The following is a 72,089-nucleotide window of genomic DNA, read 5'->3' on the forward strand; positions in this document are numbered from 1 at the left end:
TTATTAAGGTACAAACAGTGTAAATGTTCCCTTTATTAAGGTACAACAGTGGTGTTAAGGTCTGATTGTGAACCTTAAATAAGTTTTTCCAGGTTAAAAGTTTGTATTTGTACCTTTTTGTCATGCCTGCTAGAGACTCATCTAGGGTGACGGACTACATTTCCCAGGATAACCTGGGAGATCATGTGATGGCAGACTTCCCTATGGGGTCGGATTCCCTCGTGGACTCCATTACCCAGCAGCCACATGGAGATCATGTGACCAGTGACGATCTGCCTCGCACCTATCAGCGCTCACAGTCACCTGAATTCTGAATGTTTTACCTGTGTGTTTGAGTCATATGACTAATTTAGTTTAGTATATTAGTCCGGGCTTTAAATTAGGATCTTTGTGAGGTATCGTTTCTCTCTTGAACTTACTGAGCGTTTTCTCTGGTTTGCTATACTCTGTTTTGACCCTGATCTCGTTTTTGTCTGACTATGTTTTTTGCCTGCTCCTTTTGTACCTTTGCTTGTTTATTGGATTTGTGATTTTGACCTTTTGCCTGCCTTTTTGACTCTGCCTTTTGTCTCACCCTTCGGATTTGTTGGCCTGTGGTGATGATCACCTTCGTGATCATCTATTGCCTTTTGGTTTTGACCCACACCTGTACTTCAACTACGACTTTGCCTGTTGTTAATAAAGCCGATACTTTCACTTTTATCCACACGCATCTGAACCTTGCTGACTGGTTACACTTTTCATAACCGAATGTTTTAAAACAGAACAGTAAAATAAAAGCCTGGCGACGAGACGGGGTGTGTGGAGTCAGCTAAAGGTACTGAGATGGACCCCTGAGGGTTCCACCAAGAGGGGAACTGACCCAGAGACAGTTTACTACCTTTATTTCTAAGAATGTAGAATATGAAAATATGTGAAGAACGCTTCTAAAGTTTAAAGAACCTCTGCATAATGTAAATGTTCCACGCCATTTAAAGGTTTTCCCTCAAACTGGACATCCAAGCCAAGAACCATTTAGAAATGTTTTTTCTCCATAAAGGAGTTATGGAAAACTGAGCTGTGTGTAAAAGACCTTATAAAGTTTCAGCTCCTGAATGAGGCGATGAGGCTCTCTGTTCTCCATTCACTTTTCCAAATAGGATATTATCCCATCCAGCTTCACCATTTTCCCTTACGTGAGGATGTGTTTTTGTCACTTGAAGACATTGATGCTTGTCTTCCATGCATCTTGGAGGATGGCAGGTCAAGCTGAGCTGTGCTTGAGGCTCGAAGGTTTTGAGGTACTGATGGAGTTTTGATCTGTCAGGTAGGTTTGGCTCATCCATCTTAAGAGTCTTAAATCTAATGCATCTACAGGACGCAGGTCAAGGGTCTGCATGACGTGAACTGGAAGGAAATGGGAAGATTAAAGATGAGCCATGCTGTTGCATTCTGGATCGGTTGAAGCACCTGTACAGCCTGCATAGGAAGATAGACAAAAGACTGAACCAGTACCTGGGTGCCATCACTAGAAAGGAATGATCAAACCCTCCTGATGTTGTAGAGGAGAAACCTCAGGTTTGCAACTTGAGCCTAGAACAATAACTGATCATCCAGAATCACAACAAGGCTCTGGGCAACTTTCAACAAAATGACCAAGGAGTTCTCAAACAACATGGCAAGAGATGTAGCTCCAGCAACTCAGTCATGCTGGGATTCCACATCAGGTAAAGAAATGTGAGCCAGTCAGAAGGTGGGAGGGAAATGGAGTGCATAGCAATGGTAGGAGATGCCATGAGAGAATAATACATCACTAAGAGAATGACCATAAAGAGAAAAAGAAGAGGACCCAGCACAGAGCCTTGGGGGACACCGATGGAGACCTTGCATGGACTGGGTATGTATCCTTCGCCTGTTACCTAATAAGAACTCATCTCAAGGCTTGACTACTGCAGCTCACTCTTGGTTGGTTGTCCTATGTGGCCATCAAGCCCTGATCCAGAATGCAGCAGCTCGGCTCGTCTTCAATCTTCCTAAGTTCACTCACGTCACTCCAGTGCTGCGCTTCCTTCACTGGTTTCCTGTAGCCTAATCAGATTTAAATCCCTGATGCCTACAAAGCCAAAACTGGACCAGCTGACCCTCCTGACCTGATGGCACTGGTCAAAACTCAATCTCATCAACCCACCATCCTTCAGGATGCATGAAGACAAGCATCAAGACTCTGAGTCCAGGTGGTGGAACAACCTCCACTGGCTGTCTGTTGGAGTCCCTCACCATCTTCAAATGCTGACTGAAGAACATCTTTGTGAAGCACTCAAATGAACACTAAATTAGCACTTTTTGAGATGTTTGCGTTGCATGTATGCCGTCTTTATTCTGTACTTTGTATCTTTCTTGGTATCAGCACTGACTCTTGTTTCTGGCAGTCTCTGAGCTCAGGGGTAATTTGGATCCCAACCTTTTGTACTAGATAGGACACACCTGGACAACAAAATGCTTTTGTAAGCCACGCTGTATAAGAACCTGCTAAATGACGTAAATGTAAATGTAAGATACATCTATGCAGAGCCAGTGATTTCAAGATTGGCAAGAACAGCCACTATGTCAAAGGTCAAGAATGTATTTACGAGAGTTTTCATTGGGTTTTAATGCTGTGAGTGTTTACTGTCAGTTGTGCAGGATTGTTTGACATGAAGAAAGTTTCAGTTGTTCTTTTTATTTCGGTACAGCCGTCTCTGTGGAGAGGTGTGAATAATTTATGTAGAGGTGTGAACAGTTTTTCACAGCAGGGGGTTCTCAGCTCTCCCCTTTCACTCCTCATTGCTCGTTAGCAGCTCAACATTTTACACATAGAGTCCTAGTTCATCTGATAACAGAGCTTCAGGGAGAAATAATTTATCTGAATACAAAATTAAAAATACTCGAGTTGATTTCCATTCCAGCAGCAGAAAGGCCACTAGGGGGCAGTGTAGAACCACCACATAATGTGAAGATTCTAAAACGAAAACTTGTTATATAAACATTACATTCTGTGAAGGTTCTTTAAACCTTAAGAAAAGTTCTTCACACCCACTCCTCTCTTTTTAGGGAACAAAGATTGTTCTTCGTTGGAATCGTTCAAATCATGCCTGAGTTTTAAGTCCAGAGCACTTTCAACATTTGCTTTGTTTTTGGCTTTGTTTTTTATTGTACAAAGAGGTCTCTGCAGTATTGTTCTGTTTTACACAGTGAATTTGCTGATGTAATTCCCTGATGGCTCTTGTCTCCTCTTTGCTGTCCTCCAATTCATCATGATAATTAATAAGCAAAGCAGCTCAGGTTGAGGAGGGGAAAATGAAAAAAAACTCCATTAAAAAGGACACTTCAGCTAATGCTCAGCACTTTGCCACGCGTTGTGTTGCTAGTTGCCATGGTAACAGAGGCCTCCCATCACTTTGGTGGATTAGGCGGAGTTAGAACAGGCAATTTTCTGATAGTGAGCGCATGTAAGCGCAGTATCGGAAACAGACGGAGGAAAAAACACGTGAAGATGGTCTAACCCTTGCCGCACAGTGACATTTGGAATACCAGGATTTGACTTCATGAAGTGTTTTTCCGTCTTACACTCTCAGAAATAAAGGTCCTAAACTGTCACTGGGTCAGTTCCCCTCTAGTCACTGGGGTGGAACCCTCAAGGCTCCATCTCAGTACCTTTAGTCAGGGAACATAACTGAACCATAATCCACTGAATGATATGTTCTAAGCTGTACTGACTCCACACACCCCGTCTCGTCTCCAGGCTTTTATTTTACTGTTCTGTTTAAAACATTCGGTTATGAAAAGGTACAAATACGAACTTTTCACCTGGAGAAACTTATTTAAGGTTCACAATCAGACCTTAAAACCACTGTTGGAGCTTTGAGGGACATTTACACTGTTTGTACCTTGATGAACGGAAAAATGTTCCCGAACCTTTATTTCTAACAGTTTATGTGAATTAAAATGAATTATAACTTAATCCTTTACATGGCCAGGACCCACCAGCAGGCCCAAAGATGTATTACACACTTCTATAATCTAAGAATAGCTCAACCAGTTTGCATTAAAGTCCCAGTAGTTACTGAATAACAAGCCTTAGTCTGTAATAACTGTGATTTTAAGGGGTTTATAATAACATAATATAGTAATTTAATCTTTCAGAATGCAGAAAATTTCAACGAGGTTGTGGAAAACATAAGAGGGAAGAATACATTGTTCTCACTTTCTGTTATTTGATTATTGTGCACTTTGCTATTAGTAAAGGGAGAGAGGATGTAGAATCTGCCTGGCCTTGGTTTGATAGCTGCATGGACGCTTTAATAATGAAGCACAGGGAGCTTTTTGAATGCTTTATTGTCTTGGTTTTTTCTTTTTTTCTCTCAAGGAGCTGTACAACAAGAGAAGCTATTTCACAGAAGAAAACGAGAAATATAAATAGAGCATAAAGAACACTGGCACAGCAGCACAGCTGGCCCAGAGAGAAGCGAATAACCTGAAATACTGTATTCACTCTGACAGTTACGAGAAGAACAAAACCCTGAAGACGCTGATGAGAGAGTACCAGAGAGCTGAGCGGGAAGATCAGCAAAAACGCGTCTAATACTTCTAACAAGATGCAAAGAAAAGGTTTTTCAGCTTCATTAAAATGATTCAGACCTGTTTCCTTTATTTACAGCATTCATTTCATATTCACACTGTCAGAAATGCAGAGCAGCACTGCAGTTTAGTCACAGCAGAAATAACACAACAGCTTAACGCATCACATAAACACACCGTGGGTCTAAAGTCTGTCCACTCCAGAGTTTCCTCTGAAATGAAGGTGTTAATAGTGAGTCTGTGCTGCAGTAACAGCCTCTACTTTACACTAGATGTTGAACATTGCTGTGAGGATTTGATTGAGCATTAGTGAGGTCAGGTACTGACGTTGGATGGTCAGGTCTGGGTCACTCCAACTCATCCCAAAGGTATTGGATGGAGCTCCATCACTCCAGAGAACACAGTTCCACTGCTCCACAGCCCAATGCTGTGTATATGCTCTATATACGTTCTTAAAAAAGATGGTTCTTTAATGGTTGTTTAGTGAGGACAGTGGTTCTATATAGATGCTTAAATGGCATTGCACGGTGCAATCATTCTTTAGACTGGTGGAGAATGTATACTGAATATGGTTCTATATTGCACCAAAAGAGTTCTGCTACCATTACAATGCCAAGCTTGTATGCACTAGAAGAACACTTTGTGTTATATAGAACCATTTTCAAAAAGGTTCTATATAAAATCAGATACAGTGTTGTATATGGTTTTCTTTTTGAAAAGAGTTCAACATAGCATCAAAAAGGGTCCTTCTGTCTATATAGAACCATAAGTTCAATATAGAACCATTTCATGCCTAAATGGTTCTTTACATGATGAAATCGTTCTGCAGATTTATGGAGAGTGTGTTGTATATGGTTCTAAATAGAATCTTTTTAAAATAGATCTATGTAGTACCAAAAAGGGTTCTTCTATTGTTAGAAGATCAAACTTGTAACCACAGAAGAACCTTTTTTGGTGCTATATAGAACCATTTTCACCATGCAAAGAACCATTTAAGCATGAAATTGGTCTATATAAAACTCATGGTTCTATATATATATATATAATGTACACACACACACACATACATATGTATGTATATATACCAAATGTATTTATCAAACATATTTTTGCAGTGTATGAAAATGGCCAAAAATATATTTCTTAAAAATATATTTAAATGCATTTATCAGTGTTAGTTATTATCTGCGCTCAGTTGAGTGTAAAGAAGGTTCCAGATGTAACTAAACGTTCTTCAGACAGTGAAGAGCATCAGACAGGATTCTGGATATTTTCATACATTTTCAGATGGATTTGATAAAAACATTTACACACAGTTATTTCTGTATGGAACATTTCTGTGTGTAATATTTCCCCATACATTTTAATATAAATGCATTGTAAAATATATTTGGTTAATATGGCAAAATATTCTGAAACACATTTTAGTGTTTGGAGTGTATTTCAGCATCGACTGCAGTGAATTTGTCCATATATTTTTTTACATTTGGGAATACAGGTATTACAGCGGCTGTCTGGATACTTTTGGACATACATTGTGCTTAATGATTTGATCTTTTTACTAGATATGTATTCACATTTTTGTTTGGCCCTCACTAGAACCTGAGAGAGCAGGAGTTCCTGCACGTTTTTCTGCTTCTTTATTAAAGCGTCCAATCAAATTCTTATCACACGTACGGTGATGAGTGCAGGGAGCACAGCCGTCCATTACTCAGGCTCTCAGTCTCGCTGTTCCGGGTGATGAAGATGCAGAACGTGCTCAGCATTAAGGATTTAAAGTAACCTTAGTATAAAATGTTCTGATTCCTGATACGTTTAAAAACTGTTCAGACGTTTTCAGAAGAGAGAAATTTGCAGACTTCACTTTAAATTGATTTTCCAGTTTTCTCAGTAGAATTTACAGCCTACAGCAGGGGGCACAACTCTGGGCCTGGGGGTCTGGTGTCCAGCACAGTTTGGTGATTTACCTGCTCAAACACCTGATTACACTGACCTGTTAACTGCCAGAGTTAGTGGGTGTGGCTGAGTAGGGAACCACCAAACTGTGCTGGACACCAGCGCTCTAGGAGACCCTTGGTCTACACTATTTGACTTTTTATGCAAGCACACAGGGGCTCCAAAAAGTATTTGGACATTCCTGGCATACTTAAAAAATGTATTAGACTCATTGTGTAATGTTGTGCTAAATGTGTTTTCTCTCAAACCAAAACATTGTTTTGAACATTTTGAGGATCTTCATTAAAGTTTACTGGTGGCTAAAGTGGTTAAAGTGTCCAAATATTATGTAGGGCCAGTAAAGTATGACTTTATTTTTTGATGCAGTTCTTTTCCAGTATTTCTCTGCACATGATCAGAGCTCTTCACCCTTAGTTAGTGTCCAAATACTTTGTGGAGCCAGTGTATTTACACTCTTATACTTCCATACTTGCTTACTGAGTCAAATTTTCACCCTTAAGTTTGGTTTCTCTGCATTTTTTACACCATGAATTTGAAATGACCACTATTTCCAGAAAATCACATCAAAAGCGTATTTTTGTAACATTATTCATCGCTAACCGATACACAAGCAAAGATCTCTAAAAAACAAACTAAATACTTTTTTCACTACTTTTTTTCTTTTTTGTTTGTTTGTTTTTTCTGTTTTTCTAGGCACTTTACATTCAACTCTGTAGAAGCTCATTGAGAGAGATTTGGTACCTACTGCTCTGAATATAGTACAAAAGCGAAAACCTCACTTCAAGCCTAAAGATGAACATTTTCACAAATGTAGTATTGTTTACACTCCAAATGGAGGTTTGGCTCATCATGTCACTGTTAAAGCTGCTGAGCTACACGTTTACACTTTCACAAGGGCTTATGATATACAAAGCAGCGGCGGTTTGGTCATCTGTGATCGCTACAAACGTACATGTAGATCTTCCAAACGGTTATCAACCAATTTAAAATCAATTACTGACTTTTTCCACTGTGCAGTGGAAACGTCTTCTTCTAAAGTGACCTTCCAAGATTAGCCATGTTTACATGCAGCCTGACAATCCGGTAATAATCTGGCTAACAGCTCAGTGAGAATAGGAAACGGGTAATCCTGTAAACAATCCTTTAAACAGAAGAATCGGCTTCTGATTCGTCTTCTACTTTCAATTTTACAACTTTTATCAACACTGATTCCAAGAATCTAAGGGTGTTTTTCCACTGCAGTGACCCAAACAGGAACACTCTAGTTTAAGCTCAGTGTCCACTGAAAACCATCATAATAACCATAATTAAGAATTTACTTGTTTTTGGTCATTTTATGGCGCTCTAAAACATTCACTGTAGCTAACTAGTCACATTGCTTGATAGTTAGCTTAGCTTCTTAGCTTATATGAAACAATATGCAGCACTGCTCTGCGCACACTCACAAAAATGTCTACATTTACACAAAATCGTGTAGAATTAAACAAAGTTCATATTTGTCTCTGTCAGGTTTGAAAATATGAGCAAAAACACTCGTTCTGTGAAGGATGGCACAAATAGTAGCTTCCTAACTAGCCTGCTTAGCAATCTCTCTACATCCTGGCACTATTATTGGTGATGTAATAGTGCTTAGTGTCTGAATCTTCACCTGGAAACGTAAATAATTTGATACATTTTTGTTAGCTTGAGCTGCAAGAGTTAGCAAATCCCCTCAAGTACCATTAGGCCCTGTTACTGATCTTAAGTACCAAAAAACCTTAAAACTGGAACCCTCGGCACTGGACTGAGGGCCAATGGGAAAGGAACAGTTCCAGTTTTCTAGAACCAAAGGTTCTGGTACTTTGTGCAGTGGAAAAATGTCTTCTCCTAATTTCACTTTCCAACATCAGCCACGTTTACATGCAGCCTGATAATCCATTAGTAATCTGACTGATAGCTCAATGGGAACAGAACACGCCCACCTCAGTCGGAATACAATAGTCCGATTGAGTCCATTCTGAATACAGTATCTGTCCGATTGAATGAGGTGTAAATAACCTGTTAAATAGAAGAATAATATCAGTGTAAACGCCTGTATCTGATTACATTCCCTATCAGAAAGTGTGAGCATTTTTCTGCACATGTGCGTCTCGTCATAGCGCAAGTTTAGAAACTGGTCTGCAACTTATTAACTTTAAAAGACTGCTAGTCTCATTCTGATTGGACTCACGTGATGCTCGTTGTCACGGTAACGTCTGCACTAAACGGGACTCGTAATTTTGGATCTGATTTTGACAATGTGCATGTAAACTGAGATTTCCATCAGATTATTGAGTAGAGTGAGAATAAACACCTCAGTCTGAATCTACAATCTGAATGAACTCAATCAGAAAATCATTGCATGTAAACACAGCCACTGACTCCATGTATCTAGAGATGTTTTTCCACTGCACTTTCAAAAACAAGACCCAAATGGGAACTAATTGAACTTATGTTTGAGGTTCTAGATCATTTCCCACCTTTTCACAACTGGAACTGTCAAAATAACCACACTTAACTATTTAATCATCTCTCTAATGATTGTATCCCACTCAAGAGCACCTACTCTTAGCTGCCATGAGCTCAATCAGCTGTTCTGTAAAAAGAACAGTTCCAGTTTTATAAAGGTTCTGCTGCTTTGTGCAGTGGAGAACACCCTATGATAGACCAACAGATCTAACTAATCTTGCTGGAGTTTAAAATTGAAGTAAGCTTCATAAATATTCCACCTGTTAGAATTATTGATCACAGTATGAACTCAAATATCGTTCCACATCATTAATTTGTGACACACAATCAATATTTGTGTTTAAGTGAAATTTACAGCTCAGTCTTATGATGAATTTCCAAGCAGGCATCTCACGGCTTAATCTTTCTGCTAAAGCGTCCTCAGCTGAGTCTGATGTCTTTTTGATTCCGTTTAGAAGCGAACTGTGGTTATAGTTCCATCTTCTTTGCCATTGTTGGTTGAAATGTTCATGTTATCATTTTCATTCCAAAATCAAGCTTTTTCAGCTTTAAAAATGAAGAAAAATCATGAATAAATACACGCGAAGAATACTGTTCGTGAAATATGTTTATACAAATGGAGGATGAAGGCACATGCAGTACAACCTTGTTGTGACGCGGAGCTGAAGCACAGCTTAACATCGTGGGGTTTTCTTCACTCTTTAATGACTGATGATCCAACACGTCAAGCGCAAGAACATCCAGACAGCACGTCATGTTTGTTGGCCTGAAGCTATCAAGCTCTGTCACGGCGCATTATATCTTCTCTGTTCGTGTCAGAGACGGCTCCTTTGTGCTCCCTCCTGCCGCGCCGTGAGTACAAATGTCTTCATGGTTTTGGATGATCCGCAGTGAAATCACAGTCCTTTCTGACAGTTTATTTCAGGACCATCTTTAAGAGAACATTGGATTCCTGTCCACCTGTTAGAAGAAGCGAAAGTCCTTCAGTTCCCTGGTATTCGACCTAGTTTGATACTTGTGTGGCTATTGCTGTACATAAAAAGCACAAAAATATGGCACAGCAGGAATTTTCCTAATGAGGCGTCGTTATTCATCTGTGGCCTGTGCTGGTTTTGATGTTCCTCTGATGAAAACGCATCTGCTGATGACTCGTCCTTCATATAGCGATGTGATGATTTCACTGTAAATATGGGTCATGAGCTCTTTCGTCCACTGATTGATGCAAAAATGTGTAAAATCCATTGATCCTTCTGCAAAACCTCTTCCTACCTGTATTCCCAGCCCATGAAGAACACCTCAACTTCTCAACACTTGCTGTTATAATGATGTACACCAATGGTTCATTATGGTTACTTGTTGAAGAACAATCTTCTCAGCTGTCTGGTTAATGGTTCCCTTTTTGTCAGTAACTAGACTCTAGAATTCAGTGGTGGAGATCTGGGTGACCTCAGACTGCAGCTCCTGCTGGACCCTCCTTGAGCGGGACCCTCGAGGGATCCGCTCCAGGCCTAGTCATACTGGCTTCTTCCCTGCGTCAGATTGAGCACAAACCGAAACCGGCTCCCGGGTGGCGTTCCTGGCCCTGGAGAGGCTGGTCTGGTCCACCTTGGTGCGGAACGGCAGGCAGAATTCCCTGAAGCACCTCTTGAAGTTCTCGTCGAGGAAGGCGTACAGGACGGGGTTGAGGCTGCTGTTGGTATAACCGAGGGCAATGCACAGGTGCCAACTGGCAATCACGAAGGGGTTCCTCTGATCGACCTCCACCAGAGTTTTGACGATGATGAAGATGTGAATGGGCGTCCAGCAGATGATGAAGGCCGCCACCACTACTAGGACCATGCGGGTGATGCGACGCATGTTCCTGTCCTTCTCCTTGGAGCCAGAGAGAAGTCGGACGCTCCGCAGGCGGAGGATCATCAGCCCGTAGCAGATGGTGATGACGAGGACCGGCACCACGAAGGCAAAGATGAACACGCAGATCTTAGTCACCGTGTCCCAGTACCAGTCAGGATCGGGAAACTTCAGAGTGCAGATGGTTTTTCCTGCAGGAAATACGACGTGATACATTTACTACGTCGGAACACACTGGGGCAGATTTACTAAGACAGGCATTAATTACCAACACTGCGCTGGTGGGGGCCGATTTAGTGGGATATTTACTAAGAACTTTTATGCAGTGAACACAGTCACGACCAACACAGTATGTTTCCAGGAAAAAAACAAGTTTTGGTAACACTTTAGGCTGGGCGTACGCTACACAGCAGAGAGCATCAGAAACCTGATTGTCGTGAGGCGCTCAGACTAGCCCACAAGGCAAAGAGAGAGAATAACACACACGTTTTCAGCTACGAATAAGAACTCAAACTCCCAGATCTCCTCAGATCACAGGATATATGTGGTGAGAAACACTGATATCACAGTGAGAGCTGGAGGGGGAGGGAGAGGCCTGGGCACATTAGTGTGCTTGGGGCTGAAATTTTGGTGCTACACCTCTGCTTATGTCACACGGTAACATATACCAGTTACCCATCGTGACATCAAACAATATGGCATTTGTCATGGCAAGTACTGGGAATGACATCATAACACTGTTATACTATTCAGTAATATGTGTCATGATAAATTATGACAGCATTTGACATCAGCCATTCTTTGTTTATGTTATGGTTATGTCAGTTATGCAGCAGAGTTTAAATAAAGTGCTGCCCCAGTTTTTATTCTTCTCTGATTATGTTTCAAACTGTGACTCATTAGGCTGACTTATTTTCTCAGGGTTGTGACTTCGCAAATCAAAATAATGGCAAAGTTAAAAATACGAGTTGTTGCTCTTTCAGAGGGTGTGTGATTATTTCGACGCTTGTGCTTTTGACAGTCCGTTTCAAAACGCAGGGTCATTTCGGGCTGGCGGGATGAGCTGAACCATGAGAAATGGTAAAATCCCTGTTTAATTTGACTGAGCGTATCCTGGCTGTTTGGAAATGTATGATTTTGAAGTCACAGCAAGTGAAGCTCTCAGCTACGTGCAGCGCATCAAAGACTGAGACCTTTCAGCTACAGAACACAGAGAAACAAGAAAAGGAGTGGCTTCAGTAAAGCAGCGATTGCACAACCTGAAAAGTGTCAATTTGTGCTTTAATCAATCATTTGGAGAAGAAAACTGTCAAATCACTATTCAGGAAAAAGCTGCTCTCAGCTCACTTTGATGAGAGTGAAATAAACTCAGTGTTTTTAGAAATCAAGTTTAAAGCACTGTTTACAAATGACTGATATCACAGAATATAAATGCATTTTAAAAACTCCTTCTGAGCAGCAAAAATAAGCTGATCTTCTCACAGGTGTTAAACTGCACAGTGAGAGTCGGTGCTTCATTATAATAATCTCCTCCTGCTCTGAGAGGGAAACTCCTACAAATGCATATCATCACTGTCATAACAAAGCCTCCAAAAATGCAACTTTACAGGAGAAGGAAAAACAGCCATAACCTTTAGTGTAAGTTAATGTACAAACATTTCGTTCTGGGCCTTTGTGGCATTGTGGCATTTCTGTTTGTCTGTTTGTGATGAAGTGTTGACACTGTAAATGGCAGCTGTTTTTTTCAAATTATATTAATGTATTTCAAAAAATCATGACAGCCATTTTTAATGCCAAAATAGATTTCACCACAGCGCCAAATAAACTTACATTTAAAGGTTTAAAAAAGCGCCTGAGCTCAGGATTCTACTGAAAAACACAAACATAAGATAATATGATACACTGAGTTCATAAACTGACATTCACCTTGATCTGTCACCTTGGTAACTGCCATGATCATTATGGGCACTCCGATGGCCGACGAGAGAATCCAGACGCACACGTTGATGATCTTGGCCTTGACGGGTGTCCGGAACTCCAGCGCCCTCACCGGGTGGCACACGGCAATGTAGCGGTCCACGCTCATCATGGTCAGGGTGAAGATGCTGGTGAACATGTTGTAGTAGTCGATGGCGATGACCAGTTTGCACAGCGGCTCGCCGAAAGGCCAGGTGTTCATCAGGTACTTGGCACTCTGGAAGGGGAGGGTGCTGGTGGCCAGTGCGTCGGCCAGGGCCAGGTTGAAAATGTAGATGTTTGTGGCGGTTTTCATCTTGGTGTACCTGCAGAGATCAAACAGACGGAGGAGTGTCTGTTAGTTTATATCTGTGGCACAAAAGAGTCTTCACTGCACAGCAACTACACTCCTAAATATTAAGGTGCCAACAAATGCGCTTTGGTTAAATGCCATAGATGAAGCTCTTTAATGGCCCTCTCTGACATTTTTCTTGTATTTTATATTTTCTCCTGAGCTCCACTTATGACATTTGTTTGGTTTTAGGTACCAAAAATATTCATAATTCATTTTCACATGATCATATGATCTTCCAGCCTCTCTCTAAACAGGCTTTTTAGTTATGGAGCCTTTAAGACTGATACATGTAAATGAGCTCTGTTCTGATTAGCTGCCCTATTCAAAAAGCAGTCAAAGCCATTGCCATGTTATCCCAGGTGGTTGCTAAGGAGTTGCTAGGTCATTACAATGCTATAATTTTTTATAAAATCCTAGATGATTGCTAAGATGTTGCAAGGCCAGTGTTATGGAATCACAAGTGGTTTCTAGTGTGTTGCTAGAGCATTACTGTGGTATCCCAGGTGGCTGCTAAGATGTTGCTAGGCTTTTGCAAATGATATCCCATGTGGTTTTTAAGATGTTTCTAGGCCATGCTATGGTGTCATAGGTGGTTGCTAACATGTTGCTAGGCCATTGTAATGGTATAATTTGTTATGAAATCCCAGGTGGTTGCTAAGATGTTGCTAGGCTTTTGCTATGGTATCCCAGGTGGTTGCTGCTGTGTTGCTAGACCATTACTGTGGTATCCCAGATGGATGCCATGGTGCTGCTAGGCCATTGCTATGGAATTGCAAGTGGTTGCTGAGGTGTTGCTGGGCCATTGCTATGATATCCCAGGTGGTTGCTAAGGTGTTGCTAGGCCATGCTATGGTGTCGTAGGTGGTTGCTAATGTGTTGCCAGGCCATTGCAATGGTGTCGTAGGTGGTTGATATGTGCATTTAGATATGGGCTCGTATGTATGTGAGTCTCTTTGTAATGTCTATGATGGGCAGGGTGAAAGATGTTCTTTGTGAAAACATTTGTAGTATTTAAATTTTAATGGTCTAAAAATTCCACCATTCATTTCCTATAAAAAAAAGGGTTTAAACAAACACTGTGCAAAAACTCAAAAGCTCAAGTGCACTATTCTCATATAGGCTCCACCCCAGTGAAAACAGTCCCCAAAAAAATAAAACAAAGAGCAGTAAGTTGTCTTTGTCAAGCCAGCCTCATTAGAACCACTGTGCTGCGCTACTGCCATGAGTGGAAATGATTAGAATGGTGCAATGCAGGTAAAATATGTGAAAGTCTTTTTATTTTTTGTCTAATAATGGATCAGTGTCAAAGCTCTTAATCCTGCATAGCAGGAGCTGCTAACATACTTGTCCTTCGATTTATTCATGTTCAGAACAGTTCACAGCCCTGTCTGTCACCGTAAGAGCTGAGAGTGGACGGTGTTCGTTAGTCACACTGCAGAAAAAAGAGCAGGGCAGCACACAGACAGTGAGATAATGGATGTGGCATCTTTTCGATGTATTATTTAGAGTAAAGTCTTTTAACGCTGGGACACCGGCAGGAAAAGGCCGTCTAATGTGGAGAGAAACTGTGTCGGGTTGTCGGGTTTTTTCAGGTTATTGAGTTTTCAGGTTATTTCTGTTATATTTGCTCTGCTGCTCAAAGTTGTGGCTCAGTGCAGACGCTTTATTCGAAACTGTAACAGGACACTGTTATATTACTGGACATAATCTGTCATGACAGTATCTGACATGTGCCATAGCATGTTCATAGCATGGTTATGTCAATGTTATGTAGCAGGGCAATGCCAGAGTGGGTAATCGGGTGAGTCGGGAGAATTTCAGGTGTAGAGTTTTGGGCTGGTTACTGAGATCTAGTGTATAAATTCACATATATAAGCACAAGAACTCTCAGATAAGCTATAAGCATTACATCAAAGTGTCTATCTGGAGTAAAATAAAGCAATAAGCCACTCAAGGCCGCGCATTACTGCGGTTTTATCATGGGGAAAGGTGTTTTTAGGCACGACGCGAAGCAGAATAAAACTCTCCTGTGATAAAATCCCTGTAAGGCCTCGAGTGGCTTATTGCTTTTATAAAATGGCAGCCAGCATAAAATATGATAAAATACACAAAATAATGTATTGTTATTAATAATCAACGTAAACAAGTATTCCACTAAGAAATGTAGTTCCTTTAGAGTATGGCACTGTTGCCAAGCAACCATGGACGGCTGAACGACAGGAATGGTCGCTCACCCATCACTGTGTACTGTGACCATTTCATGAACTTTCTAAATTTTTGTCATATAATAATGAACATCATATCACAGCACTGTTTAATGCAGAACTTTCACTTTATAAGAACGTTCTGGTCTCCAGATTACCACTATGAGTCTTATTTAGCACCAATCCAGTGGCGCCGCTCTTCTCACACTGGGGCTGAATCTCAAACAGCTCCCTGCTCCCTACATAGTGCACTACGTAGGAGTTTAAATACTGACTGCTGCAGCCCAACAGTGATTAATACAGCTAATATTTGGGATTCAGACTCATCCACACTCGATAAATGATGCACTGTTTGGCTGTAGAGGCTAGAATTTCTAAACTCTCATAGCTAGAACACTATTTAGGGAGTACAGAGCCGTTTGGGATTCAGCCTGGGTTTGACGCGACTTCTGACTGAAATACAGACATTTGAAGCTTCTAAGACATTCAGGTGACGTTCTTTAGACTTTAATTCTGCATTTCACAGTTAGTCATGCTGCAAGTGCTTTAATTCAAGCTGTGATATTAATGATGGAGTTCTTTAGCATGTCTGCTGTCTTTTAGCCTGTTAGCTAGCTGACCAGCCTGGTTCTAGAAAAAAAAAAAAGCTGTCAGCCCATCAGTTTAAACAGAACCGGGTTCTTACTTCATCAGTACACTCAGTGCTCCATGTGAGCAGCATTAGAGTCAAAGATTATTCATTAACAGCAGAAGGGTTTTCATTTGTGTTGTGTAGTAATACACAATTCAGTTGTTGTGAGTCAACTTAAGTGTTCATATATTGTGTATTTAACAATGGCTTTGAATGCAGCTCAGCCAATCAGATTTTAGGACCAGAACTATACATTCTATACTATATGTTTTTGAATTTAAAGCTGCAGTGGGTTAAAAGATGTAAGTTAAGTGGGGACGTTTGAAAGGATATCTGTCCCTGTCTGTCCCTGTCAGTACGCTTTAGCCTGTGATAATTAGGTTCAGGTTTTAAAGGTTGCTGATCTGTTTTTATTTATCTTTGTGCATCTCAAAGGTCTGAGTTATCATCTCTGTGTAGAAGTTGTGTCTGTGCTGAGCAGATGCATGAAGGTGCTGCAGTGCTCGCTGTGTTTATGTGAATCCAGCTTGCTGACTGGTTGATTGTCTTGTATCAATATAGAAGTGTTGGAATATGTAGGGTGACCACTGCACTGCCGTTAGGAATAGTCTAAAGCCTGATGTAATGATACTGATGGACATCAGCGTGTTTTGAACTTCTGTCTATAAAGTTGGTTTACCCACTTCGTGTGTGTACAGTTTAAGGTGGGCGGGTCTGCATCCTGTAACTCCCGGCAAATTCACCTTTACTCTGTCTCAGAATTGTCCTTCATGCAGCAAGACTACAATCCCTATGAAACAGCACTATGACTCAGGAGCCCATATGTAAATATTTATTATTGGTGCGCTGCTGCTGCTTGACTTGTCGGGTAAATATTAGCATGAGGGATTGATATACTGTAGCAGGGATATACTGTAGCAGGAGGGGGGGGGCTGGGCTGGGAGGTCACAGCATTGTAATTTCCCAAAGGAACAGAACACTCTTGTTGAATTTGCACATTTGGCTCCACCACATAAATTGACAGGCCAAGAGGTCACGCTGTGAGAAGGTCTCTTAATCTCAGGTGGGTGTCAATAGTTCAATGGAATTGTAACGAATTGCAGGAATAAGCAGGATACTGTAAATGTGCTGAGCAGCGTTATTAGGAGGCCATTCATCGTTATTGATGGAAGAAATGAGCAACAGTCTCAGATGTTTTGACTGTTTTGGAGCCCGTATTCAAGGCAGATGTTTCAAAACAGTGGAAACACACATTCTGCAGCATCATGTATGGATTCACTTCAGAATTAAGGCTTATTCACACCAAATATGATTTTTAACAAAAATAAAAGATGCAATTTTGTAACGCGGTGAAATCTTCACATCAAGTCCAATGAATTAAACACAGTGTTGCAGCTCGTCACTTGTGAAAGACCATAAAATATGTTCATTTTCAAAACTTCACATGCATTTTTTGCCTTTACTGTCTTCTCTGCTGCTTCTGGATTCAGTAATACTCATAATATTTGTCTTTTACTTGAGTACAACTGACACAGCACTTCTGAAAATGAGAATTTTAAGACAGAATTTTCACATACAGCATGGAAAAGCATTTGTGATAGATAGATATATAGATAAATAGATAGATAGATAGATAGATAGATAGATAGAGTTTGGGCAGAGACCACTTCGAAATTTCTTTACAGTTACTATTTGTTTGTTGAGACCAAAGAGACCAAAACTGCCCCCATCAGATAAACAGCACTTAAAGCTTTCATCTCCGAGAGAGAGATGAGCATCACTGCTCTCCCTCATAGTCACTGAAAGAGGTCAGAATACATTCAGGCAGGCACAAAAGGGAGATTCAGAACAAAAAAAACAGAACAGAGTTATCATCAGAACCAGAGGAGGAACAAAACAAGGACACAGCTCAGGACTCCACTGAGAGAACGGCAGGCAGTGATGATGTACTTAATACTGAAGGTCTGGAGCATCAAAAAACAGACACGCTGCACTTTGAAGCACTTTATCAAGGTTTGGCTAATTTTCTAAAGACACCCAAAAAAGCACCTGATCAATGATTGCTTTGGAAACTGTTGGATTCACAACAAGCCAACTCCAAGATCTGAAAGGATTTGCACTAATCCTGAGCATCTTAACTGACTGTTCATATATAAATCCCACATGTAAAGAGAGGTCAAAGACTAGGGCTAGGGTAAAGGTCAACAACGCTATGCATCTGTTTGCCAAGGAACCTAATCTCAATGCACATTTCTAGCATGCAATACAATAACAATAAGAATAATTAATGATGATGATGATGATAAGGAGGAGGAGGAGGAGGAGGATGATGATGATGATGATGAGGAGGAGGAGGATGATGAGTTTACTTTATATAGTGATATAGTTATATAGTGACCCTCACAAACCCAAAGACGCTTTACAAAGAGGAGCAAAAGCCAAACAGATCTAAGACTCTGAGGAAGAAGAGTAGTGAGCAGTAAAGAGGAAGAGTTGAACTTGAGGAAGAGAGGGTAGAGCCGTCACGCAGAGTTTGAGAGCAGTAGCACTGAAAGACCTGCCGCCCACTGTTGAGAGTCTCGTGCGTGGGACTGCAAAAAGTCCAGAGCCGGAAAATCAGAGAGTTTGAGTTTGGATGAAGGCGCTCAGTAAGGTGTCAGACCATACAGAGAAGTCTGTACTCGATACAGGAGGATACTGGTAGCCTGTGAAGCTGATGGAGGACGGGAGCAATGAGTGCAGAGCGCTGGGTAAAGGGAGGACTCTGGCTGCTGAGTTCTGATTGAACTGAAGCCAGATGAGCAGTTTTAACAGGGAGGGCATTAAAGAGGGAGCTGCAGTAATCAATGCAGGAGAGAATGAACGCGTAACCAGCATTTTGGCTTCAGCGTTGTTGCGTTGTTGAGCAGAAGACAGAGACGTGCATTACCGCACAAATGATAGGATCCAGTGTTAGTAAGTGACTTAATATGGGGCTCAGGTGTTTAATGGCTTTTACTGGTTTAGTAGGAATACCATCAACATTCACAGTGAGACTGGAGAGGTTGGAAACCTGGGGCTGGATTCACGAAAGCTTTAAGAAAAAGTTCTTAAGACAGAAGTTAATAAAAATGTTCTTAAATGCAATTCTTGAAAAAAAAAACTAAGTTCTCAAATATTCTCTTAGATAGTCTTAATTAGTTCCTTAAGGTTTTCTTAAGAAAATATTCATTGTTTTCTTATGGAGGCTCTGGTGCATTTTTCAGCTCACCATAAACACCGTGAGATACATTTTTAATTTGTTTTCACTCTTATTTTCATTATTTAATCCACAAAGAGGAACAAAATGAATCAATACATCAAGCTAAGCATTTAAAAAAAAATAGCAAATAAGATCTAGAGGTGATGGTGGAGGAAACAGCCAACAGAAAAAATAATCCTTGGAAAATTAGATAATTGTGGGGTGACAGCGGAAGCAGCAGAGGCAGCGTTCGTGTTTGATCCTGGCCTCATCAGCTCTCACAGCATGAGACAAGTGTGAGGCTGTTGTAAGGTTAAGAAGACATTTAAGAACAAAATGTTTAAGAATACTTGTTTTTAGAATTATTCTTAAGAAAATAATTAAGAAAAATAAGAGAACTCTTAATAAGTTGAAGAATAGCAATTTTTCATAACTTTTTTCTCACAGATGTAGTTAAGAAAAAAACACTGACATTTTCGTGAGTTTTTTTTAGGGACAACTAACAAGACGTCAGTTTTCTTTGTGTTTAGTTTCAAGAAATTATCCAACCAGTGTTTAAATCTGTAATGCATGAGCCTAGTGACTGGGCTGATACACCCAATCGACACGGTCACATTACTGATTATCTTTCATGAAAGAAACATGTTTTCAAACAACTGAAAGCAACGGAGGACAAATCCCAGAGGATGTGGTTGATTAACAGCTGCTGCTTGTCTTGTGTGTGTTGAGTTATGAACCTTTTTCCAGTAGAATTTAAAGAAAACCTTCAGTGTCTCAGTCCTGCTGTTTGTCATGTTTTGCCATGACAAACAGCAGGACTTCACCTCGTGGTATTTTTATTGAGTCCAGAACTAGCTACAGTTGGGTGTTATGAGTGGGCGGAGCTTAGGATGATAACAGCCAATATGCAAAATGGACTCTTCCACGTTCGGTCTCATCTGTAACAGGTACAGACTTTATTTTATCCTAATTGGCTTACAGTCTAATGAAGATGAAAGTCTTCAGGGCAGACGCTGTGGCCTTTGTTTTACCCCTGAGTAAACGGCAGTTATGCAAATCTTCCTGAAGCATTTTCAACCCAAGGAGAGCCCAGCTGTCCTCTTTAGATCTTCTGAAAGCAGCTGTATGGAAGATCGTTACTATGGAATTACTAGTGATGAAGCTTGGCTATGTTCAGTCTGCCAGCCCAAATCTGATTTTTGTCATATCCAGATTGTGTCCAGTTTGATTTTTGAGGTGGTTTGAATGCAATTCCAATCCGATTTTTACAGATGTATCTCAGTCTGGATGCTCTGGACACGCAAATTTGATTTGAAAGTGTCTTTTGCGTCTCTTGCAACACGAAAGCGATAACGATATTACATCCAGAATGCCAGAAGTGATTGTTTGGACAGTGGAATGATGCACCTCCAAACTTCCTGCATCCAGATCTGCATCACCAGCGTAGCTACGTACTTACTGATGCCTACATTGTTACCACGGCAACCCATGCATATAGACTGGTGATGTCTGGACACACTAAATCTGATCTGATCACTTGCAAATAACAGAGTGGACAGTCAAGAATTTGATTTGTCTGCAGTCTGAACACAGTCCATGAAGTACTGAAGCTAGACTAGAGACCCCTAGTGGTCAAAAGAATAGAGGCCTGTGTAGCATGTAGCCTGTTTTAGATGACAGAGCTGTGCATGTAAACTCTGTTCTAGTAAAAGTCAGTAATAAGTAGCCGATGTAAGCAATGTCAACTAAAGGGATTCTTGAAAGTGTATTACGTTTGTAATGTACAATAAACAGGTTTGATGCAGTTGTCTGTTTTTCCTTTTGTTTGTTGATGGATCTAATAAAGCTACTAGTTGCACAATAGTTCTATTACTCTTAATTCACTGATATAATGATGTCTGAAAGATTTAAACATAGGGAAGCATAACGAGCTTCACCTGGACAGTGCAGTGTCCTTCAAATGGGCTGTAACCGTGAGTATAAACATCTACAACACTCGCTTCTGTCCTGATAAAGGATCATTTGATCAGATTTAAAATGAAGATACTGGAACACAAATTCATTTCTAAAGGTATCAGACAGTGAAGAACATCAGACAGGATTCTGGATATTTTCATACATTTTCAGATGGATTTGATAAAAACATTTACACACAGTTATTTTTTTAATGGTACATTTGTATGTGTAATATTTCCCCATACATTTTTAAATAAATATATATTGCCATATTAACCAATATATATTTGGTTAATATGCAATGTCCATATATTTTTGCCCATTTGGGATCATCATTGGCAACAGTTCATTTTGTGAATTTAAAGGCTTTTATCTTTGTCAGAAAACAATTAGATCACATTCTGATAATATATGCAGTATTGATGCCAGAACTGGCAAACGGGGGCTACTAAAAAGTCCAGTAGATTAATTGTCATAATTAAGCCATTAAGACCAAAACTGAAACGTTATTACTTTTAATCACTTTAATCAATCTTTTATGATATCAGAGCTGAGAGCTCTGCATAATTACTCTCACATTGGAGACGGACGTGGATAAAATAGGACTTCCCACATCCTAAATCCCAGTTTAAGCCCTGGATACAGTATTACAACTACAGTAAATTAATATTTTTATTCAAATAACAAATCAAACATAAAATTTCAAATTGCTCATATTTATTAACGACTCTACAAACTCATTATGTAGTTTTAGATATCAGTCTGATTCTGAGATGTGTGCTTTTGATTGAATGTAGTTTCGGCATATCAACTGTTCAAAAGTTGAATTTTTTCCATAGGACTGAATGAAGGGATGTTCTGAATGGAGCTGGGCAATATGACAATATTCATCATTATCGTGATAAATCACATCACAGTGTGTAACAATATGCTTTTCTCAGCACATCGTGAACACGGTCAGTACTTAAACACTCTCCAGCTGCTCGACTGATGAGGAGCTATTGTGCTGTCGAGCTTGTATGAATAGAAGAACCGTTTTTGGTGCCATACAGAAGTCTTTTCAAAGAGGTTCTATATAGAACCATCTACAGCACATTCTCCATCAATCTGAAGAACCTTTTCATGATGCAAAGAACCCTTTAATCATGCAAAGCGTTCTTTGAGTGTTTATGGTTTATATATTTTCCTTACTAAAGAAATATCTTTAAGAGTGTAGCGGCGCTGATTCTTCAGTGTCAGTAAATGTCTGTTTAATCAGCTGTTCTTCTGTAGAGTCTCTGTTCTAGTGCGGTTCTGCGCTCTTCCTCACATTAACTGAGATCTTCCTCGTCTCCTCTTCTGTAGAGTCTCTGTTCTAGTGCGGTTCTGCGCTCTTCCTCACATTAACTGAGATCTTCCTCGTCTCCTCTTCTGTAGAGTCTCTGTTCTAGTGCGGTTCTGCGCTCTTCCTCACAGTCACTGAGATCTTCCTCGTCTCCTCTTCTGTCTTCAGTGTGAGAAATGAGGAACAGTCACTCTTCACTCCAAACTCTTGGGAAACTGGGCGAGTTTTCAGATTTACAGATCTGCTGCAGCTCATTGTAAAGTTTTTCAGAGGAATCTGGGCAGAGTTACAGTTTCTAGGCTATGAAGGACCAACTGGGTGAACCAGCCTGCTACAGCGCCACCATGAGGCAGAGCAGTGCTGCAGCTCTAGTTAGTTAAGAGAAAGACAGAAGCTGACTGTGGGGGAAGCAGATGAACAGTCAGCTTCACTGAATCTGGATTTGAGCGTCTGCTTCATTGACAGACAGCATCAAACATTTTCAGGGACCCCCAGAATATCAATTTTGAGACATTGAGGGGGTTCAAGAGGTTAATTAAGGGGTCCCAGACCCCCCAGAACGCACTGACTTTTGCACCTTGTATAGAGCTAAAGTTTTTCCAGAACCGTACGCCCAAGCCAAGAACCCTCTAAGAACCCTTCTTTGTGAGAGTGTAGAGGCCACACAGCTGTGATCATTGATCGGTAATGTCTGCCTGGCTGACTCACAGGGAGATCGCCGGTGCGGAGGCGAGAGCGTCTGGTCGATAAGACTCCACACAGAGGAGTGAGGAATGAACACGGCCAGTTTAACAGGCATGCTGAGCTTCCTGCAGCGCAGTCAAATCAGACGTAATGAGGGAGAGCACTGGATTAAAGTGTGCAGCGGCTCTGATTGGGAAACAAATCCTAATTAGGCCGGAGCGCGTCGGGCGGTTTGAGCTGCTATTTACAAACCGCTTTGTTCTCACAAGCGAGAGTTTATTGACAAAAATGTTCATGATTTGGTGCTTTGTGCAGAAATAATAATTAATCTCCGTAGAGAGAATCACAGACGGATCTGAGAGGATGGATGAGAGCTTTGATCAGGACAGCGTGAGTTCGTGGTGAAGCTCTCACAGCGCAGTGATGGGTTAAAATGGAGTTTCTGTGATGATGTATTACTTTTACTCCAGCTCGTGCTGACGGAACACTGACATTCTTAAAAATAGAGGTGCTAAAAGGGTTCTTTCAGTGGAGCACTTCTGGTTCCCTGGGGAACATTTCAGTGTATGGATCTTTTTTTTTGTGAATGAAATGTGTTAAAGTTTTAAAAGCTGCTAATGATGTAGATTTTGATCCCTTAAATTTACATAATGTCAAAAGTTCTTCACTCATTTTAAAGGTTCTTTACACCCACAAGTCCTTCAAACATGGTTCTTCAGGAAACATATTAAAGATCTACTCAGCTGAGGAGGCTGGAACAAGAGTAGTCACATATTTATAAATATCATTATTATTTGTAATGATTATATGTTTATATATTCACATCCTCTACAGAGAACACATTTCTGCACATTCAAATACGTAAATAATTATCCACTAAAATTACATTAACAAATAAAATAACTCTCTGTAAAGGACACATTAACCCTTTCACTTTGTTAACCAACAAAATGTGTGAATTGATGGGAGTGTTCAAACTTTTGCAACTGTATATCTATAAACTAAATCTTGTATTTCTACTTTTGGCATTCTTTACATAATTTGAAAACTCTAGATAATCTAGTTACATGCAAAGGGTAACTAGAGTTTCCAATTTATGTAAAAAAAATAATAAATATATATATATATATATATGTTATATATATATGTATATATATATATTATATATATTATACTTTATACATAACACCATATAAACGCCCCAAAAATTCTTGAATGTTACTTGAATTTCTTGTATTATGTTTTCCTGCCCAGATAAACGGCTATTAAACAGAATTTTCTCAGGTGCCTAAAACTTCAGAAATCACTAACTTTAGAATAAATACCAATAAACAAATAAACAATCCATTGTGATTGCTCTGTGCATGAGTTTGTTTCCAAATGTCTCCTGGAGGATCATCCAATACCTGCTTCATCTAATCAATACTTCATTAAATTAAATCAGCTGATGGGACTGAAGAGATGGAACCATGCGATGGCTGGAGAGCAGAGAGAACTTAGGAACCAAACCAAACCTGGGTTCTTCTGACTGTGTTCTTCATAATTTTACTGCCCACAACACAATTTTGACTACTGATTCCTGTATTTGTTTATTCTAATGTTATTAGCAAAGATATGGACACTGTAGACCACATTAAATAAGTTTTTACTGAAGCAACTCGGCAGTCAAATCAATCAGTGTCGAGTCTTTGAGCTTGTTTCTAATCTACGTCTAATCTCCCTTTGTATCTCCACACAGAGTGAATCAGGGCTTGAAGCTCTGCCGAAGCTCCAGCAGCACCAGCGCCAACAAACACACCAGCATTTCAGCTAAAGAGCCGAAGGCTTTGAGTTTTTTGTTTTGTCTTTTTTCCATTTTCATTTCTGTTGTTTTATGTAACAAAAACATTTCTACATGATCATTTTCAGCCTCTCTGTTTCTGTCACTGCACCCTTAAGACTGATATGTAAATGACCACAGGTCTGATTGGCTCTCGTTGATCTCGTTCAAACAGCACTCCTGGTTGCAACACTCCTTACAACTTCAGTGTGAGTGGGCGGAGCTAAACTGCTCTACACACTTAAAAACACGGTTCTTCCAGTGTGTGGTTCTTTTTTGAACCATGACTTCTATATAGAACCATTTCATGCTTAATTGGTTCTTTGCATGGTGAAATGGTTCTTCAGATTAATGGAGAATGTGCTGTATATGGTTCTATACAGCACCAAAAAGGCTTCTTCTGTTGTTACAAGCTTGACATCATAACAATAGCGGAACCCTTCTAGATGCAACACAGAACCCTTTTCAAAAAGCATAACATGATCCTCATGTGTTTCATATCTAAATGCTCCGTTATCTTCATCACTACTTTCCAAAACCGCTGCAGCAGCTTCAGCAGCTGTAAACTCTCTGCACGCCGTTTCACATGAGTCTCCGATGTGGACTGAATGAAGAATGAAGGGTTTCTGGCGTGATGGTCAGTGCTTAGTGATTTCCTGAGTGTCCATTGGTCAGTTTCACACAGAATGTAGACGGACACACCGATCCACCAGCTCCACACGGTGAGAGGCAGATGACGTGTATCTCAGCCCCTCTTCATAGGCTCATAACTCCGGATGTGAGTGTCGTATGATCTCGTGATAAGATGGAATGGAAAGGGCGACTCTACAGATTCAGGAAGTGTCTGAACTGGATTTCTGAGCTGGATCATCACAAAGATACAGACACAGATAGAGAAACAGAGAATTTGATGTGAGTTTGTGGACTCCAGAGGGTTAGTTTCCATGTATGGACTGTCAAACAAGCAAGGAAAATTCAGTTTTCCATGATACGGCCCTTTAAAATCGGGCAGCACTCTGAGCATGAGCATGAAGCGCAGATTGGTGGTTTGAAGTGCTGCTCACTGTGCTCTGCCAGTTATACAGCTTGTGCCAGTTCTGTCCTCTCCCATCTCACTCAGCTCGGTTCTAGACAAACGTTCAACTGCGCAGTTCGGTCTGCTTAGTAAAACTGTGACTGAACTCTGAGGCACAATCGGCCCTCGACGCATGATTCAGCCTCTGTTTAACAGAACTGCAGGACGGAACCGGACAAATACCCTCCTCCTTTCCCGCTGATTCATGCTGAGTGCATGACAGAACATTAATGATGTTCCATTTTCATGGACTGTTCCGTACAGGCCCACAGAGCGAGAGGCGCTGTAATTCAGCAGTAAAATGGAAACCGACCGACCTGCTGCGTTCAATTATCTTCCCAACATTGGTTCCACTCTCACCATCAGCTGGAGGAGGAGAACCGTGAGGGAGCATGTGGAGAAGAGCCTGCAGGCTAGACTACTGTTTACACAGCTGGACAAATCGGATTTGCTTTTTAAATCAAATTTATAGAGTCATACTTTAAAAAGCTCATATCCTGCATTATTTCTGTTTTTCCCTGTGAGGTTCATTCAGGACATCTGTGTGCTTTTAAAAGTCATAGTTCATCTCTGAATAACCATTTTCAGTTTTCTCTATATTTCATTTTAACAGGCTGTTTTTGTTACTGTGCCTTTAAGACTGACACATGTAAATGAGCTCTGTTCTGACTGGCTGTGCCTCTTTCAAAAAGCAGTCTAGGCTAAAAACCCTCCTTAGAATTTCAGTGTGAATGGGTGGAGCTAAACTGCTGTAGACTGGATGGTGGAGCTAAACTGCTGTAGCTGAATGGGTGGAGCTAAACTGCTGTAGCTGAATGGTGGAGCTAAACTGCTGTAGCTGAATGGTGGAGCTAAACTGCTGTAGACTGAATGGTGGAGCTAAACTGCTGTAGCTGAATGGTGGAGCTAAACTGCTGTAGCTGAATGGTGGAGCTAAACTGCTGTAGCTGAATGGGTGGAGCTAAACTGCTGTAGCTGAATGGTGGAGCTAAACTGCTGTAGCTGAATGGTGGAGCTAAACTGCTGTAGACTGAATGGTGGAGCTAAACTGCTGTAGCTGAATGGTGGAGCTAAACTGCTGTAGCTGAATGGTGGAGCTAAACTGCTGTAGCTGAATGGTGGAGCTAAACTGCTGTAGCTGAATGGTGGAGCTAAACTGCTGTAGACTGAATGGTGGGGCTAAACTGCTGTAGCTGAATGGTGGAGCTAAACTGCTGTAGCTGAATGATGGAGCTAAACTGCTGTAGCTGAATGATGGAGCTAAACTGCTGTAGCTGAATGGTGGAGCTAAACTGCTGTAGCTGAATGATGGAGCTAAACTGCTGTAGCTGAATGGTGGAGCTAAACTGCTGTAGCTGAATGATGGAGCTAAACTGCTGTAGACTGGATGGTGGAGTTAAACTGCTGTAGCTGAATGATGGAGCTAAACTGCTTAATAATTTGATTAAGTAATTGAATGCGATTGTGTAACTAACCTTAAACCTGCATGTTCAACAAACGCCTGACTTTTGATTTGAAGAACTTCAAATTCAGGTTCACAGTGCAATAATGATGTTCCACATCTATGACAAGAGGACTTAGTTTAATATTATATCTCAATCCTAACATATTGCCAATTGTCATATTTCACATATCACAGTCTTTGTTCTTTGATCTTCAGCAGTTTATGAGTCCTGCAGTGATAAATGTGCTTGTGCTAAGCTGAAATATGTGCAGTACCAGTCTGACTGGATTAAATCAGATTTTATTATCATATCCTAACGGACACGATGTCAGATTTCATTTTCTGAGAATCCTATTAGATGTCATATTCTATCCCTCATCATCTCGCCATGAGATACGGCGGCAGCAGAGTCGTCTGAGGCAAATGGGCAAAACACACATCTTAGTAAACACTCAGTTCAGTGTTTATTAGGCAGTCACTTTAACACACATTCAAAATATAGATTTTTAAAAAATATAAGTTCTTTTCTTTGAGCCGCTACCCATGAAATGTGCTCCATAAAAAGTCTTTTATTGTTGTTTATGATTGTTGTAATTATTGTTTGATAAGAGGTTCAGAAACGAGCTTTCTGAAGGATTCTGTTTATTATAATGATAGATAAAATGCTTTCACTCTTTTAGTAACACCCATTCAGCCTTCAGCAGTCTAGCCCCGCCCATTCAGTATAGCCCCGCCCATTCAGTCTAGCCCCGCCCATTCAGCATACAGCAGCCTGGCCCCGCCCATTCAGCATAGCCCCGCCCATTCAGCCTACAGCAGTCTAGCCCTGCCCATTCACTCTGATGTTAAATGGAGTGTTTCAGCTTGAACTGCTTTTAGAACGTGTCACGCATCCCTCCGGCTCCAACACATACAAGAATTCCATTTCCCAGAATCCACCAATCACTGTTCACAATCACCTGAATACTGATCTACTGCGCCTGCTCTGTTTGTCATGTGACCAGTCTTGGTTTAGTTTACGAGCCCAGGCTTTAGGGTAGTTACTTTGCGAGGTATTGCTTCTATTTGACGTTGTTTTTGGATTTTCTGACTTTGCCTTTTTGGATCTGGTTGCCTTTGTTATGTTTGTCCTTCTGTCTTTTGTCTTTTTTGGATTTGACCTGTTCACTGACTACGATTCTTGTCAAACCATTTACAAGTGAAGCCTCAGTTCTTGTTTTTAACCGTGGGTGTCTGGCTGGTTCTGTCACGTTACACAATGAGACACAATACAGGACAGCCAATCAGAACAGAGCTCATTTACATATTTCATTCTTAAAGATACAATAACAAAAACAGCCTGTTTAACACTAAGAGCTAAAGGGAGGTTGGAAACTGATCATGTAAAAATAAATTATTCTTTTTATTATTCTTTGCATTCAAATCTTCAGCATCTCCATCACCGCTTTCAAATCATTCCCTATTATTTCTGACAAAATCAAAACCTTGAGAGTTAAACATTCTCTATAAAAACCCATTTGAGCCTGTCGGTGAAGCGTTATTCAGTGGAAACGAATCATATAGTTTTTCTTTTCTTCACACAGTGATTTATTTTCTCTCTGAATGAATAATTTAATAAATGGGTAGAAAATTGCAGCAACAAATCAAGCTCCTGTAATAGTCTCCACACTAGAGCTGTCATTCTATTTCCTCAGGAACCATTAAAAGAACACACAGCTTTTCTTGCAGATGAGAAAACGTGGAACCTGCTCTCTAAAAAAATAGAGGTGCCACAAAGAAGTATCTGGTTTCTGGTTCCCTAAAGCAGTGGTTCTCAGACTGCACCGCTGCTCTCAGGAACCTTTCAGTGCACGTTTCTTTACTTAGAAGATAAAAACACTTAAACATGCTTCGGTTTGGAGTCTGTTAGAGGAGAACGGGGGAAAACACCCCCGTAAGAACATTTAAGATGTTAAAGGGGGGGCGATCTGTCATTAGTGGGGCTACTAGGCTTAATAACCTTGGAGGTTTACGGAACGTAAAAGACGAATGACAGTGAAATAGAAACACTTAATGCTAATTTTGTTTATTAATTAAGTAGTTTCATATTTCATAGTACTGTATTGCCTCATTAAGAAGCCCCGTCTCCATGTTGGTGGGTGAGCTGTGACTCTGTGCTCTGATGGAGCTCGTCTCATCACCGTTACTGCAGATACAGCCCTGCAGGAGGATAAACACCAACAACACAGACCAGAATGACCACAAACACATGGACAGATATGTGGACACTTTAGATGAGTCTCCAGAAACACTACGAGGAGAAGATCAGCTGATTGGTGGATCAGTATGACCTGCACATCTCCAGAGTTCAGAACATTCCAGTTACGGGACGGCAGGGAGGCGGGAGAGACCCGTGAGAAAAGGTCTTAAATGAATTTACTGAGATGATGGAGTGTGTATTTGGTGATTGTGCACGTTGGAGTTGAGGTGGCTCAGAGCCAGACTCGAACTGCCGATGTACTGATTGGGGGCGCTGAGAGCAGCGTGTTCAAAGGCTGAACTAGAAAAGTGAAATAAAAGATAATCAGAAAACAAAAACCACTTCCTCTGTGATTCTGAGAGGAAGATCAGCTTTATGTTTCACCTGTTTGCTTTTTGAGGAACAAACACCTTTAGTATGGCTTGGAGCCGTTTGTAGTTCAAGCCTTCTTTTGGTTTTTAAGTAGTTTTGGGGCAATTTCTCTCTTCTCCTTTTCCAGCCCTCTTTTCTTTTCTTTTTCCTTTCCTTTTTGTTTAAATACCCACCTGGGCTAAGTACCGTACCGGTCACCCCTCTACAAAGGTGTGACAAAGGGCTGCTGTTTGCCACAGCCTTAAGTAGAGGAGTCCATAGGTGTGCCAGGTTGGGCCTAATCAGCCCGAGGGCTTCTATGAATTGGAGCTCCCTTAACTTAGGGCCCCTCATCGCCGTCGCCCTCTGCTGGCGGCCAGGCCCTTACAATTCCAGTGTGTGAAATATTTTATAAAAACTAATAAAAGTGGCACCAAAACTGCCAAAGCGCTTAAATAATAAACTCATACACAGATATAAAGATGAATCTTCTTATTCACCAGAATCTCATCTGAATTTTCTGTTCCACCTTAAATGGAGCTGCAGTTATACTGAGGCGCCTTAAATGGAGAATGAATTATGGAAGCTGGTGAAAATGAAGTCAACATCAGCTCAATAAATGTGTTAATTTACCTCAATAAATGCATTAAATAAATGAAAAATATGCTGTAAAAAAGATTCACTGTTTCAATTTAAAAATCTGAGCTCACTAAACTTCAAATAATTAGTTAACAGAACGTAAAACACAGATTACTGTTCTGTTAACGTACTGTAGAAGTGCAACAAACTCAAAGTTCTAAGTTTAGACTATTAGTTTTGGCTGATGAACAGGTTGATTGACAGCTCTATGCCCAACACTCCTAGCCTGCTCTGCCCTCATACAGAACTAACATCATTATCCACCTTTATGTGACGCTAACTGGACGAACAAAGTCACGAACAAACAGACGGACGACTGAACAACGCTGGTGTTGATAAACGAGTGAACAGGCAGCTACAGTCAGCTGGTTTAGCTCGCTAGCTTTTGGTTGTGCTGGGTTAGCTTTAGCTCGCTAAGCTTCTCTGACTATGAAGCTGTTCTGTGTGGGTGGGGCAAGAGGTGCAGCCCTGTGATTGGTCAGGGGAATGCTTACTGAAGCGTCACCCAAGATTAGCACTGTCCCAGTTTACATCGAGAGGAGAGAAATATGGTGAAATATATCGGCCATTTATTGGTCAGTGGAACGTTATTCAGAGGGTGGACTCATCTTGCATGTTTACTGCAAGATTAACTTAATTAGACAGTAAACACAGATTTAGCTGCCCTGTATCTTTAAGTCATTTTATCTATAGTTAATAAAGTGTCACTGTAACTGTGTTCCACCCTCACGATTACCCCGCGCTCCCCTCACTCACCTCCTTGTTTTACACATAATTTCATGAAAAGAGAGATTCTACTAGCCAAGAGACCATTTTTGCAGTGCAGTGTTGCTCCTAGGCAACAAACACATTTAAACAATTTGTCCTATGATCATTTATTCAATACTGAATTATAATGACACTCCAACAGATGTGAATTATACTTTTGGATGGATGCAAAACGTCTTTTCTTCATTCAGAAACACACAGAAACGGGTGTCACTGTTAAAAATGCCCTCTAAGATATGGTGAATGATTACATACCTTTTATTGGTTTATTAAAATTCATGATTAACCCTTTCCCTGTAATTACTTTTGTGTCATTGTCATGAAAATGGATTTGTTAACCTGAGGCAACACCGTGCACTCTAGGGTTACAGAACCATCCATTAAAAGGTCCTTTAGGGAGCCAAGAGCGGTTCTTCAGTGTCACAGCTGTAAAGAACCGTTCAGTCAGCTTTATTTTAACTGAAACCCTCATTACTGTTTCTTTTGAGCAACACGCTTAACAATCCACCCTAACTGTGTTCCACCCACGCTCACAATTACCCCACGCTCCCCTCACTCACTTCCTTTTGATCCCTTTCAGAACTTCAGTAGAAACCTTCTTACAGCAGCTCAGTGACGCCACATTCACGCACTGGAATGCGCTTCAATTATCTTCCCATCCATTTCTGCACCACAATCATCCTCTGCGGAGGAAGCTGCTCCTCATTCCGGAGCGTCTAATTTTCTGGATGGTGAGAGCTGTTGATCAGGGCTCTCTGTAGAGGCTTTAAAGTGGCGAGGGACAGGCTCAGCCTAAGCTCCCTCATCAGCCTGAGGACTCTTCATTTACACAGACGGAGGGATGATAAAGAAGAGCCCCCCTCAGTGAAGACCCCTGTCTAATTTGCAGTGAGCCTGCAGTGGAGGAGATCATACTCTAAGATCAGCCTGAATACAGAGCTCTGTGGAAGATAAATAAAGCAACAAATAAATAAATGTCCATTTGTGGGCCAGATGGAAGCCCCTTTTTGGTCCACACTGAGTAAAAAGAGCAGTGTGGGACCCTCAGGGCCGTCTGGACCTTCAGAGAACTTCTGTGAAATAAAAGTCCTTTTTTATTAAATAGCATCATCATGCATGTTGCATTTAAACACTGTAAGTATTGAGCACTGCAACAAATGGGATCTTAGCAAGTCGACACATCTGAAATCTTGTCAGCATAATAATATTTCTTGTTATGTAATTGTAAAAATATTATGATTATTTAACTTATTTTAAGACTTTTTTACTTGTTTTCAGTACTTTTGTCTAGTGAAAGTGTGTAATTACACTGACAGATCATTTTACTCATTTTAAGCATTATTTTTGAACTAAAGGTGAAATGGTTCAGATGTCTTTACAGTGGTGGTGATGGGAACCAGGGGTCGCCATGACTACAACACAAACATAGACATTTTATTTACTATCCAGAACCACCAGTGAACCTACACGAGTCTTCTGAGTTTATATGGAATGTTGATGATGGAAAATAGTGGAAAATCTGAAATAATCAGTTTTCTTCGGGGACTATTTTGCCTCACAGCGCCCTGCATGTATCCCTCCACCATGAATGGAGTTTAAGTTCTCTAAACTATCATAAAACAGTGTCTCAGTCATCAGGCAGTGAATTCATAACCATTTCATGTAGGAACTTTCTGTGAGGGAGCTTTTAGAGGTGGACGTCTGGTTCCTATCACCACCACTGTGAACAGTTCTGACTCCAGAATTTCACACCAAACCACTCAGAATGACCTTTTAACCAGCAGTAATAATAGAAATGTGTGGAATTCCCCTTTAAGTCAGCAGGATGTGTGGATCCTCAACACAAGATATTCCATAAATAAAAGGAGCCAGCGTAGTTGTCATGACGATAGTAATTGTTCTACCCCTCCGGCGGCGAGGCGCTCTCGCACGGACTCATTTCAGCTTTAATGAACATGCTAATTGAGCGCTAATTTCTTACACTATGTGTTTTAGCCTAAGCAGTGCTTCTGTTTTTAAGCTAATGGATACACTGTCAGACAGAACTTACACCCACTTTAACACCACGCGATTCAGCCGTTACACAGTTATGGGGGTGTTTCAGACTGAAACAAGCTTTAAATATTAATGAATAAACACTCAATTAGAGGAGCTTCATAATAATTCACTAAAATAACTAACGTGGGGGCTTCACAGGAGCTTCAACCGTATACTGTACAGCAAATTACAATTCAATTCCAGTTAATTAACACATACTAATCTAAAACTAAAGCTGTTCCAAACATGATCGCCCAGGGGTTTCTTCTGCTGTAACCACGCGGAAATAATTCTTGGGATTTTTTTTGGAATATCTTGGGAATTCTGTTTGGAATATCGCTGAATATCTTTGAATGTAAACTTGCCCTTGTTTAACACATACGTTCATGACGTCTGCTCGCCAACCAATCAGCACTCAGCAGCAGTAATGCTAATCAATCAGCGCTCAGTAGCAGTAATGCTAATCAATCAGCCCTCAGTAGCAGTAATGCTAATCAATCAGCGCTCAGTAGCAGTAATGCTAACCAATCAGCTCTTTGTAGCAGTAATGCTAATCAATGAGCGCTCAGTAGCAGTAATGCTAACCAATCAGCTCTTAGTAGCAGTAATGTTAACCAATCAGCTCTCAGTATCAGTAATGCTAACCAATCAGCTCTCAGTATCAGTAATGCTAACCAATCAGCGCTCAGTATCAGTAATGTTAACCAATCAGCTCTCAGTATCAGTAATGCTAACCTATTAGCTCTCAGTATCAGTAATGCTAACCAATCAGCACTCAGTATCAGTAATGCTATCCAATTAGCTCTCACTATCAGTAATGCTAACCAATCAGCTCTCAGTATCAGTAATGTTAACCAATCAGCTCTCAGTATCAGTAATGCTAACCAATTAGCTCTCCGTAGCAGTAATGCTAACCAATTAGCGCTCAGTATCAGTGATGTTGGCGTCTGTTTGCTGTAGTGAGGGATCATCCAGGTAAGTTTTCTCTGCTGTTGTAGTGAGTTTAGCTCTGCTGTCTGAATGAAAGCAAAGCTCTGAGATTTTAGCTCCTTAGATACCAGCGTTCTCGTCGGGAGGGGGCAGCTACTTCTTCACCCTCTGGTGTTGGACGGATGGCAGACTGGGCTCTGGCTGATCATGCGATGCATCGTGGGCGTGCAGGCCCAGCGGGTGTGTTTAGTGTCTCTCCTGGCTGGAGGCCCCTGGGTAACGGGGTCTGAGGCCGCGGCGTAGGTTCTGGCCCTGCAGTTGTGGTTTGTGAGCTGGTCTGAATGTGACACTTGAAGAAGCACCAAAACAGCAATTTACTGGTGAGTCGAGCAGCGCAGCTCAGAGTAACTCAGCGCTGCTGAAATTGCAGCAATAAAAAATCTATTTTCTGAGCCGTTTTTTCTGAAGAAGAGGGAGATGAGAGAAGAACGGAGGAGAGAGAACAGAACGGTGGAGAAGAGAGCAGAACGGTGGAGAAGAGAGCAGAACGGTGGAGAGAGAGAGCAGAACGGAGGAGAGAGAGCAGAATGGTGGAGAGAGAGAGCAGAATGGTGGAGAGAGAGAGCAGAACGGAGGAGAGAGAGCAGAATGGTGGAGAGAGAGAGCAGAATGGTGGAGAGCAGAATGGTTAATTATTATTACAATGTCTGTTTTTCATTATTAAAAAGAGGGATGTGTGAGTGTTAAGAACCTTTTAAATAACCATAACATAACATAAAGGTTCTATACCAATTTAAGCATTCTTCCTAGTACATGGAGGTTCTGTGAGTGTGAAGAACTTTTTAAATATCGTTCAGGTAATGATTCTATACCAACTTAAAACCTTTACATTACGTGAAGGTTATTTCCTAGAACCTTTACTTATGTGGGGTATCTGACCTTTACATTACACAGAGGTTTTGTGAGTTTGAAGAACCTTTTAAATAACCTTATAGTAATGTAAAAGTTCTACACCAATTTAAGCATTCTTCCTAGAACCTTTACATTACGTGGAGGTTCTCTGAACTTTGTGCGAGCGTGACAAATGTAAAGGTTCTAAGAAGAACCCTTAAATTGGTGTAAAAACTTTTTGATAAGTGAAGGTTCTAAAAATTTTAAAAGGTTCTCCACATGCTACTTCTACAAACATGGTTCTTCAGGGAACTAAAAGTGGTTCTTCAACAGCATCACAAAAAAACCTTTGTGGCACCAAAAGCTCTTAATAATCATCAACATCGTCAACGCGTCTACATTCTGTGTGAAACTGACCAATGGACACTCAGGAAATCACTAAGGACTGACCGTCACGCCGGAAACCCTTCATTCTTCATTCAGTCCACATCGGAGACTCATGTGAAACGGCGTGCAGAGAGTTTACAGCTGCTGAAGCTGCTGCAGCGGTTTTGGAAAGTAGTGATGAAGATAACGGAGCATTTAGATATGAAACATATGAGGATCATGATATATGAAGAGCCTTTAGAGGAGAGTTTAAGAAGAGATGAACAGATCGAGAGAGAATGACCTCAGAGCTCAGAGGGTTAATTGTACTGCAGGGATGTCCTGACTCATCACTACACTGTGCTCAGATGATGATTAGCCTTTTAGTTAATGATCTCAGAGTTTCATGTGGAGCAGAACAGCATTTCCAGAAACCCCCCGGAACCGGCAGGACATTGGTCAGATAAATTACATTCAGAAGTGTTTTGCATATTCATGTCTTACGGATGTAGGCTTAATCTTCTGGCCCTAATCCTGCAAAAACATGTTTCCACAAAACATGGAAATCCAGCACTACACGGTATAATGAGACACGGTTCTCCAGGTCGTGTTCCGAGTCATAGCTATGCACTCCAATTAGGCTTTGCATCTCTGAAGAAGAACGTCCATCCAGGGAGAAAGAAAACCGAGATATTACTGCTCACCTCGACTGACCAGAGGCCAATTTTAGTACACGTACCTTATCAGAACCTTCAGCTCTGTATCGCATATTTCAGAACCTGCACTGCAAAAATGAATCCTTAGCAAGGGACATCATCTTAAATAAACACTTACATCTTAAGGATGGTTCTTCCAGGGTTCTTTAGTAAAGATCATGGCTCTATATAGAACTATTTGCATGCCTAAATGGTTCTTTGCATGGTGAAATGGCCCGTCAGATTGATGGAGAATGTGCTGTATATGATTTTACAAAGCACCATAAAAGGATTTGTCTATTTTTATGATGCCAAGCTACACAATAGAAGAACCTTTCTTGGTGCTACATAGAACTACATACAGCACATTCTCCATCAATGATTGAGAATGATTTCACCATGCAAAGAACCATTTAAGCATGCAAAGGAGTCAATACAGAACTAAATAGAACCATTGCCTTTACTAAAGAACCCTTGAAGAACCCTTTTTTTTAAGAATGCAGGTTGGGATTTTTCTGCCTTTCTGTGTAATTAAATGTTTAAATGTTGTTCAGAGTGGTTGGTGTGACTCAGAACTGTTCACAGTGGTGGTGATAGGAACCAGACGTCCACCTCTAAAAGCTCCCTCACAGAAAGTTCCTACAGTAAATGGTTATGAATTCACTGCCTGATGACTGAGACACTGTTTTATGGTAGTTTAGAGAACTCCATTCATGGTGGAGGGATACATGCAGGGCGTTTAGCAGCTTTAGCAGAGCTCAGTAACGCTGAGATTAATAACCGATCACATTGATTTATCAGTCTACTCAGGCTTTAGCAGAGCTCAGTAACACTGAGATTAATAACTGATCACATTGATTTATCAGTCTACTCAGGCTTTAGCAGAGCTCAGTAACACTGAGATTAATAACTAAACTCTGAATCGCCCTCTTTACATCTCACACACTCAATTATGCAGGAGTTTTGAAAAATAGGTGTCATTCATCAGTCCGCACATTGAATAAATTACCCTTTCATCCTGCTTTGCTCTTTTATCGCTCATAATTTATGCAAGCCATCCATCAAGTTCATTCATTTAGAGAAGATCAGGGATGTTCCGAAGTGGAACATTTTAAGTCACACATTTTAACATAAACTTTGATGCTTATTTCATGTTTTGTTATTTCATGTATTTTCATGTTTGCTACATTTACATATTTCGTTACTAATTTTATGATACTTAGGGTCATGCTAAGAACTCGATGTTGCTAACTCTCCTAACTGGACTAAAAAGACAGTCAAACAGCTTCAGCTGATTCAGAATGCAGCTGCCAGAGTCTCACTAGCAGTAATAGAAGGAACACATCCTGCCCCCCCCCCACCCCCCACCCCCCAGCTCAGTTTAAACAGTGTTAGTGTTTCTAGCCCTTCTCCTCTAACACCGCTCCATTATCATAATTTTTAATTTGATTTTTTATGATTCTTCTAATGTAAAACCTATTGTTTAATCATGTATAACTGTGGTTTTAATTCTAATCTAATTTTCTACTTTAATTTTCTACTCTAATTTGAATTTTCTTTGTATTTCATGATTTGCAAAGCACTTTGACTGACCACAGTGTCTAAAAGAAGCTCTATAAATATTAAATAAACTTGCCTTGCCTTAATTATTTCAAGAAACCTTAGTAAGTACATGTTTCTGGGCTCTTTTATTAATATAAACGTTTCATATCTCATACTTTTTCTAGTTTTTGTGAACGGCTTTTTTGCAGTGTGCTTCCAGAGCCCTGGTGAAGATATTGCCCTTTATGTGGTGTCAGTGCTGAATGCCGCCAGTCCATAATCTTCTGAACCCACCCTGAGATTAACAAGGTCAATCCCATCCTGATGTTCCACTCAGCAGGGTGTGCAGTAGTGCAGACTCTCCATCCCCACCAATTTCCTACTCAGCAGGAACCTCCTCTCTCAGGCTGCTGCCCAGGCCAAGCACACCAAGCCCAAGATCCACCACCTTTAAACTTAAGGTGTCAGAGGAGTCACTTTTGGTTCCCTAAGTCTGTCAGGTTCTTTTTTGGTTCTTTTTTATATGTTTTGAATGATCTGCGCGAGGAGCCTTTTTAGAGATTGTTCAATGGTTCTTCTCTATGATGAAAGTACCAAAAAGGGCTCAGCATGGTTCCAGTCACTGAACCTCAAAGGTACACTGTGGGCCGTATTACAGACACTTCCAACACAAAAAATACTTGTGAGAACATCAATAAACTGGCAAATATTCATGGCGAAAAGCTACTGTTTTCAAAATTACCCTATTCACCTGTAATGTGTCCCCTTAAATGATTTTCCTAGAGCCGTGCATCCGAACTAAGAACCCTTTAGGAACCTCTATTTTCAGGAGTGATGAATTCTGTTAACACACAAGAGAAAAGAGCTCCTACAGAGCTTTATCGGTTTACACCTCAGGCCTCCAATTCATTCTCCCTCTCTGTCACAGCTGTGGTCAAGGACAGGTCATTCACTTCTGATTACGAGTCCTCGTGTAGGAGAAGCAGGAGGTTCAGGTGTGAATTGGAAGCAGTGTGAGTCATGAAGAGTGGATGATGTAGTTTGGCGCTGTGTGAATGGACTTGTACTTAAAAAGGAGTCATCTTGGATTTTTTTCATTTTATGTTCTACAAATCTCAGATTCCAAACATGTTGGACAAGTATGTGAAATGAAAATAAAACCAAAGCAGTGATTTCCACTTTGACCTGTACTTTCATATCTTATCAGTTTCATTGTTTTTTGTGAATATCCGCTCTTTCTAAAACCAATGTCTTCAACACACTGTAGGAATGTCATACAACTTTCTAAAACATCTTAAACAGGTGATGTAATCATGCTTGACTATAAAAGGAGCATCCAGTAAAGGCCGAGCTCTTTACAGGCGAGGATGGGTCGAAGCTCAACACTTTGCTTTAAATTGCATCAGCAAATAATCCAACAGTTTAAGCAACTACAAAAGATTGCAAGGATTTTAGGTGTTTCAACCTTTACAGTGCAGAATAACACGAATGAATGAATGTCAATAAACACCGTCCGTCTCTGCACCCACAAAATTAAAGCTGTACTATGTACAGTAAATGTCATGTATCAACAATGTCCAGAAACACTGCCTACTTCTCTGGGCTTGAGCTCATCTGAAATGGACAGATCCTCAGTGGAAACATGTATTGTGGTCTGACGAGTGAACCTTTCAGATTGTTTATGGGAATAATGTATGTCACTCAGCGCTGCCCTCTAAAGGCATCATTAACGAACATCAAATAAACAAACGTCGCTCAGCGCCACCCTCTAAAGGCATCATTAACGAACATCATACAAACGCTGCTCAGCGCCGCCCTCTAAAGGCATCATTAACAAACATCATACAAACGTCGCTCAGTGCCGCCCTCTAAAGGCATCATTAACGAACATCAAATAAAGAAACGTCGCTCAGAGCCGCCCTCTAAAGGCGTCATTAACAGACATCAAATAAAGAAACGTTGCTCAGCGCCGCCCTCTAAAGGCATCATCAACGAACATCATACAAACAAACGTCGCTCAGCGCTGCCCTCTAAAGGCATCATTAACGAACATCAAATAAACAAACGTTGCTCAGTGCCGCCCTCTAAAGGCGTCATTAACGAACATCAAATACACAAATGTCGCTCAGCGCCGCCCTCTAAAGGCGTCATTAACAACCATCAAATAAACAAACGTCGCTCAGCGCCGCCCTCTAAAGACGTCATTAACAAACATCAAATAAACAAACGTCACTCAGCGCCGCCCTCTAAAGGCGTCATTAACAACCATCAAATACACAAACGTCGCTCAGCGCCGCCCTCTAAAGGCGACATTAAAGAACATCATATAAACAAACGTCGCCCAGCGCCGCCCTCTAAAGGCGTCATTAACACACATCATACAAACAAACGTCGCTCAGCGCCGCCCTCTAAAGACATCAGTAACGAACATCAAATAAAGAAACGTCTCTCAGCGCCGCCCTCTAAAGGCGATATTATTGAACATCAAATAAAGAAACGTCCTTCAGCGCCGCCCTCTAAAGGTGTCATTAACAAACATCAAATACACAAACGTCGCTCAGCACCGCCCTCTAAAGGCGTCATTAACAGACATCAAATAAACAAACGTCGCTCAGCGCCGCCCTCTAAAGGCGTCATCAACAAACATCAAATACACAAACGTCGCTCAGCGCCGCCCTCTAAAGACGTCATTAACAAACATCAAATAAACAAACGTCGCTCAGCGCCGCCCTCTAAAGGCGATATTAACGAACATCAAATAAAGAAACGTCCTTCAGCGCCGCCCTCTAAAGGCGTCATTAACAGACATCAAATAAACAAACGTCGCTCAGCGCCGCCCTCTAAAGGCGTCATCAACAACCATCAAATAAACAAACGTCGCTCAGCGCCGCCCTCTAAAGGCGTCATCAACAACCATCAAATAAACAAACGTTGCTCAGCGCCGCCCTCTAAAGGAGACATTAACAAGCATCAAATCCAAGCCAGTAGTAGCAGAAACGGACTTTGAAATGTCATATTTTTAGTGTCATTTCTTTTCTTGTTTTTTTTTCATTTAGTCCAAAGATGTTAAAACTGAAAATAAATCTCAGCAGCTATTTTGAGAGGATCCAAAAGCTTTTCATTTAATATAAAACCTTTGTTTTTGATGCCATGGAATTTTTCATTTTTATACCTCACGATATATAATGCAGAATTTTTTTCAGCTTTATAAAAGTTCATCACACTCACATCTCACTTCCAATACAGGTCCTTTTAAAGAGCTCCTGTTTGGCACTGTTATTTTTTAGACTAGACTGTTTGATGGTTCAGTTCTCTGTGCTCTCAGCACTTTAGAAACATTAACACGTCTCTCTTTTGCTGACAGACCGCTGCGAGGTAACGTTCCTGGCTCACGTCAGAGAGAATTTAAGCGATGTGGAGAGCTGCTCTGGTCTGGTGAGGTCTTACATAAAACGTGTGGTGAGTAATGCAGGAACAGAGGAATGCAGGGCTGTGTGAAGGTGATGGAGTGATTTAGACGCTCTGCTCAGCTCCATGAACTCACTGATGTTCTCTGATCTGTGTACACATTGTTACGCCTCCGATACAGAAATATAAACCTTGTAACACGTCCATCTACTCATTCAGTTTGTCCTGAAGTCAGTATATAGTATTGTGTAAGATGTCTTTTAATGATACAGATGATCTGATACCTTTTTCTATTAAACACTGTTACCAACATTAAAACCTCGAACCTTGTCTGGAGTTGATGCAACTTAAAAAAAAAAAAAACATCATTGCATTAGAATATATTTATGTTCCCCTAACTAAAAGTTCTACCCCAGTGACAGTCTAGAACATTACTTTTCTGAGAGGAAATGAAAGTTCTGCCCATTTTTAACAGCACAGACTGATATTCACTCTCTCATTTCTCCTCTCCGCTGTAGGTGACGGATGGTAAGGTTGATGTATGAATGTGGGGGTGCAAATTTGGTCTGAGAGTGTCAACATACACAAGTCAAATGTAAAACTATAAGGTGAATTAGTGTAATCACATCAATATCTACTGCTTCATATGTAATTATAAACACACAAAAACAAGCAATTCCGTTAATAAGAGTAGTGTTGTGTATATTCAGCCTATTTGAACTCTTTTCCCATTATGTCTCCACTATTAATCTGATATGCAGGAATATTAATGCAAAAGGCTTTAATAATGATAAATGTGATGATAATTAAGCAGAAATGAGGAGGGCTGGTAAAACCTATTGTTGCATAAATAATAAATAAATTCATAATAAGCCGGTAAAGAAGTGTCATATTAAACATGCAAAATGTGTATTTTAGTTTTAATTACTTTTGAATAACTGACAGCTGTTTACATTCGGATGCAAATGTTTGGGCGCCCCTGGTCAAACTCCATGGTTCTATGTTGAACAATGAACACTTAAAGAGCCATTTGCATACTTAAAATGTTCTCTGCATGGTGGTCTTCAGATTGTGGAGAACATGTTGTATATGGATCTATATAGCACCACAAAGGGCTTTGCTATGGTTATGATGTCAAGAATGTAAAATGTTCATGTTGCCCATTTACTTCTAAATACACACTAGTGGTTTAAGGGGAACTCCACCCAATTTTCAAAATATGTAGGTTTCTTTACAGTAGTGGTGATAGGAACCAGGGGTCGCCATGACTACAACACAGATATAGACATTTTATTTACTATCCAGAACCACCAGTGAACCTACACGAGTCTTCTGAGTTTATATGGAATGTTGATGATGGAAAATAGTGGAAACTCTGAAATAATAAGTTTTCTTTGGGGACTATTTTGCCTCACAGCGCCCTGCATGTATCCCTCCACCATGAATGGAGTTTAAGTTCTCTAAACGATCATAAAACAGTGTCTCAGTCATCAGGCAGTGAATTCATAACCATTTCATGTAGGAACTTTCTGTGAGGGAGCTTTTAGAGGTGGACGTCTGGTTCCTATCACCACCACTGTGAACAGTTCTGACTCGGTCAGTTTATCTAGAACAGAGTGTTTCACACCAAACCACTCTGAACCACTCTGAATGGCTCTGTTTACATCTTAACCAGTTAATTAAGCAGAAATGTTGAAAAATCCCAACCTACACTCTTTAAAAAGGATGGTTCTCAAGGGTTCTTCAGTAAGGGAATGGTTCTATAGAGCCATTTCATGCTTAAATGGTTCTCTGCAAGGTGAAATTGTTCTTTGGATTGATGGAGAATGGTTCTATGTAGCACCAAAGTCATTCACATTGTAACAGAAGAAGAACCCTTTGTGGTGCTGTATCTCCATCAATCTGAAGAACCATTTCATCATGCAAACATTTCAATACAAAACTCATGGTTCTAAATAGATCCGTTGCCTTTACTAAAGAACCTTTAAAGAACCATCTCTTCTAGGAGTGCCGCCTGTAAGAAGGTGGAGCGCGCGTACCTGACCACACCGTACATCACGAGGATGTTGCCCAGGAGTCCCACCACGCAGATGACGGAGTAGAGCGCGGTGATGGAGATGGCGATGATGATCCCCGCGGGGCTCCTCACCGGGTTCTGCTCGGTGTAGTTGCGCGCGTCCGGCACGAAGCCCATCACGTCGTCCGGGAAGGTGACGTTGAACGGGATCACGGAGTACAGGTCGGCCAGTTCGGCAGCTCCGGGCGCCGCGGACGGCTCCATGCTCGCTGCTCGCGCGCTGCGCTGCTCGAAAAAGTTAAGGGGGCACGTTCCCAAGTCGCGCGCTCTCAGCCGCGCAGCGCCGAACCCACCGGTTAAAAACTCCACACGCGGTGCGCACGAGCCTCCCAACTGCCGAGCGGACGGTCTGAGCGTCTACTGTGCGCGCGCTCCTCGCGCTCTTCGAGAAGGTCTGGTCACTCCCCTTCGCCCCACCCCTCCCACCCCCACCTCACTGCCCCGCTCTTCTGTGAAGCGAAAAAAAACGACGTCAGAGCTGGAGAGCTGGGTGGCTTGGAAACTGCGCGTGCACACGGTTCTGCTGTAGAACTCAGTGGAAGCGACTGACTCAGTTCATCAACACTGACCTGTAAAAATGACTGATTATAAACAAATTATTACCTATAAGCAGTTTCATATTTCAGCACAGAGTCTCAGATTTTCTCTAGAATCATCTATAATCTATAATCTATAATCTATAATCATTTGAAATGCTGAGTCAGTGTTTTGACACACTGCTGTCCTTCCACTGAAGCCCATTTCACTCAGAAAGCATCGCCTCTGTTCTTTGGTTTCTTTGCTTTGTTTTATTTTTCTCCTCTGTTTCTGTGTCAAAAATGATGCCTTGTTTTCTCGTAATAATGACGTCATGTCTAGAAATAGTAAATGTTTCTTAAAATAATAAATTACTGTTTCTAAATATTGACTTAACAGCTCGAAATGATGACTCGTTGCTTTGAAAGACTGACTTAATAGCAGCATTAATTTTTGTTTTGTTTTACATTTACGGCATTTGGCAGACGCTCTAATCCAGAGAGACTTACAGTGTGACCCTTTTACACAGGTAGGCGAAGGTGGTGTTAGGAGTCTTGCCCAAGGACTCTTACTGGTATAGTGTGGGTGTTTACCCAGGCAGGGACTGAACCCCAGTCTACAGCGTAGAGGGCAGAGGTGTTACCCACTACACTATACCAACCACAACTCCTTCTCTGTTTCTGGAAGCTATATTTCAAAAATATTTCCTTACGTTTTCATCACCACAACTTATATATAATAGTGACGAGACACTTAGTGTCTCGAAATGATGAGTCATTGTTTCACTATATTGCAGCGTTCGCTGCTGTTAAAGCTGACAGATGCGTCATTGTGCTGTGTTAAGCCGTACAGGCAGCAGGGCTTTAGGCTCACAACTCGCTCTACACTCAGCTCACACCTGCACTCTCTCACTTCCAGCCCCTACTGACACAGTTCTTGCTGCCCTAACAAACAAATGCAGTGAAGGAAAGCTAGCCCCGCCTTCAAATAAGAGTCTTTGTCAGAATAAACCCAGAGAATAACTGCAGGAGAACAATAACCCAGAACATTTATCAAAGATGCTACACTACCCCCCTTACCAAAAGTCCTCACCCCGAGAACCACAAAGCCCTGGACTGAAGTGGGACCCACCCTCTTCTCCTGGGGTGGGGACCCCCTTGGCCGGGCAGTGATTCACACTGATTGGCAGATGAACATCAGCCCCATGGTGTCCTCCCCACTGGTGCGCCGGAGCGAAGAGATTAAAACGAGGCGTGCGACTGCTGCGTGGCTCTAAAGGCAGAAGCAGTCAAACACAGAATCTCTTCAGGTAAAGTGTTTTTTTAACACCAGTTATGAGTGTAAAACGTAGCATCACTGTATTTTGTAGATGCTCCAGCAAACCTCAGCAACACTGCTGGAGGAGCATCACCCACATAATATCTGCTCAGAGGTGGTCCTGTGGTGGTCCTGTTCCTCTAACAGATGGGGTTGTTAAGTTAAGTGACTTATTAGTCCCACAACAGGGAAATTTCACCTCTACATTTAACCCATCCGTGCAGTGAAACACCACATAGTGGTGAACACACACACACGGTGCCTGGGGAGCAGTTGGGGGTTGGGTGTCTTGCTCAAGGGCACTTCAGGCACATACTGTCGGCTCAGGGGATCAAACCAGCAACCTTCTGGTCACAGAGCTGCTTCCCTACCCTCCAGCCCACAACTGCCCCCAAGCAGTCTGTAGCAACAGACAGGCTGCATCAGTATCAGGTTCTCCATCCACCAATTATTTGCAAATTTTGAAAATGCACAGAATAGACTTCAGTGTAAAACACTCAAATATCACAAAAAGATTTTTCTGCCAGGATGAGGTGGAAAAGTTAAGACTATCACCAAAGCTGAAATGTGAAAAAGAAAGATGGAAAAAGTTTTTTTGAATAAAAAATGACGTAACAAACCAATCAGTAAGAAATGACTGGCCCTACAGACGGTCAGATCGCAGTTTTTCTAAGGTCAGAGTTTTTCTAAGGTCAGAGCTTTTCTAAGGTTGCTTTCAACACTGAAACGCTGATCAAAGCTAGTCTGAAAAATGTCTCTGCACAATGAGCTCCAGTTCTGTCTGGTGCGTTTGCGTTCCCAGATGTGAGATGGGCATCACTGGGGGGGCACAGAGATTTCAGCCCTCATTAGGTGGCCACTGCTCGTCCTGCCCGGCGACTCTGAGCTGCAAACAACACAGACATAAAAAAGACAGTTGTAAAGATGATTCTGCTTAAAGCAAAAACCAGCTTAAATCTCTCCATCTTGCTCGTTTCGCTGCCCCTAGTCATGGTAGACTACGACATCTAAGGTTACTTCATGTAGCTGTAGTGGATGGAAACACGGCTCAATTCACACTTTGTTCTAACATTAGTGAAATAGCTGAATGAAAACCCGGCCACTATCTGTTCGACTGATTTGCCTGTGAGACGCCTGGATGCTATTTTGGAAGTTAATCTGAAAATGTGAATTAATAGAAAAACTGAATTCTTTTTACAAATTGAATTTCATGAAATTGTACATCATCAAACATGAAATTCAGTTTCAGATATTTTGATCTCTCGCAAACCTTAGTCAGATTCAATTTCAGTTCAGAATTCAAGTTCATGTGGCGTCCAGGTTCAAAATAGCATACAAATTCAGATTTTTGTATTGAAATTAGAATTGCTAATGGCTTGAGTCTGACATCATGATTGAGGTATTTTGAGAATTTAAAAACCTTTTTTGAGAATTTGAGATTTTTTGAGAATTTGAATTGAAATATTAATTGGAATCTGAAATCGAGTATTTTTGAGAATCTGAATTCTTTTTAAGAATCTTTTTTACACCTCACCTGTGACTCTATTAGTATTATTGCAGTCTACATTGTCATTGTCCCAAAAAACCATACAGCTCCATTTTTGTAGATTTTTCATTTTCTACATCACGTGAACGTTTGAACAGCTGCCCTCTACATTGTGTAAAGATTTCATGAATGGCTGGACGAACACAAACACTTCAGAATGACGTGGAACAAAACCTCTTTACATTAACTTACACTGAAGGGGCGTTTTTGTCCTCTGCTGTAAAGTGACCGTTTCGGAGATCCATGTGTTTCTTTGGTCAGCGGTGATACGCAGGTTCGTCATTTCTCTGCTCCTGTATGGTTTATTTTGTGACATTAAGGAATGAATGTCTCTCCAGTGAAGCAGCTGAATGGATCTGCTCTGCTTCGCTGCACTGCAGCGTCTCCTGAGGCAGCTTCAGCTTCATTAAACACCATCGATCGTTCTTCTGTCACTGGACCAGCAGCGACAGAGGAGCAGATTTCTCCTGCTGATGAGGCTACAGACAGGAGGATTCCACCAAAGGCTGAAAACGCAGGAAAGGCCATTAGGGGTCAAAGCTTCTACAGGGCTGTATAGGTGAAAAGAACACGAGCAGAGAGTAAAGAAATCACTGGACGACAAAGCAGCCCACGCTGTAGAGTCCACTCACTGCCCACTGAGCCTTAAAGCATTAAAACCATTTCAAACCATTTTTCTCAGTTTAACTCAGCGAACAATCACAGCTTCAGACTTCATAGATCCTTATATCAACTAGACTGACACAATAAATCAAACATTCAGAAAGCTCCACTCTTCTTTGTTAAAGGGGAATTCAACTGACTTTTCAAAATTTCCTCCATAATTTCATTGTTGAGATGTAATCAGAGAGATTCAGAGTGGTTTGGTGTGAAATGGTTCAGATGTCTTTACAGTGGTGGTGATAGGAACCAGGGGTCGCCATGACTACAACACAAATATAGACATTTTATTTACTGTCCAAAACCTGGTGAAGCAGCTTCCTGTTAGAACCTATATATCTGGAACCTGTTTCCATTAGTAGGACGCTATCACTAGTTTTAAAGTGCATTAATTATCATTAATTATTTAGATTACTTGTTATGTTGATCCTCTTTTCCTTGTGTCTTTTTTACCTTTATTAATTAAGCTTCATGTTCTGTTAATTTTGTGCATTGCTTTTGTTATACACTGTTTTTACACTGATTCATTGTTTTATTTAAATAAACCGTGGAGCCGCATTGTGTATGAAAGATGCTGTAAGGTATAAGTAACAACATAATCATGATCTCTGCTGTTAATATTTATACAATAGATATGTTTTTGTTAATAAAATGTTTCACTTGTATTTATTTGCAGTTTACTAAGCGTGAATAATATGTAAGTATTTTGATTTAAATATGAAATATAACTACAAAGTTATTAATGATTTAGTTCTTTGAAGAAGTGATTCTTAAGTAGTAGTTAAGTCGTTATTTACGACCTTAATACCTTTTTGATGCATAAACTTTCCCTTAATGTTTAGGAAATCATTAATATAAATACTTACTGACCAGCAATAATCATTAATTGGACCCCTGTGACAAAGTTGTGCTTTGAAAATGCATTAATAAGGACACATTATATTACTTATTACACTTAACTAGAACATACACTGTAAAACGTGGCTCATCAGATCAACCTAAAAAAGACTTCATGCAGTAACAAGCTCATTTTATTCAACTCAAAAAATGACACTCATTCATGATGACATCCTGTATAAAACAAATAATGCGTGGCCACAACTTAGTAAAGCGTGGGAACGAGATTCTTATGCGTAACCATGACTTAGTAAGCCGTGATCTCGTTCCCACGCCTTACTAAGTTGTGGCCACGCATTATTTTTTTTTATACAGGATGGCACCTAATCGAAAGAATCGTTCATTCAAAGTATTTATTTAGGTTGAATAAAAGTAGTTAATTTACTGGTTACCACATAAAGTCATTTTTATAGGTTGACATTTTTACAGTGTATTTAATATGAAGAGCATGCAGTATTTATGTGTATGTCAGATTAAATGGTTAATAGTTCAAATGGCAGCACATTTTAATGCAAAAGTAACTATTATATCATTATCAACTATCATTAAACCATTATATAATGGTAATGAATGCCGAATTACAGGGTCTGAAATTATAACGTGTTGATATACTGTAAGCAGCTCGATCACAGGGACCGTTATTGTTGTGTGTGTTATGTAAAGCTCTCCCACTCTCCACTGTCTCTCATCTCTCCCACACAAACACTGACAGGTGTAAAATCTCTCACCTCACCTCCAGTTCACTCCCACTGTCCTCTCTCTCTCTCTCTCTCTCTCTCTCTCTCTGTGTACAGGTGATTCTCCAGGCCGAGCTCTTTATCTCTGTAAACGACTTTAATAAACGAACTGCTGCCCCAGCGAGAGTCTGGAGATGAATGCAGTCTCCACTGTCAGACTGATCTGTCTGTAAACAGTGCTGTGTCCAGCTGCTCCAGCTGTGCGTAAGTTCAGACGTAGGCGAGTTTTACTGTGTTACTAGTTCAGGTTTATCATCACTAAATCAGAACGAGCTGCACTACAGACTAGTTTAACACTGAGCTCAGTAGCTGCTAAACATTACACCCCCCTCTGCAGGTGAACCACATAGAAAACACAAAACGGATCAAACTTTTTTTTGGTTCCTAAAGGGTCCTTTCAGTGTTCATGCTTCTGTGCAGAACCATGAACTCTGAAAGAACCTAAAGGGTTATTGCATTGTAAAAGGGTTCTCCAGATTGAGGGAGAATGTGTTGTAGATGGTTCTAATTAGAAGCTGGACAAGATACAAGATGGACAATGTAACAAAAGCAGAACCCTTTTTGGTGCTACATAGAGCCCTTTTTAAAAGGTTTCTATATAGAACCATCTACAGTACATTTTCCATCAATCTGAAGAACCATTTCACCATGCAAAGAACCTTTAAATCATGCAAAGTGTTCATTGTTCTATAGGATCACTTACTCTACTGAAGAAGAAACCCCTAAAGAACCTTTAATCTTTTTAAGAGTCTAAGCTAAAACTGATTTCCCTCACAGCTCTAATCATCAGAAACCAGCGTTTAAAAGCTGCGTATTTGGTTTCTCAGTGAAATATTAAAGAATAAACACGGCGGCTGCAGATCATCAGTTCATTCAGTTTAACTGTACACATCGTTCTCTTCTAAGCTGGATATTAAGTCATGTTTCCATGGCAGCGCGTTTACTGATCGGTTCTGATCATGTTATCATGATAAAGCAACGTACACATTAGTTAGATGTTACTATTTAAGACTCGCTGTGGTGGAACTAAATTTAGTAAAGGACTCAGTAAAGACTTTACACACAGACACAAATATAAACTTACACAAACCAGTGCAGCCCGGTCCAGTTACTGCCCAGCACTTATACTCCAGATCCATCTGAAGGAGAACTACACCACTGATACACAGAGCAGTGAACTACACCCATTTACACTGTTACACTACATGCATTCCCATAGTTAATGTACACACATCTGCATGATTAAATTTCCATGTCATTCTACACACACTTCCACTGTTACACTCTAGCCATTCCCATGGTTACTGTACACTCATTTCCATGGATACGCCACACCCATTCCTTTGGTTACAGTGCACCCATTTCCATGAATACTGTACTGTTATTTACATGCTTATGCAACACCTATTTCTATGGTTACACCACAGCAATTTTCATGATTACTGTACACCTATTTCAGGATTACTCTGCATGCATCTCTAAGGTTACAGTACACTGATTTCCATGGTTACGCTACACTCATTCTCGTGGTTACAGTACACTTGTTTTGACAGCCGTGTCCAACTTCATAGTGTTTTGTTCTGATGCTAAAACTCCTGCTATGAGGAGGCTGAGTCATCAGAGAGTTAGAGGAAACACAATCACTGCTGCTCTGGAAAACCGAGAGAGAGAGAGAGAGAGAGAGAGAGAGAGAGAGAGAGAGAGAGAGAGAGAGAGAGAGAGAGAGAGAGAGAGAGATGTTCTCATGACTGTTTCAGTGTGACAGTCCAGGCTGTGAGACTCCCTTCTGGGGACACGTTGTTGAAGCGTGGCGCTCACTCTGCTCACTGACACATGGATGAATACTGCACCGCTCCCAGATCTCCTCTCCTCCCCTCTCTCCCTCTCTTCTCTCCTCTCTTCTCCTCCCCTCTTTTTCCCTCTGATGTTCTTTTCTGTTACACTCTTTTCTCCTTTCTTCTACTTTCCTCTCGTCTCCTCTTGTTTCCCCTTTTCTCCTCTCGTCTCCTCTCATCTCCTATTTTCTTCTCTCATCTCCTCTTATATGCGCTCCTCTTCTCTCCTCTCTTCTCTGCTCTCATCTTTCATCTCCTCTCGTCTCTTCTCATACCCTCTCCTCTCCTCTGCTTTTCTCTCTTCTCCTTTCCTCTCATATCATATCATCTCCTCTCCTCCTCTCCTGTTTTCTCCTCTCTTACTCTTTTCTCCTTTGTTCTGCTCTCTTCTTTTCTTCTCTTTTTCCCCCCTTTCTCCTCTTGTCTCCTCTCATCTCCTCTTCTCTCCTCTCATCTCTTCTCATACCCTCTCCTCTCCTCTCTTCTCCTCTCATCTCCTCTTCTCTATTCTTCTCTGCTCTGTGTTGTGAATTCATGATCCACTTGTATGAAAGGTCATGAGCGTCTGCTCCTGTACAGAGCGCTGTGTTCTCTCTCTGCTCGTAGCTGTTCCGTCATTCATATTCGTATCGGCGTGTTAGAATTCCTACCACTGTTTGAGTTATTCCTGTTCTGAGGGCTCAGTCGGTTCCTGGAGACCCGGAGACGCGAGAGTCACGAGAACAGTAATACCTGAGGAACAGCTGTTTCACAGAAACAGATGCGGGTCTAGAAATCAGATAACTAGTTAAAAAGGTAGGATAACACGCTTGTGTTACTAAGGAGTAAACCATTACAGATTACTGATTACTTTTCTTACACTGTAACAGATTACATTACCATCTGTAGGAGTACTGTCTGTAAAGAGTGATCTCAGTACTCTCTACTGTACCCAGTACTGTCTGTACAGAGTGATCTCAGTACTCTCTACTATACCCAGTACTGTCTGTACAGAGTGATCTCAGTACTCTCTACTATACCCAGTACTGTCTGTACAGAGTGATCTCAGTACTCTCTACTATACCCAGTACTGTCTGTAAAGAGTGATCTCAGTACTCTCTACTATACCCAGTACTGTCTGTACAGAGTGATCTCAGTACTCTCTACTATACCCAGTACTGTCTGTAAAGAGTGATCTCAGTACTCTCTACTGTACCCAGTACTGTCTGTACAGAGTGATCTCAGTACTCTCTACAGTACCAAGTACTGTCTGTAAAGAGTGATCTCGCTACTCTCTACAGTACCCAGTACTGTCTGTAAAGAGTGATCTCAGTACTCTCTAGAGTACCCAGTACTGTCTGTAAAGAGTGATCTCAGTACTCTCTAGAGTACCCAGTACTGTCTGTAAAGAGTGATCTCAGTACTCTCTACAGTACCCAGTACTGTCTGTAAAGAGTGATCTCAGTACTCTCTACTGTACCCAGTACTGTCTGTAAAGAGTGATCTCAGTACTCTCTACAGTACCCAGTACTGTCTGTAAAGAGTGATCTCAGTACTCTCTACAGTACCCAGTACTGTCTGTAAAGAGTGATCTCAGTACTCTCTACAGTACCCAGTACTGTCTGTAAAGAGTGATCTCAGTACTCTCTACTGTACCCAGTACTGTCTGTAAAAAGTGATCTCAGTACTCTCTACTGTACCCAGTACTGTCTGTAAAGAGTGATCTCAGTACTCTCTACAGTACCCAGTACTGTCTGTAAAGAGTGATCTCAGTACTCTCTACTGTACCCAGTACTGTCTGTAAAAAGTGATCTCAGTACTCTCTACTGTACCCAGTACTGTCTGTAAAGAGTGATCTCAGTACTCTCTACTGTACCCAGTACTGTCTGTAAAGAGTGATCTCAGTACTCTCTACAGTACCCAGTACTGTCTGTAAAAAGTGATCTCAGTACTCTCTACTGTACCCAGTACTGTCTGTAAAGAGTGATCTCAGTACTCTCTACTGTACCCAGTACTGTCTGTAAAGAGTGATCTCAGTACTCTCTACAGTACCCAGTACTGTCTGTAAAGAGTGATCTCAGTACTCTCTACAGTACCCAGTACTGTCTGTAAAGAGTGATCTCAGTACTCTCTACTGTACCCAGTACTGTCTGTAAAAAGTGATCTCAGTACTCTCTACTGTACCGAGTACTGTCTGTAAAAAGTGATCTCAGTACTCTCTACTGTACTGAGTACTGTCTGTAAAAAGTGATCTCAGTACTCTCTACTGTACCGAGTACTGTCTGTAAAAAGTGATCTCAGTACTCTCTACAGTACTGAGTACTGTCTGTAAAAAGTGATCTCAGTACTCTCTACTGTACCGAGTACTGTCGGTAAAGAGTGATCTCCCTACTCTCTACAGTACCGAGTACTGTCCATAAAGAGTGATCTCAGTACTCTCTACTGTACCAAGTACTGTCTGTAAAGAGTAATCTCGCTACAATCTACAGTACAGGGTACTGTCTGTAAAGAGTGATCTCCCTATTCTCTACTGTATCGAGTACTGTCCGTAAAGAGTGATCTCGCGACTCTACTGTACCCAGTACTGTCCGTAAAGAGTGATCTTGCTACTCTCTGCTGTATCGAGTACTGTCTGTAAAGAGTGATCTCAGTACTCTCTACTGTATCCAATACTGTCCATAAAGAGTGATCTTGCTACTCTCTGCTGTACCCAGTACTGTCTGTAAAGAGTGATCTCCCTACTCAGTACTGTATCGAGCACTGTCTGTAAAGAGTGATCTCGCTACTCTCTACTGTACCCAGTACTGTCTGTAAACAGTGATCTCCCTACTCTCTACTATACCCAGTACTGTCTGTAAAGAGTGATCTCCCTACTCTCTACTGTACCGAGTACTGTCTGTAAAGAGTGATCTCAGTACTCTCTACTGTACCCAGTACTGTCTGTAAAGAGTGATCTCAGTACTCTCTATGGTATCGAGTACTGTCTGTAAAGAGTGATCTCGCTACTCTCTACTGTACCCAGTACTGTCCGTAAAGAGTGATCTCAGTACTCTCTGCTGTATCGAGTACTGTCTGTAAAGAGTGATCTCAGTACTCTCTACTGTACCCAGTACTGTCCGTAAAGAGTGATCTTGCTACTCTCTGCTGTACCCAGTACTGTCCGTAAAGAGTGATCTTGCTACTCAGTACTGTATCGAGCACTGTCCGTAAAGAGTGATCTTGCTACTCTCTGCTGTACCCAGTACTGTCCATAAAGAGTGATCTTGCTACTCTCTGCTGTACCCAGTACTGTCTGTAAAGAGTGATCTCAGTACTCTCTATGGTATCGAGTACTGTCTGTAAAGAGTGATCTCGCTACTCTCTACTGTACCCAGTACTGTCTGTAAACAGTGATCTCCCTACTCTCTACTGTACCCAGTACTGTCTGTAAAGAGTGATCTCAGTACTCTCTACTGTACCCAGTACTGTCTGTAAAGAGTGATCTCAGTACTCTCTACGGTATCGAGTACTGTCTGTAAAGAGTGATCTCGCTACTCTCTACTGTACCCAGTACTGTCTGTAAAGAGTGATCTCGCTACTCTCTACTGTACCGAGTACTGTCCGTAAAGAGTGATCTCAGTACTCTCTATGGTATCGAGTACTGTCTGTAAAGAGTGATCTCAGTACTGTCTACTGTACCGAGTACTGTCGGTAAAGAGTGATCTCCTTACTCTCTACTGTACCCAGTACTGTCTGTAAAGAGTGATCTCAGTACTCTCTATGGTACAGAGTACTGTCCGTAAAGAGTGATCTCAGTACTCTCTATGGTACAGAGTACTGTCCGTAAAGAGTGATCTCCCTACTCTCTACAGTACCGAGTACTGTCCGTAAAGAGTGATCTCCCTACTCTCTACTGTATCCAGTACTGTCCGTAAAGAGTGATCTCCAAACTCTCTACTGTATCCAGTACTGTCTGTAACGAGTGATCTCCAAACTCTCTACTGTACCCAGTACTGTCTGTAAAAAATGATCTCAGTACTCTCCATAGTACCCAGTACTGTCTGTAAAGAGTGATCTCAGTACTCTATACTGTTCCCAGTACTGTCGGTAAAGAGTGATCTCAGTACTCTCTACTGTTCCCAGTACTGTCGGTAAAGAGTGATCTCAGTACTCTCTACTGTACCCAGTACTGTCTGTAAACAGTGATCTCCCTACTCTCTACTGTACCCAGTACTATCCGTAAAGAGTGATCTCCCTACTCTCTATAGTACCCAGTACTATCCGTAAAGAGTGATCTCACTACTCTCTACTGTACCCAGTACTGTCTGTAAACAGTGATCTCAGTACTCTATACTGTTCCCAGTACTGTCGGTAAAGAGTGATCTCAGTACTCTCTACTGTACCCAGTACTGTCGGTAAAGAGTGATCTCAGTACTCTCTACTGTACCCAGTACTGTCTGTAAACAGTGATCTCCCTACTCTCTATAGTACCCAGTACTGTCCGTAAAGAGTGATCTCCCTACTCTCTACTGTACCCAGTACTATCCGTAAAGAGTGATCTCAGTACTCTCTACTGTACCCAGTACTGTCTGTAAACAGTGATCTCCCTACTCTCTACTGTACCCAGTACTGTCTGTAAAGAGTGATCTCCCTACTCTCTACTGTACCCAGTACTGTCTGTAAAGAGTGATCTCCCTACTCTCTATAGTACCCAGTACTGTCTGTAAAGAGTGATCTCCCTACTCTCTACTGTACCCAGTACTGTCTGTAAAGAGTGATCTCAGTACTCTCTACTGTACCCAGTACTGTCTGTAAAGAGTGATCTCAGTACTCTCTACTATACCCAGTACTGTCTGTAAAGAGTGATCTCAGTACTCTCTACTGTACCCAGTACTGTCTGTAAAGAGTGATCTCAGTACTCTCTACTGTACCCAGTACTGTCCGTAAAGAGTGATCTCCCTACTCTCTACTGTACCCAGTACTGTCTGTAAAGAGTGATCTCAGTACTCTCTACTGTACCCAGTACTGTCTGTAAACAGTGATCTCCCTACTCTCTACTGTACCCAGTACTGTCCGTAAAGAGTGATCTCAGTACTCTCTACTGTACCCAGTACTGTCTGTAAAGAGTGATCTCAGTACTCTCTACTGTACCCAGTACTGTCTGTAAACAGTGATCTCCCTACTCTCTACTGTACCCAGTACTGTCTGTAAAGAGTGATCTCCCTACTCTCTACTGTACCCAGTACTGTCTGTAAAGAGTGATCTCCCTACTCTCTATAGTACCCAGTACTGTCTGTAAACAGTGATCTCCCTACTCTCTACTGTACCCAGTACTGTCTGTAAAGAGTGATCTCCCTACTCTCTACTGTACCCAGTATTGTCTGTAAAGAGTGATCTCCCTACTCTCTATAGTACCCAGTACTGTCTGTAAAGAGTGATCTCCCTACTCTCTACTGTACCCAGTACTGTCTGTACAGAGTGATCTCAGTACTCTCTACTGTACCCAGTACTGTCTGTAAAGAGTGATCTCAGTACTCTCTACTATACCCAGTACTGTCTGTAAAGAGTGATCTCAGTACTCTCTACTGTACCCAGTACTGTCTGTAAAGAGTGATCTCAGTACTCTCTACTGTACCCAGTACTGTCTGTAAAGAGTGATGAATATAGTCTGGGGTCACTTCTCGTTCTGTTGAAGGTAAAAGGCGCTGGAATCTTTACTGAAGGCAGTAAAAACGACCGACACGACACATTCAACCCACCATCACTCATCTCCTCATCAACCTCCACCTTAAACTAATCCTGCCTGAATACGGCTTTTATCTCTGTCCTGGTTTCCGCGACTGAATTGGAGGACGAGTCTAGAACTTCTGGAGAACCAAACACACAACAATGAGGGAGTGAAACTACATAAAGGATATAAAAGCTTCATGGACGACTAGAGAGAGATAAATCAGACTAGATTAGCCACGTTAGCTGGAGATGAGCTGGAACTCAAGCTTAAACTCACCTGACTCGTGACTTGACAGGGATGTGCACATAACTGCCTAATGACTTGACTCGTGACTAAGATTCATGCTTAACTGACTCATAACTCAAATCGGACCCATGTTTAATTGACTCACAATTCGGACTTGCACTTAACCGATGCGCGACTCACTCTTACCTGACTCATGACTCAACTTAGACTTGTTCTTGACTGACTCGCGACTCGATTTGGACTCATGCTTAAGTGACACATAGCTAGATTCAGACCCACACTTAACTGACTCGCAACTCAGACTTCTGCTTAACTGACATGTGACTCGACTCACTGGCTCATGATTTGACTCAGACCCATGCTTAACTGACTCACAACTCAGATTCATGCTTAACTGAGTCATGACTCAACTTGGACTCATGCTTAACTGACTCACAATTCGGACTTGCACTTAACCAACTCGTGACTTAATCAACTTGTGACTTGACTCAGACTCTCATTTCACTGACTTATAAATTGGACTTACGCTTAACTGACAGAACTTGGACTTGCACTTCAATGACTCAAGACTTACTCATACCGGAATTGAGACTCAACTCGGACTCATGACTCAGATTTGCGCTTGACTGACTCGGTCATACCTGCTATTAAGGTTTAAATGGTGTTCGGTATTCACTCTGATTGGATGTTCTGAGGTGTAACGTACGTCTCATCTATCATTGGATGAATCCTGTGGTTTTGGTCACTCTTACTGCAGTAGTATTATGGGATGCTGTTACAGCAGACGTGTTGATGAAAGCAGTGACCGTCTCTGTCTGGCCATAACTCCTCCTGAAGGCCGGCTCTCACAGTAAAGGCTAAAGGCTAGTGGGCTTCTTTTCCTACACTAAGCGAGAACGTCGAGTTTTAACCTTCAGAGCGTCAGACGAGTCAGAGTCCATCAGATTTTACATAATCAGCTGTTTTTAAGGATCTCATCGTTTCTGTGCCGACTGCAGGTGAGAAAGTGAGTCCATTTAATCGAGAACCCCGACACACTGCATCACTTCTCTCCTCATGAGGGAACAGAAGAAGATGAAATCACCTCCTCAGCTCCACTCCTCCTCACCGCCGCTCTCTCTCTCTCTCTCTCTCTCTTTCTCTCTCTCTCTCTCCCCTCCACTCGTCCATTCAACACTGTAACGCATTATTTCATTAAAGCTGCCTTTGTCAGCTGTTCAACAGAGAGATCTGCTCCAGTGGATGATTCCTGTCACAGGACTGTTCCAACATAAAAAAATATCTGCTAATATTCTTCAAACGTTCCAGTCCAGCTTAAAAAACGCTTCACTCTTTCCCCTTAGAACCCCTCAGGGACGCTGGCGACACCACTGCATGTTTTATTAAGAAGGTATAGAGACATTTTCTAAATGCATTTGATTCCTGAGAAAAGACAGTTTCTCTACCACTCGACTGCAGCAGACCAGAGTGGAGAGAGTGGAGCTTCTAGTTCCTCTGCAGAACAGAACAGAACAAATTCTTCACTCTTTAATCTGTTTACTGTATTTTTATTTTTCCTCAGCTCAATCAGAGTCACTTTATTTTTATTTCATTTTTTTATTTCTGGTTCCTGAGTCCTCAGGTTTCACCTTAAATGGTGCAGCAGGGCTTGGAGCGCATTTCATGTTGCAGTGCATGCTGGGAATTGTAGTGCAGCACACTGTGAAAGAGGCTAACAGTAACAGCAAATGAAAATATTTCTGCAGGCTGGACAAGTTTGTGCTACAGGCCTGACGAGGCCTGCGGGCCTTGTGTTTGACTCAGGGGCTATAGAAGATACCCATAATGCACTGCGCTGTTTGGTTTGAAGATTCAGGAGCAGCTTCTCTGAGCAGGATTAATGAGCCCCGCGTCTCCACAGTCGTCTCTGCAGACCTGTTACAGATGTGAGTCAGATCCTCTGATGTGTGCAGTCAGACTCAGTTACAGTGGACCGACTGCAGGACGTTTACAGTGTTTATGTCACAGTAATGAACAAACCTGTATGACGCAGTGTCCCAAATCCTTTACCACCATCACCAACTCTGTCCCCTATAGTAGTGCTCTAGATAGTGATCCAGATCATCTACTGTAGGGTTCAGTGATTAGGGGACTGTTTCAGACACAGCACAGGTTTTAATGTTATTTGCTGTGCTGCCCACCAGACGAGCGCTTTTCGGCTAAATTTTAGCTTAAAAGCAGTAAAAAGAAGTGCACAGTGTGAATCAAGGGCAGAATTGTTTGCCCCACCACAGTGTGGGCGTGGCCTGAATGCGCTCTGCGTCTATGGACTACAGTCTGTAATTGTAGAGCTACACTGTCTCACTACACTGTCAGAAATAAAGGTTCTGTTCAGGTATATTTTTCATTCATCAAGGTACAAACAGTGTAAATGTTCCCTCAAAGCTCCAACAGTGGTTTTAAGGTCTGATTGTGAACCTTAAATAAGTGTTTCCAGGTGAAAAGTTCGTATTTGTACCTTTTCATAACCGAATGTTTTAAACAGAACAGTAAAATAAAAGCCTGGAGACGAGACGGGGTGTGTGGAGTCAGTACAGCTTAGAACATATCATTCAGTGGATTATGGTTCAGTTATGTTCCCTGACTAAAGGTACTGAGATGGAGCCTTGAGGGTTCCACCCCAGTGACAACAGGGGAACTGACCCAGAGAAAGTTTAGTACCTTATTTCTGAGAGTGTATCTGGTCCTGAGAGCTGATAAAATGGGCAATAACTTAATGTTATGGCTGATGGGTGTAATTACAGTGATTTAAATGCTTTGTGCTGCTTTATTAAAGTAAAAAGTAATCACGGTACTGTAATGCGTTACTGTGCACTTCAATAACCCAACACTGTGAAAAACATCACCTAAAGATGCATTAAGTGTGGCACAACAAGGAGCTGCAGGTCTGCAAACATTTAACAAGCATTTTAAACATCTCAGGAAACAAACAGTGCAGACCCAAGAGACGAGACGCGAAACAGACTCATTAAAAACGCTGCTGTGCTAATTCAGTCAGAACAAACGCATCAAAGAGTGAGAAGAGAGAAAAACAAGGGGCAAACAAAACAGAGCTCAGAGAGAAGATTAAAAAAGCTGAACACAACCATAACGAGGAGAATGAGATCATGATGAGTTTAGTAATTAAAGTTTCAGAAGTGCTGGAGTGGTCAGAGCAGAGCCGGACATGAACACAACAGCTGAACTCAGTACTGAAACTTTAAAACTTCAGAGATGTGGTGCTGATGAGATGCTGGTCACTGATGCAGCACACAGACCAAAACAATGACAACTGTATTAAGTGGCCGCTACAGAATGAGTGACCTTACGCTAGAGCTCCCTCAACAGGCCACTCAGCAATACTGCACCACCTCACAGTCAGCTCAGCCCTGTGAACCTCTTCAGTCTCAGCAGCTGCAGCAGAAAAACACATTAATGACCTTAATGAGAGCAGAAACACAGAAGAGACTGAGGAGCCTGACGAGCACATGATCACGTCATTTTCACTTCATAAATCTGATGGTTTTGTGTCTCAGCTACACTGAAAATGAGTTTACATCAAAGAACTAAGAGTCTAAATGAAGAACATTAATAATAATAATAATAATAATAATCCTAGTTAGTAAGGGAAATATGGTTTTCCTTAATATGGTTCGTTAAAGCAGCACTATGTAGGATTTGGTGATTTGGAGCCCTCTCTGGTGGAAATGTGTAATTGCACAAAACTCATAGAACACTACTTTGTTACTCTAGTTGTGCTTCGGACTCCGAGTGGATGAATCAGACTTTTGAGAGAATTCAGAGAGAACTCGGTCTAAACTTGGTGAAGCAGCATCTTCTGAGGATGTGAGTGAATTATCTACTACTGTCAGATCTTCATCAGTATGATGTTGATTCTAAGATCACTTGAGGCCGAAACATCGAGCCGGACCTTCTTTTTAAAGGGGAGTTCCCCCAACTTTTCAAAATTACAGGATAACTGAGTGTTTAAGATGTGAATAGAGTGATTCAGGGTGGTTTGGTGTGAAATGGTTCAGATGTCTTTACAGTGGTGGTGATAGGAACCAGGGGTCGCCATGACTACAACACAAATATAGACATTTTATTTACTATCCAGAACCACCAGTGAACCTACACGAGTCTTCTGAGTTTATATGGAATGTTGATGATGGAAAATAGTGGAAAATCTGAAATAATAAGTTTTCTTTACTCTCAGTGTTTCTTCTTCTTGCTCTTAGGGAGTTTTTCCTGCCACTGTCGTCACTGGCGACGCTCACTGGGGGCTCAGACCCGGAATGTTCTGTAAAGCTGCTTTGTGACGACGCCTGCTGTAAAAAGCGCTGTATTAATAAACTTTGACTTGACTAAAATCTTCATGTTAAGTCATGTAAGTTATGTAATTACAAGAATTTAAAAGCTGATGGTGCTACTTTGTTATGATGCATTAAATGTGGAAATGCAGCACGACAAAGAGCTGGAGGGCTGTAAACAACAACAACAAAAACATTTTAAACATTCCAGGCAACAAACAGCGCGGACTCGAGAGCCAAGATCCGTAACAGACTCATTAAGAACTGCTGCCGAGCTACTGAAATAGGAAAAGAGAGAAACGCTGTCGCGGTACCAGACGTGATGGTGTTCCTCTATTTTCTTTTTGTAATCTGGGCCGATTTCCTCCCCATTTCAGGGTCAATAACTTTTTTCAATCCAATTTGTGCAATAATTCACAATAGTGTTAGTGTAATGTGGTGTATGACAAGTCGTAGTAAAGTTTGTGCAAATAACAACAAATAAATAATAAGAATTATTTTAAAGACAGTCACAAACACACACAGCGGCTCTCAGCACATTCAGGCTTGTATTTCAATACAATTAAATTTTCTTTGAGAAAAAGTCACAATTACAAAATACAGTATAGCCCCACCCATTCAGCCTATAGCTTTTAGAAGGAGCCAGCCAATTAGAATAGGGCTGATTTACATACATCAGTCATAAAGGTACAGTTACAGAAACAGCCTGTTTGAGGAATAAAGAGGGTAAAACTTGGTCATACACGACAAAAGTATTGGGACACCTCCACATCACACCTACAGGAGCTTTTATGAATCCCATTCTAAATCCATAGTCATTAATATGGAGTTGGTCCCCCTTTGCAGCTCTAACAGCTTCCACTCTTCTGGGAATCTTTCTACAGGATGTTGGAGAGTCTGTGGGAATTTCTGTCCATTCATCCAGAAGAGCATCTGTGAGGTCAGACACTGATGTTGGATGAGAGGGTCTGGCTCACAATCTCCGTTCTAGTTCATCCCAAAGGTGCTCAATGGGGTTGAGGTCAGGGTTCTCTGAGGGCCACTGGAGTTCCTCCACACTAAACTCACCCAGTCAGGCCTTTATGGAGCTGCTTTGTCTCTGGGGCTCAGTCATGCTGGAACAGGAAAGGTTCTTCACCAAACTGTCCCACAAAGTTGGAAGCTACAATTGTCCAAAATGTCTTGGTGCTGAGTCATTAAGATTTCCCTTCACTGGAACTGAGGGTTCTAGACCATCCCCTGAAAAACAGCCCCATATCATCATCCCTCCTCCACCAAACTCTACCGCTGCACAGTGCAGTCAGGCAGGTAACGTTCTCCTGGCATTCGCCAAACCCAGACTCGTCCATCAGACTGACAGATAGAGAAGCTGATTCGTCACTACACAGAACACGTTTCACTGCTTCAGAGTCCAGTGGCGGCGCTTTACTCCACTCCATCCGAATGAAGCTCCTAACGTGCAGTTCTTGTGCTGACGTTGCTTCCAGACGCAGCTTGGATCTCTGCAGTGATGATTCAATAGAGGACAGACACTGTGCTCTTCAGCACTCGGTGGATCTACTCCAAGTTTGCGTGGTCTGTCGCTTCGTGGCTGAGCTGTTGTTGCTCCATTTCACAATAGTAGCTCTTTCAGTTGTCAGGAGCAGATTTAGCAGAGCAGAACTTTCTCAAACTGACTCGTGGCAGAGGAGGCATCCTATCACAGAGCCATGTTTAAAGTCACTGAGCTCTTCAGTTCGACCCTCTACTGCCAGTGTCTGTCTGTGGAGACTGAAAGGCTGTGATTAATTTTATACACCTGTTAGTAATGAGTGTGGCTGAAACACCTGAACTCAATAATTAGGAGGGTCCCAATACTTTTGTCTATACACTTGCCCAGCGACCGCCACCTGCCTTGGACTAGCTGCCCACCCTACACTGAAGTGGACTCCTAACTATTACTACCACTACTACTATTAATATTAGTAGTATAGTAATTGTGTAGGTAGTTTGACCAGAGGAGGATGGGTCCCCCCATGTGAGCCTTGGTTCCTCCCAAGGTTTAATGGATTTCTGTGAAGCTGCTTTGTGACATCATCAGTTGTAAAAAGCGCCATACAAATAAATTTGACTTGAAAATTTGTCTATATAGCGTATGAAGTTGTGTACCAGTTCAGAGACAATTCCAACTCTTATCAGTCACTTCACACAGAACCGAATCTGAAATTTAAGAGCTTTAATCAAATCATGAAGTTCATTTGTGATCGATTTTTCCTTTTTACATAAAAAAATAACTTTACATCAGCAGAACAAATCAGGATCTTTCAGTACCGTTCATACTACTTACACAGTATACTGGTACACGTGCTTAAAAACAGTTTGTGTAATACTATAATTACAGTTAAAATATATCTGGAACATCAGGAAGACACGATATACAGTTAGAACAATCTACAGTGTTATCATACAGTGGAGAACCCTGAGGGCCTCCGGACAGTGTGTCATAGAACAGTCAGTTCGAAAATTAAAATGCACCAAACTAAAAAACAACAGGTGTGCATCACTTTACAACTTTACCATTTTAGGTTCTAAAGGGTTCTGTTTGTCAGCCACCTCCATATTAACAGCTCATGTCAGAGTGAAGTGCACTCTTAGAAAAGAGGGTTCTTTGAGGGTTCTTTACTAAAGGGGTTGGTTCTATTTAAATATACTTAAACTGTGCTTTGCATTGTACAACGGTTCTGCAGAATGATGGAGAATGTGATCTAGCACCGGGTTCTGCTATTGTTACAAGCTTGACATTGTAAACAATAGCAAAAAAATATATATATATCTATAAAACTATTTATCTAAATTTAATAATCTATATAGAACCTTATTTTAAATAGGTTCTATATAGAACCATATACAACATTCTCCATCAGCATGAAATGGTTCCATTTATACTCTTTAAAAAATGGTTCCTCAAGGTTTTTTTTCATGGTGAAATGGTTCTTCAGATTGATGGAGAAATTGTTCTATGAAGAACCTTTTTGAAAATGGTTCTGAATAGCACCAAAAATGGTTCTGCTACGGTTATTATGTCAAGCTCATAACAACAGAAGAACCCTGCTATATAGAACCATATACAACACACTCTTCTTCAATCTGAAGAACCCTTTCACCATGAAAAAATAATCTTGAGGAACCATCTTTTTTAAGAGTATAAATAGAACCATTTCAGCATGCAAAGAACCATTTAAGCACACAAATGGTTCTACACAGAAATCGTGGTTCTAAATAGAACCATTCCCTTTATCTTCTTTAGTGTAGCACATTTAAGCTACAGATCCAGGAGAACAACCGTGCTGGAACACCTTCACTGCAGAACCATGTTGGCAAGTTAAACCATCTTAAATGTGATTAATGTATCTAATGTTTCTCATTATGACGTTTAATAACACACTTCAACTCATTTCTACACATTTTTACTTGTTTTTAATGATTTAATCTAATCTAATGATCTTGTTCTGCTGGCAGGTAGGTTCTCTTATATTTCATCTCTTTTATGAAATGAAGACGGTTCTGTCAGTTGTTTCTCAAGAGCCGAGTTTCTGAAACAGGAGACAGTCGCTTACGCCTCCTTCTGATTTCCAATAAGACGCTCTGTGAAAAAGGGGCCACTGAGGGTTCTCCAAGCGATGCCATACAGGAACCACTCTGATTCCCTAAACAACCACTTTTGAAAAGAAATTTGTCAGTGTGAAGAACCTTATAAAGTTTTGAAGAACCTTCACATGTCATAACGGGCTCTTCGTAGAACCTTTACATTATGTGGAGGTTTTTCCTAGAACTTTTTCTTCCTAGAAGTTTTTAAAGTTTTAAAGAATTTCCACACAATGTAAAGCCTCTAGAAAGAACCGCCACAGAATGTAAGCGTTCTTCTGAAGCCTTCACATTATGCGGGGGTACTTCAAATTTTAAAAGGTTCTTCACTCTCACACTCACTTGCAAAAAGAAATGGTTCTCTAGAAGGACCGTCTACTGAAAGATGCTTCTTTTATGGTTTAATGCGACGAACTCATGCAAAGAAGCCACTTTCAGGTTTGAAGAACCTTGAACACATGGCATGAAGGGCTCTTCATAGAACCTTTACATTAGGTGTAGGTTCTTCCTAGAATGTATTTAAAGGTTTGAAGAACTTACACATAATCTACAGGCTCTAGGAGAAACCTGGAGAACATCAACAAATTTCTAACTTCTACAAATTTAACATCTAGAATTGATCAAAACACAAAACTGTTCCAGAAATTACTACAAATAAATAATGACAGTGTTATTTATCATTTAATACGTTCCTGATCTTTCATAAAACTTTCAATATTAAATAAAAATCATTAAAAAATTAAAATAAGTACCTTGTGAACACTCGATTCCAAAGTTCTGCAGCAGCGTAGAGTGAACTCATAATGAGAAATATTAGATACACTGTGTACATTTAAAAAAGGCTTTTCCTGCATAATTAACTGGTTAAGCTGTAATCAGAGTCAGTCAGAGTGGTTTGGTGTGAAATGCTCTGTTCTACAGTCAGAACTGTTCACAGTGGTGGTGATAGGAACCAGACGTCCACCCTCTAAAAGCTCCCTCACAGAAAGTTACTACATGAAATGGTTATGAATTCACTGCCTGATGACTGAGACACTGTTTTATGATAGTTTAGAGAACTTAAACTCCATTCATGGTGGAGGGATACATGCAGGGTGCTGTGAGGCAAAATAGTCCCCAAAGAAAACTGATTATTTCAGATTTTCCACTAATTTCCATCATCAACATTCCATATAAACTCAGAAGACTCGTGTAGGTTCACTGGTGGTTCTGGATAGTAAATAAAATGTCTATATTTGTGTTGTAGTCATGGCGACCCCTGGTTCCTATCACCACCACTGTAAAGACATCTGAACCATTTCACACCAAACCGCTGTCCCTCTGAAAAACTGGTGTAATTCCCTTTTAAGATGGTTCCAGTTGCCAAGACAGCATTATTTGCAGTGTATATGGAATAAAGGGAATAACAGTTTAATGCACATTGAGACAGAACGGTACCTTTGAGTCGTACCACAGAGAAATCCTGAGTTTGATATGGACGCGGGTTCCATTACGCGCTTCGGTGGTGAAGAATATTACTGTACAACTACACAGACCTGCGTCAGCTCCTCCAGCCTTCTGAACCTTCCTCTACTACAGTCAGCGAAAGACAGACGTTCTGAAGAACTGAAGAAACTGTGAAAAAGTCAGAGACCCCTCATTTCTTTAACTTCCAGTCAAATAAACAAGCTATTCATTTTCCAGGAGATATTCCTGAGGAGATTAGACGTTTCTGTCCATCCTTCCACTGTGAGAAGACGACTCAGCGCTGTGGGTCTGAAAGGATGTGTAGCTGTCAAGAAGAAACTCACTGAGAAAAGGAGACGGACACATCAAACAAAGAAGCTGAACGATGGACTGACCACCCCAGAGTCCAGACCTCAACACCACTGAATGTGTTTGATTACTTCAGAAAATGATCAACCAGCTTCTAAGACTGAACTTTGGAGGTGTGTCTGCAGATTCTTTGAGGAGCTGAAAGTGAGTCTCCTGAAAAGAATGGAAGCTGGAATAGAGGGAGAGAGTGACTCACTGACTCACACAGCTGAGAGTAGAGTTAGCTGCTTCTGTTAAACATGAGAAAAATCAATAACTTGTTGTTGTTAACGTTGTTAATTGCTGTTTTGACAGGAAATGAAATAAATGGTCTCCAACTTTCGCTCTCAGAGTCTGTTATTAAGGCAGAGGTGAACAGATTGACTCTCTCGCTCTTTCACATTCACACAAACACAATCACGCTCTGATGCCACCGTCACATTTTTGTTCTCAGTATGAAGGTCACAGTGTCATCACCATCATCATAAAAGCAATCACTTTTTCAACAAATATGTATATTCCTGATATCAAAAAGACGTTTTTGCATAATCTAAAAATGAAACAAGGCCGTTTAGGTGTTGCATCCAGCTCAGCGGGATAAGACGCTAAATGCGCCGTGAAGTCTGAATCCCAAAGTTCAGTGCAGCTCTTTCTCTGAAGCTGTTGAGTCCGAGCGCCAACTCACCACTTAAAGGAACAGTGCATTACAAAAATGTTAATGTAGCTAACAGGAAACAAAACATACAGCCTCCAACTAGCATACCAGCTTCTATTCACCGTTAGCCACGTTAGCATCTTTGGTTGAGCTATTCCTTTAGCAGAAACCACTGGAAGCCTTGTTCCTGGTGGGTTGGCACTCCACACCAATCCTCAAATAGTAATAATAAAAAGAGTTAGCTGACACAACTGCACCCTGAACAGCTTGTGTATGTTTCTCGGCATGTTCCTGTGCAGTTAGAGCGTGTCTCTGGTCCAGTAGGGTTCCAGGCCGGTCAGCAGTGTGGTCGCTGGTCCCCGGCCTGAAGTTCCACAGCGTTGTACGCTCACTCTCCAGGTGAAGCTCTTCTCCTCAGGGGTGTCAGCTAAGGCCGATGAAACCTGAGGGACAGAGGTGACGTTCTGTGTTAGCATTTATGTTTACATTTCCAACGTTCTAAAGGACTAGATAACATGGCCAGGTGTGGCAAACCTGGTGTATATCTTGCTTTCCTCGTGGACCTCCATCTCCGAACTCTTAAACTCATTCAGCTCCTTTCTGATGGCGGCCTGCAGAAAAGAGAGAGAACGTGAGCTCAGCATGCAGACCGGCCGACTCGCACACCGAACACAAACACAGTCACTGCTGTTAAAGGAAAGGATTGGCAGAAAATCTAATTAACGATTCATCACCTACTCCAGATGCAGTGGATCTGCCAAGACGTCTGACGTGCTTCTACTTTAGCCTACAATGGGAGATGCTACGCTAATGCTGCTAACAAACACCAGACCTCGGCCTTGTTCAGACTGCCAGCCCAAATCTGATTTCTGTCATATCCAGACTGTAACCAGACTTATTTCTGATAATCTAGACAGCAAGGAAAACCTCACAAAATCTGATTTTTGCAGATCGGATCCAAACCACTTTTTGGAGCTGGTTTGAAATGCGTCATGAGACGCAAAAGAGTCATGATTATGAAGAGAGTTCTGAAGAGTTTGGAGGGGAGATGATGCTCCTCCATCTCTCCTGCATCCATGATTGAAATCCCGCCACCAGTGCAGCTACGTAGTTACTGACGCCTACATTGTTCCCACGTAAGAAAATATTGGTTAAAATATGTCAGAATCTTTGTGGGTTTTAAAAAGAAATTTCTTAAGAATGGTTGATGAATGAGACCCAATAGTTCTATTTAGAGCATTTCATGCTTAAATGGTTCTTTGCACGGTGAAATGGTTCTTCAGATTGATGTTGTATATAGTTCTATATAGTACCAAAAGGTTGTGCTATTGCTACGATGCCTAGCTTGTAACAACAGAAACACTCTTTTTGGTGCTCTGTAGAACCATATGCAACATATTCTCCATCCATCTGAAGAACCATTTCACCATACAAAAAACACATAAGCAGGAAATGGTTATAGTTCTGAATAGAACCATTGTCTTTACTAAAGAACCCTTGAAGAGCCATCTTTTTAACTGTGTACCACATACTGTGCTGAGGTTAAAGTGGTTCTGGTAGTACGGCTGGTTTATTTTTGTTATTATAGATTAATATATAGGTCATACTGTGTTTTAAATCACATCAATGTGTCTGTGTGACGCAAGTGAAGATCTGGATGTGTTCTAAATGGGCCGAGAGACGTTTCTGGGCCTGTATTTAGAGACGAGTCCAGTGTTTGTTAACAACGTTAGCCTAGCAGCTCCTGCTGAACACTACGCTCTATGTGTAGCGTTCAGTGATGTGTTAAATAACTCACGTTACCCATTTTAACACTTTCTGTGTCAGATCGTTCTCTGATTTAACACATTCTGTACTAACAGTAACCCAGGATGTGTTTTCCATAACTGGGTACAGAAATATTTAAACAAATTTTGTCTTAAGAGTCTCCAGTTGAACACACTGATGTGTCTAGTCGGAGACAGAATGTGTTGTTTTTAACACGTCAGCTTTAAGAGTGTAGAGAAGCACACGGCAGATATCAGACACGTCTCAGCTGATCTAACAAGTCTGGAATAAGGCTTCGTTCACACAGCAGGTTAAAGTGGCCCAAATCTGATCTTTTTCTTCAGATGTGACACAGATGTGTGTCTGTGTGTCAGTGTGAACAGATAAACACACTGAATCTGACATTTTCAATTCTGATTTGAGACGCTTTCATATGTGGTACTGAAATCCGATACGTATCCGATCTGCGGCAATGCGACTCAGTCTGAACAGCCAGATCGGACTTTCACATCAGTGCAACTCAAGATTCGTCATAATTTTGTGCTGCTGAGACTCACAAACATTTATTTTTCACTGATTTTTCTGTACAAAACATAATTAGAGACTCATCAAAACCCTCCGCGTTCAAAGAGGTTTTGAAAGAAACGGCTGAACGTGGTCGGAGGAGCCCGAGGCTGCAGCATCAGAGAAGAGTTTAAAGAATCCGAGGACACGAACCAAACAAGTGACCGTGGCCGCATCACGAGCCCTTTTCACGGCAAACTCAAACACACTGTGGGTGATGAGTCCAGCTGTCAACCACTGGAACTTCATAATGGCTCCTGTGATGCTGATGAAGCTGAAGCTGCGGGAGCGACTGGCGTTCGCTGGCCGTGATGACTGTTTACCTCTGGATGAGCCGCGTGAAGCTCTGTTCTTTTGCGCGTGTGGGTCGGTTTAGGAGCTGATCTGTTCACACTGATGTCGCCTACAGGTCACATTTAAAAGATAATGTGAACAGCCAAACAAAAAATCTGATTTGGTGAGAAAATCAGATTTGGGCCACTTTTACCTGCTGTGTAAACGTAGCCTAAGAGATGAGCCGTGTTTTTTCTGAACTCCTTTAAGAGCAGCTAAGACTGAACAAACAGCTGTGAGATCAGTGGAGGATCTCAACATTAACACACACTGCAGGAAACAGTCTGATCTTTCTCTTCTCCTCTTTACTGTCTTTAGCTGAAGGTCAACAGAAGAATCTGAGCTTCCTTTCTCTGTTTGATTAGCTTCCACAGTTACAGCCCACTGTTTGCCCTTGGAGTGTAAAGTAGCAGCTCACACAGTTCATTTCAACATGAAAGGAGTGTGTTAATTTTGGGGAAGTGTAGAGCTGTGTTTGTTGGATGAGCGTGTCGGGTGGACAGGTGTTCTTTAGCACATGCAGATATAGACCACGTTAAAAACACACTGACCCTTATTCAAAAAAGCTGATCATAAAATAGGCGCACGCGAATTTCACCCACAGGTTTGTTATTTACCAGTTTCATTACTTTGGCGTATCTGTGCCATCAAACTCACACCTGGTAGGAGTGTGTAAAAATTATTATCAGAATTGTCTGTAATACCAATAATAAGATTAAAAATAGAAAATAACTAATAATGTGTGCAGCACAACAGTGGATGTACTTATTTTACACACACACTGGCTCTTATTTATCAAACTCCTTAGAGTAATAATACTGATCTGGGATCAGCTGATGTTCCATAACCTGACGATACCTGCTCTTAGATCAGTGCTAAATGCTGTCTTTTTATTGGCTCCTGACTAAACATCTGCATGAATTAGAGCATGCTTCATATAAAAAATATGTGTAAGAGGTGCTGGTAAGCGCACTTGATTTCACGCACAGATACTGACTGCCCTCAGATCTCCACTCGATTCCACGTTATACGAAAGTTTAATGAATCAGACGCAAAACAGTTCGTACGTCATTAAAGAGCATCAAATCTGCACTCCTTGATGAATAATATGAACAACCAAACAAAAATAATATCAGATTCGGGAAGTAAATTGAGGATTGGGGCCACTCTGAGTGCGGCTGCAGAGCGACATACTTTCATACTCCACATATTTATTTTCAGAGAAAACAGGGTTACCCACATCTGCTCCAGGAGCTCCGCCCCTCCAGCAGAGCTTCCAATCTTCATCTCGCTGCATATGTTTAATATTCAGATGTTCCTGAAGACCTTAATTAGCTGGAGCTACACTAATTAGGCTTCCTAATACGTATCAAACCCGCACATGCAGGTGAACACGACCCCATATAAAAAACGCCCGATGTGCCCGTTCTTCGAGACTCGAGAGCCGACGCTGACCTTATCAGCAGGGGTGAGTTTGGTCCAGGGTTTGTCTGCGCGGCGGTCGTAGTCTTCGGCATGCGTGCTCTCCACGTACTCGTGGAAGCGAAGGATCTTCCTGGCCTGGAGCTCAGCTACTGTGGGCCTCTGGGACAACTGCAGGAGCAAACACACTCATCAGGACGACACACACTCATCAGGACGACACACACACACTCATCAGGACGACACACACACTCATCAGGACGACACACACACACTCATCAGGACGACACACACTCATCAGGACGACACACACACACTCATCAGGACGACACACACACACTCATCAGGACGACACACACACTCATCAGGACGACACACACTCATCAGGACGACACACACACTCATCAGGACGACACACACTCATCAGGACGAAACACTCATCAGGACGAAACACACACACTCATCAGGACGACACACTCATCAGGACGACACACTCATCAGGACGAAACACACACACTCATCAGGACGACACACACTCATCAGGACGAAACACACTAATCAGGACGAAACACACTCATCAGGACGAAACACACACACTCATCAGGACGAAACACACTCATCAGGACGACACACACTCATCAGGACGACACACACACTC

General features: G+C 41.4%; 2 protein-coding genes across 3 annotated transcripts in view; both read right to left on the reverse strand.

The window, feature by feature from the left end:
- Nucleotides 1-10,441: 10,441 nt before the first annotated feature.
- Nucleotides 10,442-43,705, reverse strand: oprd1a (opioid receptor, delta 1a). 2 transcript variants are annotated; one of them, XM_036562615.1, is made up of 4 exons: nucleotides 43,464-43,495; nucleotides 29,304-29,306; nucleotides 12,817-13,172; nucleotides 10,442-11,081 (listed from the first exon to the last, which is right to left on the reverse strand). In XM_036562615.1, exons 1-4 carry the CDS (start codon nucleotides 43,478-43,480, stop codon nucleotides 10,552-10,554), a joined length of 906 nt encoding a protein of 301 aa, XP_036418508.1. In that variant the 5' UTR covers nucleotides 43,481-43,495; the 3' UTR covers nucleotides 10,442-10,551. The 2 variants fall into 2 exon arrangements, with proteins under 2 accessions (XP_036418508.1, XP_036418507.1); XM_036562614.1 differs by lacking the exon at nucleotides 29,304-29,306 and having other exon boundaries at nucleotides 43,464-43,705.
- Nucleotides 43,706-66,804: 23,099 nt separating this feature from the next.
- Nucleotides 66,805-72,089, reverse strand: part of phactr4a (phosphatase and actin regulator 4a) — a 49,108-nt gene continuing 43,823 nt past the window's right edge. The window contains 3 exon segments of the mRNA XM_036562609.1: nucleotides 66,805-67,788; nucleotides 67,880-67,956; nucleotides 71,465-71,602. Of these exon segments, the coding sequence (XP_036418502.1) occupies nucleotides 67,773-67,788; nucleotides 67,880-67,956; nucleotides 71,465-71,602 (231 nt within the window). The 3' untranslated portion in view covers nucleotides 66,805-67,772.

Source organism: Colossoma macropomum, unplaced genomic scaffold, assembly GCF_904425465.1.
Source record: "Colossoma macropomum unplaced genomic scaffold, Colossoma_macropomum, whole genome shotgun sequence".
Taxonomy (NCBI): Eukaryota; Metazoa; Chordata; class Actinopteri; order Characiformes; family Serrasalmidae; genus Colossoma; species Colossoma macropomum.

Bases quoted from the DNA above. Each gene is read 5' to 3' on its own strand.
- oprd1a (XM_036562614.1), bottom strand. From the start codon at position 43,705: ATGGAGCCGTCCGCGGCGCCCGGAGCTGCCGAACTGGCCGACCTGTAC. The intron at 13,173-43,463 runs GTACGCGCGCTC...TGATCTCTGCAG, and splicing joins GTGATGTACGGTGTGGTCAG to GTACACCAAGATGAAAACCG. The intron at 11,082-12,816 runs GTGAATGTCAGT...TATTTCCTGCAG, and splicing joins TACCAAGGTGACAGATCAAG to GAAAAACCATCTGCACTCTG.